At 37.0% G+C, this 60948-nt stretch overlaps 2 protein-coding genes, 2 long non-coding RNA genes, 1 other non-coding gene and 1 pseudogene across 6 annotated transcripts; 4 read left to right on the forward strand and 2 right to left on the reverse strand.

Annotated features, from left to right (window-relative positions):
* Positions 1-3486: 3486 nt before the first annotated feature.
* Positions 3487-4813, reverse strand: LOC104707335 (nascent polypeptide-associated complex subunit alpha-like protein 4). The gene is made up of 4 exons (XM_010423661.3): positions 4594-4813; positions 4398-4485; positions 4082-4206; positions 3487-4005 (listed from the first exon to the last, which is right to left on the reverse strand). Exons 1-4 carry the CDS (start codon positions 4666-4668, stop codon positions 3655-3657), a joined length of 639 nt encoding a protein of 212 aa, XP_010421963.1. The 5' UTR covers positions 4669-4813; the 3' UTR covers positions 3487-3654.
* A 1749-nt stretch (positions 4814-6562) lies between these two features.
* Positions 6563-8019, forward strand: LOC147940215 (uncharacterized). The gene is made up of 2 exons (XR_015564720.1): positions 6563-6764; positions 7010-8019. It is a non-coding gene; the product is annotated as an uncharacterized LOC147940215 (long non-coding RNA).
* A 21503-nt stretch (positions 8020-29522) lies between these two features.
* Positions 29523-32368, forward strand: LOC104707336 (protein DMR6-LIKE OXYGENASE 1-like). 2 transcript variants are annotated; one of them, XM_010423663.2, is made up of 3 exons: positions 29523-31137; positions 31267-31836; positions 31935-32368. In XM_010423663.2, exons 1-3 carry the CDS (start codon positions 30778-30780, stop codon positions 32187-32189), a joined length of 1185 nt encoding a protein of 394 aa, XP_010421965.2. In that variant the 5' UTR covers positions 29523-30777; the 3' UTR covers positions 32190-32368. The 2 variants fall into 2 exon arrangements, with proteins under 2 accessions (XP_010421965.2, XP_087316805.1); XM_087460679.1 differs by having other exon boundaries at positions 30866-31137; positions 31267-31841.
* A 2009-nt stretch (positions 32369-34377) lies between these two features.
* Positions 34378-36326, reverse strand: LOC109125950 (uncharacterized; annotated as a pseudogene).
* Positions 36327-41613: 5287 nt separating this feature from the next.
* On the forward strand, positions 41614-42431 carry LOC104709622 (uncharacterized). Its single transcript, XR_015564729.1, has 2 exons — positions 41614-41717; positions 41796-42431. It is a non-coding gene; the product is annotated as an uncharacterized LOC104709622 (long non-coding RNA).
* A 17891-nt stretch (positions 42432-60322) lies between these two features.
* On the forward strand, positions 60323-60429 carry LOC147940216 (small nucleolar RNA R71). Its single transcript, XR_015564870.1, has one exon. It is a non-coding gene; the product is annotated as a small nucleolar RNA R71 (small nucleolar RNA).
* Positions 60430-60948: the final 519 nt, after the last annotated feature.

Raw genomic sequence — 60948 nt, forward strand, 5'->3', positions numbered from 1 at the left:
GAATCCATCTCAGTGTCGAGTATCATCGACAAGTTGTCGCCATCATGGAAGGATTTTAGGCACGTGTGAAACACACACAAAAAAGAGTTGTCTCTTGTACAACTTGGTATCCATTTGCCCATAGAGGAATCTCTAAGGGTGCAAGAGGGTGGAAAATCCAAAGAGGCTGAACCTTCTTCAATCAATATGATGGAAGAAGGTGGGAATTCTAAGATGAAGAATAAAGGGAAGAAACATCCCTTTAGTGACAACACTTACAGTGGGCCTAACAAAAAGCTTACGAGCGTTTGTTGGTTTTGTAACAAGCCGGGTCACCTTAAACGTGCAAAGGATAAGGATAGAACAGGACAAAACAGTTCAGGTAAGGGTCTAAGGACCAAGGACAAATTACTCATTAAGGCCAGAATCTTGTAAATGATTCACATTTTCATGTGTATTGATTGCTCGAGTAATTGCCCGATATAATTAACCGTAAGGCAATATATACGGGGACGAATCCACAAGGACCAATGGTACACTAAAAATTTGCGAGAGTCGTAAATAGCTAAAGCGGACGAATGTTTGTTTCTTTGGTTTCAGAAATTGTAAATATAAATGCAAGAAATGAAACAATTAAACTTATAAGATTAAAACATTGGGTCATGGGATACTTCAGAGATATATGACTAATGAGAAAATCAAATATGGAATTCAATAATTAAGAACCGTTCTAGAACATGAAAAAAAGAATAGACTAACCCTCTTTTAAGGCATTAGAAACTAAATTTGACTATTAGTTTGGTAAACATTCATTTGCAACCTCCTAGCCAAGTTTGCATTACAATAAGGTTCAGTTAGTTCACAATGCGTCCTAATATCAACTTTCGCAGGCTAGAAATAGATTGTTCAATTCACACTCATTCATGCATTCTATCTGTGACAACCCGTCCCGCGGACCTCACAAGCCCACCGCTAGCTGCCCCAACGGACCGTCCGTGGATCTCACTAGCCCACTGTTAGCCGCCCAAACGGATTCCAAGCTGGCCCTGCAGGGCATCGATCCTAACCCATCACTGTGGATATCCAAATCCACAGTAGGTTATTGGTGCGTCAGGCGTTCCTCGAACCCTGGTCCCCACCCTTTAACAACCTTCCCACAGGACAAGCTGTCACCAATTGATGGCCCTGCAGGGCATCAATCCGATCAATTGGTGACAGCTTGTCCTGTGGAAAGGTTGTTAAAGGGTGGGGACCAGGGTTCGAGGAACGCCTGGTGCCCCAATAACCTACCGGTTGCAAACTCTTGAGTGAATGGTCACACTTATTCAACAAACGGTTGCAAACGTTTGTCACACTCATTGGCCATTATGAAACTCTGTCTTTCGACACCAAAAAATGGTAGAGAAAGAGATAAGAAAAACAGATTCCCAAAAACCAAAGCTTGATAAACTCTTTGGTGAAAGAATAAAACAAAACATTGAGAAATTGAAACTCTATTTGTTTCACTTGTATTTTAGCCTAAAACAAAAGAGAAATTTGTATTTTAGCCTAAAACAAAAGAGAAACTTTGATTATCGTACCATGCGAGAGATTTTGTATAACCCAAGACTTTTGATAAAGGTCAAAATACTCTTTAACGAAAGTGTTCTCATGTATGATGCAATCATAATTCAAGTTCATCGTACGTTACGATCCGGAGTTACACCTTTTATACAACAACTTGAACTGATATTCTAAAAAACTGAATGATCTTAAACTTAGGATCCAAATGATCCAAAACCGAATAGTACCAAACAGAATATCCGAATGCCAAGATTAGGTTGAAAGTTAAAGATTTTTTTTTTTTTTTAAGTAAAAGAAAGAGGTAGTTGTTTTCTAATTTTTGTGCACAGTTACATTCTCTTTTGACTTTTTAGGCTCCAACTGGTAACCAAAATTTAGGAAAAGAACGAGGAAGAATACGATATTCCTCTTCATTCCTCAAAATTTTTACCATTTACAAAGAATATTATTTCCTCATCATTCTTCTACATTCCTCATAAAATGAGGAACACTAGACCAAAAATGTTCCTCCCCAAAATTGACGAGGAACAAATAGAACAAAAAAAAAAAGAATAAATATTAAATTTCGTTTTTTATTTTAAAATAAATAAAAATTATGTTTATTAATAATATTTTAATTTTATAATACAATAATATTCATATTTTTCACAGTATATTGGCAGTTAAATATACTTTATACAAAATTTCATATTAAATTAATTTGAAAGCTTTATCTGAAAATTGTATGAATAGTAAAATAAAATTAAAAAATGTGTATACTGTAAATAAAAACTAGAAATATTTTATTTTAAAATCAAATGTAAAATTTATTTTATATACATTAAAAGTAGTATTAGTATTTTATTGACTGATTTATTTAATATTTAATATATTTTTAAAAATATTGTTATTATTTGGTTACCAGTTATTATTTTGTTCTTTCTTTGTATCTTTTCCTTTCATTCCTCAAAAATTGTTTATTCCGTTCCTCATTGTTTTTTTATTCATTTTACTTTTGTTCCTCTAATGGTTATCGGTAGAACCCTTAGTCTTACCATCCTCAAAAGGTGGTGCAGTATGGCACTACAACAAGTCTTGTAAAATGTAACTAGAGTTTTCATTTTTCGACAGGGTATTTCTCGACTTGTTGACAACGATGTATGGACCAAATATAATTCTCTCATAGATAAATGGAGTTTTTGAAAGAAGAAAAAGGGAGGATCATTTTTTATGGTTTGAAATTAAACCAATCAGTTTGATCTATTTCTTGATTTCTATGTGAGTTTATAACAATAGGGACAAAGATGGCAGGGAGTTTTACAGAATTAAGTCAGATTGTAGTTTAATAGATGGAGATCAATCACATAGAACATGCATATGTTGTTCTTATAATACTTTTAACATGCAAAGAAAGAATGGACAAGAAAGAGATACCAAGATTTTACGAGTTCAAGCTGTCGTGTGGAATCCTAAAACTTGCTGGACTTTCTCCGGAATTCATTAGAACAAGCTAAAGTCCCAGCTTTATTGAAGAGGAAAGAACAAACAAAATTTGGTACAGTCTTAACAGGTGAAAGTCTTTATGGAGTTCGAGAGTTGTTCTATATGGATTGAATCCTTTGGTATCTCAATTTATACCAACCAATACTAAGAAGAAGCTAAACAAGAATAGCAAAGAGAACTTGAAGAAAATATCTCTTCTTTTCTTCTTTGCAAAAGTCTCTATGGGAAGAGAGTTCAGCATAACCACTACTTCCTTTGCAAAGATGAAAGACTTCTGTGATGCAAATGAAAGTTTGGGTTAAGTATCTCTTTACAACACTGAGTATGTTAGATATTAGCAATGAGTTCCAGAAGGCTATAAACAGCCCAGCTTGATCCTTTGGCCCCTGTTTTTGTTCCTTTTTGTTCAAAACTAAAGATGAGTTTCTCTATGTCAGAGAAGGTGGAAAGACTAGAATCTGATTTCATCAGACATAAATGTTTCAAATTATAGATGTGAAACAACATTGTTTATAGCTCAGAGGAGGGCAAAAATAGCCTTAAAAAGTGGAGAAACACAGATAATGTTTGCTAACCGAATCAGAAATGAAGCAACAAGAAAGAACCATCACAGTCTCAGCAACCCAAAACCTATGTAGTGAGTTCCATAATGGCGGAAACAATATCTCCGTCATTGGCTTTAAGAGCCTTAACAGCCTTAGCCTTCGAGACACCAGCTTGAGTCATGACGAGATCAATGTCCTTGGCTTCAACACCAGTCTCATCAACATCTTCATCGTCATCCTCCTCTTGTGGAACAGAAGAGGATTCAGAAGCATCAGTGTTGGGGATCATGGAAGCAACGTCTGGCATCTTGAACCTCTGAGCAGCTTGTGCTTGTAGCTGAGAGCTCATGTCATCAATCTTAGCCTCACCGAATATCACATAAGTCTCAGAATTAGGAGACTTGAAAACATCCGGCTTCGAGATCACAAACAACACCTAACCAATACAAATAACATACAGAATCAATACAAGAATGAAACATCGATTACAAGATTAGTGAATGGTTTCTTACATTCTTTGATCTCTTGATAGTCACTCTGCTAACATCTGTGACTGGTTTCATCCCCAGTTTCAGCATAGCCTTTCGGCTCTTCTTCTCGCTTCTACTTTGCTTAGAACTCTCATTCTCACCAGCTCCTTCACATTACATAAACAACAACAACAATATGAAAACCACAACATCGTAACTACAAACAAAATCCAGAAAGCTTAATGAAACATTGCATCAGATTCAATCACAACAAATCCACAAATATGACTCCAAGAAAACATCTCTATCTCTTTAAGTCTATTAAAGAAAACAATCAAATCGAGAGAAAACAACATACCATCTGCAACCTCGTCGTCGTCGTCATCAACATCATCGTCGTCTTCATCTCCATCTTTCACATCCTCAACAACAACATCGTTCTCCTTCTGCTCTCCACAACAACACAATCCCAAAAAAACAAATCATCAAATCGAAACAAACCTTCGACTCGCTCAAAAATACATAAAAGAGAGAGAGAGAAAACAAAATGAAACCTGGAGCTTCATCTGCTCTTTGATGGAATCCATAAGCTCCTCCTCGTTCACTTCCTCAATCACTGGACCTGGCATCTTCTTCTTCTTCTTCTTATCTTCTTCGGAGGAGAAACAAAAAAAAAAAAGAAAAAAAACGAAAACCCTTAAAACAGCGCAGCGAAACTAACCCTTTTCTCAGTTTCAGTGGCGATGTATATAAATAAAGTGCTTCGGGCTTACCCTATAATTTATTGGGCCTTAATATAGCCCGTTTGTGTTTTATCCATTAGCCCACTGGACTAAGATACATTAGCCCATATAATTCGGATTGGAGAAAATCATGCTCAAAAAGTATGATTTAAAGATGTATGTACAAAGTTGACAACATAAAAAAAAAAATGTATGTAACAATTAGGTCTGGGCGTTTGGATACCCTTTCAGGTTCGGATCGAGTATTTTGGATTTTTGGATTTAGAAATATAGGACTCGTTCGAATATTTTTAGACTTCGAGTTTGGGTCAGATTTGGATTCGAATTACTCCGAAGTTCACAAAACTCAAAATTTTAATAACTAATTTAATCTAAATTATTCAAAAATACCCAATCTATTTAAAAATTTAGAATAATTTTTACCCAAATTTACTAAAATATAGTTTAAATACTTGAAAATGTTTAAAATTTTGAATATTTTAAACACTTATATTATTAAAATAATAAATATTACTAATATAATACTTCTATATATTAATAATGTGGATATATTCGGATATCTGTCCGAATTTCGGTTTGGATCGGATTCGGGTTCAAGTTTTTGGATTTAGAGATTTAGAACCCATTCGGATATTTTATAATTTCAAATATGAGATCGGATCGGATTTTTTGGATCGGATTCGGATCATATTTTCGGATCTGAATATTTTGCCTAGACCTAACCGTACGCATCTTCTCTCCTTGACACATGACAACACATGACACATGTACTATGATCTCTATTGTGTCTCAGACATGTACCCTACACGGCTACACCAACCATATGTCATATGATGATGATTTCAACATAAACAAAGTGTTTTTTTCTTCTTCTTTTTTTTTTCTTTTTCAAATGAATTATTAGGCGTTGGTTGGTTGAAACTAAAATTTGACAATGATAATATCAACATATGAAAACATCTACTAAATCAGTCACTACATTTCACATCAGTTTTCTATCACTTGATTTATCAAACGTCAACTATAATTTAGTCATGTGAGGTCCAACTGTCAATAATTAGAGTGAAGATCAAGAAAAGGTTTGCTTTTCTACCTTTAATTTGTACATCTTCTCCACTCACAGTCACAGTTCATATCCGATATATGCTTATTCTTGTTTTGGTAAGACATTGTTCAGTGCAAGACTTCTACTTGTGGTAAAATTCTTTAGATTCAATGATTACAATCTCGTCATCAATGAAAGCTTAGCCTCCGCCATTTTTATGTATGTATATATTTTCCTTTTTACCATCATTTGTTTTCTAGTCGTTTAGTTTCATGTAAAAAAAATTGGTTTCGATCGTTATGTACTTGTGTTGAATATCCTAGAAAGGTGGAAACGGAGACCTTGTTCATATCATATCACGTGAGGCGGGAATAATTAGGCAAATGGACGTTATACTTTGCGATCTTGGCATGATGTCCTATCTTTTTGTATACCAATTTTTAAGTCAACAGTGAATTAGAGAAGGCAGGAGTATAAATTTAGTTGGGAATTTGATAGTTTTAAAACACAACACAACAATATTGTTTGATACAATAAAATTCAAAAACTGTTATAAAATTAGTGTGAGTATACATCACCACATGTGTCTTTCTTCATGCAAACAATCACAATAAGTGTCTTTCTTCATGCAATGCATATAACACTTGTTCACTTGCACACCATTTGTCACCAACTTCTCTATCCTTGTTTTTGTTTCCTTCCTCTATAAATAGGAGTCATGTAGAAGAGAAACATGTAGTAGTGAGAAGTCTTACCATATCTCTAAGTTTCTCTCTAGCTTCTCTCTAGTTTTCTCTCTTAAATCCATACACTCATCTTCCAGATCTTTTCTGCTTTTAATTGTCCTCATAATAAAGTACTTGTTACCTCCAAACTTATAATATAGTTCACAACATATTATCAGCACGATCAGCTCTCCATCCATCATCAGTTTGAGGTAACATTTAGCTTATGTTAAATTTGTCTAAATTTAATTAGTTTATATGCATATTACTATATGTATTATTTATAGAATAAAGACTATTCATACTTCTTAATCTTAATGGTAGGCTCTGCCTCCTTGATCTATATATTTTAATTATATGGAAGGCTATACCTCCTAAAATGATTGTTTTAATTTATGAATATATTATATAGCTTAAATTTTTTTTATATAATTTATATTAAATTTTTATCCGTCAGAAACGGGGCTAGAAGAGGAAAAAGCAAAAACCATGATGTTCTTGTGTCACTATCTCCACGATGGTTTAAAAAATGAATACATAATGAGATAAAATCCTGCAGATCTCTGGATCGCTCTCAAAGATAGGTTTGATCACCAAAAGTATGTGATCTTACCAAAAGTCAAACATGAATGGCTAAACCTGCGGTTTCAGGATTACAAAAGTGTATGTGAGTACAATTTCTCTTTGTTCGGAATCACTTCAAGGATGGCTCTATGCGGAGAAGAAGTTTCCGATTATGATATGATCGAGAAAATATTTCAAACTTTTCATCTTTCAAATGTACTCATGCATCAACAATATTGAGAATGAGGGTATACTCGATATTCTGAATTAATGCAAGTTCTTCATGATGCTGAACAAAATAATGAGCTCGTGATGATAAATCATGAAACTCGTCCAACTGGATCAGATCCACTTTCAGAAGTGAATGTTGCTACATCCAGCTATAATAATTGGCAAGGAAGAGGACACAGATGCGGACGCAGTCGAGGCCGTGGTCACGGTCGTGGAGGAGGTCATGGAAGAGGAAAAGTAAGAGGTCTCTCTCCTAATGACTTCAACGCAAGAAAAACCAACAATCATCTTCAAATCAATAATGTTGGTCGCATTTTAAAGAAACAAGGTAAACGTACTTGTTATAGATGCGGCATGAAAGGACATTGGTATCAAACCTGTCGTATTTCAAAACATTTGGCCGATCTGTATCAAGCATCTCAACAGGCAAAAGAAAGGGATGTTGAGACCAACGTCATCTCTAATGAAGTTGGACCTTTTTTCCATGGCCTAAACGATGAACCCCATCTTGATATAGCAGATTTTCTCGTTGATTATGAAAACGGAAAATCATACGAATAAGGCCCATATGCCATAATATGCTTTGTCATAGTTTGATATGTACTTTATGTTTTAACAAATGTCTTTTTGAATAATAGTTTTATTGTAATATATAATAAGCCTTTTTTGTAAGACTTTATGTTATTTATTAATGTTTATTTTATAAATATTTTATCTCAGAAAATATCAAATTTTGAGATTGGGGATGGAGATATGTGTCTAGCAGACAATGCTACAACGCACTCAATACTTAAAGAGAAAAAAAATTTCTCCTCTCTCAAAATAAACTGCTAGAAGCGTGAGCACTATATGTGGTAATGTAAAGATTATTATAGGCTCTGAAAAAGCCAACTTTTCAATGCCAAAAGGGACAAAATTTGAAATTGATGCATTATAAGTCTCATAGCAACTTGATTAGTTTCAGAGATATCCAAAGAAATGGACATCATATAGAGAATCTGAATAAGAATGGCATTGAATATATTTGCATAACATCTAAGGAGAAACATATATTGGAAAAATTGTCAATGTTATCCTCTAGATTGTATTGCACAAAAATAAATAATTTTGCATCTTATGTTACAGTAATCTCTAAGTTTACTAGTATATTTAAGATATGGCATGAAAGACTTGGACATCTTGGTTCAGTCATTATGCGAAAAATTGTGCAAAATTCTAATGGTCATCCATTGAAGAACCAAAAGATTTTTAGATATGATGAGTGTTCATGTGATGCATGTTCTCAAGGAAAACTCATATTTGGCCATCGCCAGCCAAAATTGGGAATGAATCACCATTATTCTTAGAGAGAATACATGGTGATATTTGTGGACCTATCCACCCTTCATGCGGGCCGTTTCGTTATTTTATGGTAATGATTGACATATCTAGTAGATGGTCAAATGTGTTTCTATTAACAACACGAAACACGGCCTTCGCAAAATTTATTGCCCAAATAATCAGGTTGAAAGCTCAATTCCCTGATTATACCATAAAGAAAGTCAGACTTGATAACACTGGTAAATTCACTTCACAAGCTTTCAATGATTATTGTATGTCAATAGGAATCGATGTTGAGCATCCGGTTCCTCATGTTCATACACAAAATGGCATGGCTGAATCTTTAATTAAACGGTTACAACTCATTGCTAGACCGTTAATATTGAGAACAAAGCTCTCAATTTATGTATGGGGTCATGTTATATTGCATGCTGCGACATTAGCCCAAATACGACCAAGCACATATAATAAATATTCCCTGTACAATTAGCATCTGGTCAAGAGTCAAACATATCATATCTCCATATTTTTGGATGTGCGGTTTATGTTCCTATAGCCCCACCGCAACAAAAAAAACAAAATGGGACCACAAAGGAGATTGGGTATATATGTTGATTAGGCATCACCGAGTATAATTCGATATCTTGAACCGCAAACTGGTGATACATTTACGGCACGTTTTGCCGATCGCTATTTTAATGAAGATGAATTTCCAGCGTTACGGGGAGGAATTAAACAAGTACCAAAAGATATTACATGGTATACACCATCTTTGATATATCTTGATCCTCCTACAAATCAACGTGAACTGGAATTCAGAAAATTGTACATTTACAAAATATGGCAAATTAATTACCAGATGCGTTCATAGATACAAAAATGGTGACAAAGTCATATATCCCCGCTGCAAATGCACCATAAAGAGTTGAAATTCCTAGAGAGGAATTCGATGGAAGCAAAGCTAATGAGCCTAAGGTTCAATTGAAACGGGGGAGGCCAATGGGCTTTAAAGATAAAATTTCCCGAAAGAAAAAGAAAATGAGAGATGAAAAGGTTCAAGAAGAACCAAATAAAGAGAAAAGTCATCAGGATGATACATAAAAATATGAGATTTCTATTAACTACGCCCAAAGTGGAATATTATGGTATAGAGATGAAATAGATAACGATAATAGAATATTCTCTTTTTCTGCATCTAAAGAGATTGATCATGAAAAAAATGATCCAGATCCAAGGTCTGTATCAGAATGCCAACATAGGCCTGAGTGGGAGAAATGGAAAAAGGCTATGCAATTTGAGTTTCTCTCCCTCAATAAAAGAAGTGTATTTGGACCTCTTGTCACTTCATCTAAAGATGTAAAAAACATGTTGGTTGCAAGTGAGTATTTGTGCGAAAAAGAAATGAGAAAGATGAAATCACACGATATAAAGCCCGACTTGTTGCACAAGGTTTTTCTCAAAGACCTGGAGTTGATTATGAAGAAACATATTCTCCAATCATGGATGCAATTACATTCAGGTATTTAATGAGTCTAACGGCTTTTAAGACATTTGAAATGTACCTTATGGATGTAGTGACAACATATTTATATGGATCATAGGATAATGATATATACATGAAAATCCCAGAATGATTTAAGATTCCTAAGGCATTAGACTCTAAGTCTAATAAAATTTGTGCGATTAAATTACAGCGATCACTTTACGGATTAAAACAATCCGGGTGTCTATGGTATAATCGCTTAAGCGAATACATATTGAAGAAAGGGTATGTTAATAATGATGCCCATGCGTCTTTATAAAGAAATCTCCATCGGGATTTGTAATCATTGATGTATATGTTGATGATCTGAATATAATTGGAACTCAAAAGAAGATTGATGATGCAAGAACTCATATGAAAGAAGAGTTTGAAATGAAAGATCTTGGAAAAGCAAAATTCTGTCTCGGGCTTCAAATAAAACATTTCCAAGATAGAATATTTGTGCATCAATTAAATTATACGAAAAAGATTTAAAGCGCTTTAATATGGATAAAGTAAATCCTTTGAGTACTCAAATGGTCAATAGATCTCTGAATGTCGATAGTGATCCATTTAGACCTTGTGAAAATAACGAGAAGATACTTGGTCCCAAAGCACCTTATATGAGTGCTATTGATAGACTCATGTATCTTGCAAATTACACTAGACCAGATATTGCATTCGCTACTAATCTACTTACAAGATATAACTCATCCCCTACCCACATGCATTGGAATGGGATAAAACATATTCTCTGTTATCTTCAAGGTACGATTGACTTGATATTATTCTATCCTAGAAACTCTTCGGTTGGTTTAGTTGGTTTTGCAGATGCATGATATTTATCAGATCCACATAAATCTCGATCCCAAACTGGATATGTTTTCACAATTAGAGGAACTGCAATCTCATGGAGCTCACAGAAACAGACTTTGGTTGCTACTTCCTCAAATTATGCAGAAATAATTGCCCTTCATGAAGCATCGAGGGAATGTGTATGGCTCAGATCAATGACTAACCACATACAAGAATCGAGTGGAATAGTCACCAGTAAAGAGCCAACAACATTAAAGACAATGCTGCTTGTGTCGCCCAAATCAAAGAAGGTTATATCAAAAGCGACAGAATAAAGCATATACCTCTAAGATTTTTCTCCTATATTCAAAAACTCGAGCAAAAGAAGGAAATTGATATCCAATATATCCGCTCAAGTGACAATGCAGCATATATATTTACAAAGGTACTTCCTACTTCAACATTCAGAAAACACATTCATAGTATTGGAATGCAACGTTTACGAGATCTGTGAAGTTTTTTTTAGGGGGAGTTTACACTATTGTACTCTTTTTTTCTTTGTTATGGTATTTATCTCACTGGGGTTCCATGATGAGGTTTTTAATGAGGCAATATATAACTCATCACTGGTGATGAATACTCAAGGGGAAGAGTTATAAAATTAGTGTGAGTATATATCACCACAAGTGTCCCTCTTCATGCAAACCATCACAACAAGTGTCTCCCTTCATACAATGCATATAACACTTGTTCACTTGTACATCAATTGTCACCAACCTCTCTATCCTTATTTTTGTCTCTTCCCTCTATAAATAGGAGTTATGTAGAAAAAAAATGTAGTATTAAAAAGTTTTACAATCTCTCTAAATTTTCTTTCTAGCTTCTCTCTAATTTTTTTTTAAATCTATACACTTATCTTCTAGATCTGTTCTGCTTTTGATTATCATTATAATAAAGTACTTGTTAACTCTAAATTTATAATATAGTTTACAATAAAGACAACTTTTAATAAAAGTTTAATTATTCTTGTAACACTTTCAAAACTATTATTTAGTTTTTAAGTTGTCTAATACAATAAAAAAAATTATTATCTTATGCTCTGGTATATGGTAAATGTTTGAATATTAGATATTTTATTTTAGATAGTATATAATTTACACACTTCCTTAATCGGTACCCTACATGTCAACTCCGATGCGTTGTTCGGTGGATGTGATGTGATCACCCCAATTTGATCGTTGACGTCAAAATCACAACAAAACAAAATCTGTTATACTATTTACCATGATAATGTGAATCTGGAATATAAGTTAAAGCATGATATTACTCGCCTGACGTCAAGTGGGTGACGCCATCTCTTGATATATATGCTTGATACTCATCCCTTGACCATATTTGGTATTTTTGTTTATTTTCTTAAGGCGGTTTCTTATTTTATTACTTAAATTATACATATTAATAACGTCTTTTAATCGGTGGTCTAAAAAAATTCAGCAAATCCTATTTACTTATAATTTTTTGAAGATTTAGAGATGGACTATAACATTGTGGATGATACGTAGGATTGTGTCAGTCGATACAAACAAATTATTAGGATTGTTTGATTTAAATCAATGACATTTTTACCACGATAATAAAGCAGTTAACAATTAAATCCTGTTTTAAAACATCACAAACTCTTAATTTAAATATCTAAATAACAAAAAAAATATATTTAATTTATATTTGATTCCAAAAATAATCGGTAAACAAAAAATTAAGCAGAAAGTAATTGGAAATACGATTATAATCAAATTAGACAGACATAATTAGATAATCGATGCTAGGCAAAAATTAGTCATTAATCGAAACAGAGAAAGTAGGTATAGTGATTTTATGGGTGTAATCGGTGCTAGGCGGAGATTTTTGAAACAGGGCAATTATGTACCAAAAATATAATAAGATATCTTTTTGATAATAATGTGAGTAAATTTTTTTTCTTTTCATCCTTCAACAGTTGAAATTAAACTGCCAATTTTTCCTACCTTCAATGAAGCCTTTTTATCCTCCATACAAGAGAATCATCTGTTATCATAGCAACTAGATTGCCAACAGTCTCAAGAAGACTCCATCATTATCATATGAAGGTCTTTGAGAAAATCAACGATAGCATTACATGCTAGCGATGTTGTCCAATAAATAAGAAAGGTTGACGATTCAATTTATAAACTAACTGCCAAGCATTAGGAATGAAGAGAAAGGTAGTTAGATTTATAAAATCATAGACATCTTCAAAGAATGAAGAGAAAGATTTGCATCACATCTTGGGTAGCAAGCGATATGGACATGAAGCCATTTTTAGAAATAAAAAAAATGCAAAAATCTCTGTCAATTCAAGTTTTTTAGTTTAAAAAGTGACTAATTATGAAAATGGTCAAACCGTTATTTTGTAGAGAAATGATTGTAGAAATGTTTTTAAAAAAAAAACATTTGTTCATTTGAATCTTATCTTTTTCGTAGATTTGAAAATTTATTTAAAAACAAAACAAACTGATCAACGATACTACAATTGCATTAGGAGTTTCGCGCATGAATACAATAACAACAGTTTTTAGAATATTTATGCATATTTATACTAGTATTTTTGCAGCAGTTTTTGCTCAAAAATATGTTTACGGAAATATTTACCATTTAAAGCTATTTAATGCTTATATTCATATCCAAACAAGTTTAGTTAACTCTATGTACTATCCTTATAACCAAAAAAAATTAAAATAGTTTAAATATCCAAATATATAATGTTCTATAATTAATATAGATATTTAGAAGGTTTATTCCAGATTTTTTAAAAAATTATTCTCCTATCATCTCTTTTATATTTTAAATTTTAAATGTAGTGAATCATCGTATAATACATAAAGTTGATAAAAATGTATATTTTTCCTTCATATATTGTGATTTGAATTTTTTAAACAAACATATATTACTCAATTAATATAAAAAGTGTGTGTTCAACCTACATATATAGTAAATTTGAGTATGTAGTAAATTATAAAATTTGAAAAAATTTATAATCTATAACTGATATATCTAAACTTAATAAAAAGTTTAAAATTATGAATATTTAAACATATTAAATTTTCAAAATAACATAAACGAGTTATATTACATGACAGGTTATATGACATTACAAGATTAAACTGATAATACTAAAAAATAAACTATCATAAATATAATATTTTAATATGAATTAAGTCTTCATTTTACTATTTTAACAACACAATATTAAATATGTCGAATCAAACTCATTTAAGTAAGATTGTATTAAACAAAAATTATTGTGTGGTATACCACATATTATATACTAAATCACTATAATTAACAAAAGAGTATATTAGCAAAATTAGTATTAAAATACTATATTAAAAAAAAAACTTACCTGCGCGGTGTACCGTGGACGATAAACTAATTAATTTGTTAAATTTCTAGTCAAAGAAGAGCATTAAATTTTTGGTATATTTTCTGGAGCCCTAAATTTGTGACAATTTTGAATCACTACAATTTAAGAAAAATTTTGGACACCAACCCACAATTGAATATTCTAATAAATAAAAAGATTTAAACATCATTTATTCAAATTTTTAACTTAATGTTATTTCAACTCTGATTTTTTTAAACTTATTTTATACTAAAAATTATTTATAATTATTTTATATTCTTACACCGACATAATTTTATGCATTTATTTTATTTATCTTTTTGTTTCTTGTCTAGTCATCTCACTTAAACATTAATTTTTTTGAAAAACATCTGCACGTATTTTTCGGAACCCTAAAAGTTTGTTTTTTGGTACTTTTCTATATATCTTCCAACGACCATATTACGGTAATTTTGGAAACTTTCCACATAATAACTAACTCATAATTTAATATTATAATAAATTTTAAATTTAGACGTCATTTATTTGGATATTCGTATCAAATCACGTCTAAACTCACATCTTATGGGAAAAACTCTACTTTTTTGCCAACATAATCTTATACACTTATCCTAGCTATTTTTTTTAAATAATTGCTGAATATGTATTGTTAAATTATTTTCAAAAAGCAACTTCGATCTTTTTCGGAACCTTGATCTTTCATTCTTTAACATTTTATTTACTTTCCAACGATCTAATCACAACGGTTTGAAAAATTTCTGCAAAATAAACAATCCAAAATTGATGCAAACATTACCATATTTTAACATATTTAAATTTTAAATTCATAATTTTTTATTAACTATTATCGTATTTTAAATTATTAAATGAAAAATAAATATATAAATCATTTAATTTAATAACTCTTTCATATACTACCATCAACTACTTATTTCACATATATATATATATATATATAGTTATAATTATTATTAGCATGCAAAACTTGATATCTTACTTTTACCTTTTAGTAGTAATAAATAATACATGGTACACATAAAGGTAAACATTAGAATTGGCCCCAACAAAATAAACGTTGTAACTTTATGTAAAATAAGTGATAACATATCTCTCTCTAACTCTCTTTCTCTATCCCCTCGCTTTAGATTTCACACCAATCATGGCTGCCTCTCAAACACCAAAGCTCCTCGTAACCGACATCGCCTCCATCGTTGACCACCTCCCTTCAAACTACGTCCGACCAGTCTCTGACCGTCCAAACATGTCCGACGTTGCAACTTCCGGCGATTCTATCCCTTTAATCGATCTCAAAGACCTCCATGGACCCAATCGAGCCGGCATTATTAATCAGTTTGCTTCCAAAAGATATCATATCCCTACCATATTCACCCTATAAATACTATACACCTAAACCTCGATTATATATCAGCAATCATAATTATATAACCCTTAAAAACCATTAAACACTTTTTCGTTCTTGATTTTTAGATCTGTCTCCAAATCTTGGAAATCTTTATAAGAAAAAAGATAATGATGGAGAAACAATCGAGTGGTTATTGTATATATATATATATATATTTTGGTTAAAGAGCACTATCAAGATTTTGTAATATCATATACTTGAAATTTTAGAATATAGTTATTCTTTTTTTTGTGATGGTTTTCATTTCAGTTCTCACATATAAGGTTTTGTTATACAGTTAAGTCATTAGTTTTTATTTTACTTTATCAAAAAAAATTATTGTTTATTTTATGTTTAATGATTTTAGTTTCACAAATAGTTTGGTTTGTATAAAATATATCTTCATCAACATGAACAAGATGAATAATAAAAAATAGAGAAGTTTTAGTTTTCGTTTTTAAACTTTTTTCTGTTTTTTCTTAATTCATGCAAATTATGTTATATTTTTTTGATAATAACTATAATTCTTTATCTATATTAAAAATACAATTGAATTTTTTGATAATAAGAAACATATCTAACTAAAACAAAATCGGTAATTACACTTAAAATCTTTTATGGTTATAATTTCTTAGTTTCCAAATTAGATGATTTATAACAAAATATAGTTAATGTGATAGCTAAAATCTCGAAATTGAAGCAAAATGATAATGTATTATGAATATAATTATTTTTAAGAAAACTCTATAAAAATCTAAATTGTTTTCTATAATTTTGTTTTAATGCCATATCTTCTTATAATACTCAATTCATATTTTTGTCTTTAATTATGTATATATAGATTGTAGTCTGTATGTATATATTAATCTGATATATTGGTGAAAAACGGATCAGCAACTATTGAAGTATGTATGTATATATTAATGTGATATATTGGTGAAAATCCAAAAATATCAGGTTATATAGATATAATTATTATATATAAAGTACCAAAATCATGAAAATAGTAATGAGTCTTTTTGTTATTTTATTTGATCTCTCATGTATCAAATAAGATATAGATTTTAATAAAACATTTAGTTGTAAAAGTTATATTTTTACTTGATAAAAATTTGAAAAATTGATTTGATAAAAAGTGAATTTTAGCTTCACATACTATTTTTACTTTCACGGGTTTCGTATGATGAGTTTTTGCGGATTAAATTTTTTGAACATGTTGCGTGACCCGCCTAGCATGGCGGATTTGGACTATAGAACTAACACTAAAACTATTAGATTTGTAATCATAGTTTGAAAAATTAACTTATAAATTATTTAGTATATGAACTACAAAATATTACACATACTATAACACATTCTTAATATTCCAAAAAAAAAATTAAATACACATAAAAATATACATTAACATACCATATAGGCATAATCCTCTGTTTAATTTTAGCAAAAAAATTCTTAACTAAATTCTAAATTAATTAGAAAAAAATTAATTAATTGAGAAGTTGAAAACTAAATAAATTAAAAATTATTACTTAAAATACAATTCCAAATTGCTTGTTTCTATTCTTAACAACATTTTCCTTATGGATACCACTTAGAAGTACTTTTTTGAGTTATTCTGTTTGTTTTTTTTCCATAATTACCAGTTGAAGTAACATACATGTGATCTCGTTTGACCACATAAATTTCTAAAGTATTAAAAGAGATTTTTGTAACATCCGCGAACCGAAATCCCAATTTAGGGATTACATCGGTCGATGCACTATGTGTATCGGTTGATGCATAGCCGGTTTAGTACGGACAAGTTTAAGTTAAACGCTGCGTTATGGGTTAGGGAAAACCCTTAACTCGAGTGTTTTGTCTCATTCGACGAGTTTAGCCGTTTCTGAGAGAAAAGAAGAGTGCAAAAGAGTTCTAAGTGTTCTTGGTGAGATTTTGGGAGTTTGAAGCTGTTCCTGTAGAGATCTGTAGCTGGGATCGTTGTAGGAGCTTCCTGGAAGGGTTTTCTTTCTTGTTTAAGGTTCAGAATCGTCTTGGCAAAGGTAAGTGCATGACCATGGCTTATCTAAGCTGGAAATTTCTCTGATCTGCTGGTTTATGTGTTGTTTGGCTTGTTAAAATGTTATTTGGGACGTTGGGAATCTTTCTTGTGGCTTGGGATCGAGTTTTGTGGTTGTAGGGACAAAGATCCGGCAAGAAGCTTCGGGAGAAAACGATGTTCGGCATGTGCATCAGTCGATACAAGTGCGAGGACAGTGCGTAAAACCTTAGAGTTTTCGTGCTATGTCGAGCATGCGTTGGTCGATGCAATGGGAGTATCGGTCGATTCATGCATCGACCGACGCAACCCCGTACTGGTGTCGGTCGATGCATGCTTGGTGTTGGTCAATACAGAGTCCTGGTTAGTTATTGTTGATTGTTGATTGTTGATTGTTGATTGTTGATTGTTGGTTGATGGTTAGAGATGTCTTTATTGCTTGTGTGTATAGCCCAATAGATGGGAGGATTGCCTTACTGAGTGTTTATAAAAGACTAATGCATTGTAATTTGTGTTTGTGGTGCAGGTAAAGGCAAAGTGTGATCGTGGAATCAAGGCAATGAAGATGAGGATGTTCTAGGGACTCGTTTGGTTGTTGTCTGGCATTGTTAGGTTGCTAGAGTTGGGTCATTAGAAACATTGCTAGGTTGATGGTTCTATGTTTCCTATTGGTTGAATATTGAATATTGTTTATGTTATAATATTGGTCTTATTATTGGATATTTATTGGATATTGGTATTGGTTATTTTCGCTGTTGGTTATGATTGTGGTTAGGTGACTAGTGGATATGGGACCACTAGTTGTAGTTTATTTATTTATTTATATATATTTTTTATTATTATTATTATTATTATTATTATTATTATTATTTAATTATTTAAAAATAAACGGGTCATGTAGTTTCAGTTTGGTATCAGAGCCCTTACGGTTCTAGGTTTGGGTTCATTACGTTTCTGTTGTTGATGTTGGGATTGCATGCTTTGATTGATTATGTGAGTTAGTCAATTGTGTGTGGCATGGTGTCCTAGAACATCATCTTCGAGCTTACAGTGTGATTCCACGATGATTTTTGGTTTTTTTTGTTTTTGTATTATGTTAAGATTGCTTGTTAGCCTCTGTTCTTGGAAGTGCAGTGGCTAAAGGTGTTTGAGTTGTTGCTCGTGGACGGGGACGTGGTTGTGGTCATGGTCGGGCGGGTCCCGAGGCCAGCGAGTGTGTGGTCCAGAGTTCCACGAGGAGGTACGTCAAAGGTTCGCAAGCGTATCAGGAGGGACCAGAGGTGGTTAGCCGGTGAGCGTGCCGGGGGTGCTGGGAACCCATGTGTGGGATTACAGCAGGTGGAGCCCAAGGTCGAGATGATTGCTTGGCGGATCTGTTGGCGTACTGTTGGAGCGGTAATGAATGTGTGGCTGACCGGTGCGAGATTCTTCGCGAGAGGTATCGAGCCTAGAGAGGCGGATAGATGGACATATGTAATTGGGTAGATATTTCTCAGTTTGGTGGGTAATTCAGTTGGATATTAGAAGTTGAGTGGGTAGGTGTAACATTGTAATGTTATACTCGTACCACGGGAAGTACCTTTTGTCGAAAGATGTTTATAGTCTTTAAGGATTGTTGCTCCTGAGGGGATGGTGGTTTTCCCAGAATACCGATAGCTCGAGGGGCTGTGGGCTCCTAGAGTGGCAGAGGGGATGATTAGTTCCTCTGATACCAAGATCTTGAGGATTATGGTCCAAGAGTGAGACGGTATAACTCGAAGACGATGGTCTGAGAGTGAGATCAGTATGGCTCGAAGGTTGCGACCTAAGGGTGGAAGAGTTGGAAGCAAGCAGTGCCTAGGACGTGAGTATAAACGTAACAACTGAATGTAGATCTCGAGAGAATACTGGTGGTTTAATCTTGGGTTTTGGATGTGTTGACCAGTGGGTCAGGGTTTTCTGACCGGAGCGGTAATGAATGTGTGGCTGTTGCACCAGGATTGTGCGGCCGGGAGTGCTGGAGTCCCGGGAAGGGGAGTTGCAGCAGGTATGAGCCGGGAAAGGCATGTTTGCCAGATACATAAGTTCACGAGAAGCCTTCATGGCAGGAAAATCTAATCGTTGCGAAGATGTTGGATGAAGTTCATTGGAGATGGACAAGGTTGCAAGATTCAAGGTTTTGGTAAGCTTGTTGGAGGGAATAAGTCAAGTGGTTTGAGTTAGCGACCTGAAATGCATTTGATGCGGTGAATCAGAATATGCGAACGTATGGTACTTATTTGTTTTATTACGCTCGTATTAATGATTTGCTGCGGAGAATTGCCAAGCGGAAAAGCTATTTTTGGAATAAGCTATCTTGTGGAAGTTTCCTTAAGAACCAGTTACTAGAGGCTCTTGGACAGGCAAGTGGGGTTGATATTCGGGTGGTGGTGAGTTGGTGTCGGAAGTGACCAGATGATTTGTTGAGCAGGGGATTCATTTGTCAGTGTTGTTCGTCAAGTAGAAGGTCGAGGTAGGGGGTTTATGAGTTTGTGGTAATGCTTTTTGGGTTGACTAACGTGCCAGCAGCGTTTATGAGATTGATGAGCAGCGTGTTTCAGGAGTTTCTGGACGTGTCTATCATCATTTTCATCGACGACATCCTGGTTTATTCTAAGAGTCCTGAAGAACATGCAGTGCATTTGAGGGCAGTTGTGGAGAAGCTGCGGGAACAGAGATTGTTTGCTAAGTTGAGCAAGTGCAGTTTTTGGCAGCTTGAGATGGGTTTTCTGGGTCACATTGTGTTCTGCAGAGGGGGTGTTGTAGATCCAGAGAAGATTCAAGCGATCAGAGATTGGCCTAGACCGTAGAATGTATCTGCCTAAACGAAATCCCGGTTTAGGGATTGCATCGGTCGATGTACTATGTGCATCTGTCGATGCAAGGTTGTTTTCTGCGGACGAGTTTAAGTCGTTTCTTTGGTCTCATTAGTTGTTTTGGCCGTTTTTGAGAGAGAGAAAAGAGAGAAAGAGTGTTCTTGGTGTTCTTGGAGTTTTCCTAGAGATTTGAGGCGGTTTCTCTAGAGATCTGTAGCTAGGATCGTTGTAGGAGCTTCCTAGGATCGTTGTTTTGCTTGTTTGAGGTTCAGTTTCGTCTTGGCAAAGGTAAGTGCAGGACCATGGCTTATCTAAGCTAGAGATCTCTCTAATTTGCGTGTTATGTGTTGTTAGACTTGATAGATTGGTATTTGGGACGATTGGAAGCTTTCTTGTGGCTTGGGATTGTGTTTTGCGGTTACAGGAACAAAAATCCGGCGAGAAGCTTCGGGGGAAAACGATGCTCGGCATTGCATCGGTCGATGCACTCTGTGCGTCGGTCGATGCAAATGCGAGGACAGCATGTAAACTCTAGGGTTTTTGTGCTTTGAAGAGCATGCGTCGGTCGATGCAATGGGAGCATCGGTCGATGCACGTTTACCTTGCATCGGTCAATGCAGATCTTGCGTCGGTCGACGCAACCTCCAACTGGTGTCGGCGATGCATGTTGGTGTCGGTCGATGTTGAGTCCTGGTTTGTTATTGTTGATTGTCGATTGTTTATTGATGGTTAGAGATGTCTCTATTGCTTGTGTGTATAGCCTAGTAGATGGGAGGATTGCCTTACTGAGTGTTTATAATATACTCATGCATTGCAATATGTGTTTGTAGTGCAGGTAAAGGCAAAGTATGATCGTGGAATCAAGGCGATGAAGAGGAGGATGTTCTAGGGACTCGATTGGATGTTGTCTAGCATTGCTAGTTTGCTAGAGTTGGGTCTTTAGAACTTGCTAGGTTGCTGGTTCCTTGTTTCTTGTTGTTTGATATTGGAGTATTGTTATATTTGATTATTGGTTATTAGTTATTGGATTATTGTTTGGTTATTGGTATCTGTTATTTCCGCTGTTGGTTGTGCTTGTGGTTAGGTGGCTAATGGGTATGGTACCACAAGTTGTAGTTTATTATTATCATTATTATTTATTATTAAAAAAAAAAAACGGGTCAGGTCGTTTCAGTTTGGTATCAAAGCCCTTACGGTTCTAGGTTTGGGTTCACTAGGCTTTGTGCTATAGATGTTTGGGAATTTCATGCTTTGATTGATTATGTGAGTTAGTCAATTGTGTGTGGCATGGAGTCCTAGAACATCCTCTTCGAGCCTACTGTATGATTCCACGATGAGTTTATGTTTCTGTGATATGTATAATTGTGTGCTTAGCCTTTTTTTCATGGTAGTGCAGATGGTTAGAGGTGGTGTTGTTGCTGGTCGTGGTCGTGGACGCGGACGTGGTTGTGGTAGGGACAGAGTCCCAGTGGTTAGTGAGGCCGAGGACCAGAGTGTGACAACAGAGGGTGTTGGCGAGTCGCAGGGTGTCCAGGGGGATTCCGTGAGTGTGGCCGGAGGGGACGGTGTTGGTGCTCCAGTAGCCGGTGATGTCAGGGCCCCAAGTGCGGGTGTCCCAGTGGTTGGAGTCCCGGGCGTCGACCTTGCGGGTTTGCTGGCACAGTTGTTAGAGCGGTTGCCGCCAGTGGCACCGGCTTAGGCTCAGGTAGTGCCACCAGTGGTGGCGGAGGAGCGGCAGCCAGTGGCTACGGATGTGGGGGTCCATTCTCGTTATATCAGTATGCTGACAGAGATGGGTCGTATTCGTACTGAGCGGTTTTCGGGAGGTACAGATCCTACCGTTGCGGAGGCGTGGAGGACGAGTGTGGAACGTAACTTCCATACTCTGAGATGTCCTGAGGAGTTTTCGGTGGACATTGGGGTCCACCATTTGACTGGTGATGCTCAGTTGTGGTGGAGTTCTGTGGCAGCCAGGAGAGTGCAGAGGGAGATGTCTTGGGCTGACTTCATCTTGGAGTTCAACCGCAAGTATTTCCCGAGAGAGGCATTGGATAGGTTGGAGGTGCAGTTCCTTGAGCTAGCTCATGGAACTCGGTCAGTGAAAAAGCTTGACTTGGAGTTCAGTCGACTTCTGAGGTTTGGGGGTCGGGATATGGAGTCTGAGGAGGCTCAGATCAGGAGGTTTTTGAGGGCCCTACGTGAAGATTTGAAGGTTCACTGTAGAGGGCGGAGCAATGCTATGCGTGCAGAGCTGGTTGAGACTGCAGCAGGGATTGAGGAGGATATCCGGGCACAATCAGTGGCGGCTAGCCCAGCAGTTCAGCCTAGCAAGGATCAGCATCAGGGAGGTTCTAGCAGGGGTGGCAAGCCTATGCAGGGAACCAAGAGGAGATGGGAGGCTACGCAGAGGCCGGGTGGTCCGAGTTGCTTCGGGTGTGGAGGCAAGGATCACAAGGTTGCTAGCTGTCCCAAGAGGAGTGCTCCGACGGCAGCAGATCGTGTGTGCTATCATTGCAGGGAGCCAGGGCACATCAGGCCCTATTGTCCCAAGTTGCAGCTGGTAGTAGTGACAGTGTTGCAGTAGGTGCAGCCGGGAGGGCAGCAGGTGGCACGGATTGAGCAAGCGCCACGGGTTTACACGACTGTAGAGACTGGTGGAACCAGTGCCGGGGCGATCACATGTATAATTTCTGGTACCTAATCTTTGTGAATTCTTAGTAACTTCAGATTTTATGTTGTCCTGTGATAAAGTGTTAGGTTCTCAACACATGAGGTTGGTGTAGGGACCTTGTTGGTGGGAGGGTTTAAGTCCCATGTTATGTTTGATTCTGGAGCTTCGCATAGCTTCATTACTCCAAAGTATGCAGATAGCCCGAGATTCAGGGGGGATTCTGGGGAGCGTACAGGAGTTGTCAGAGTTGCAGGAGGCAAGTTCCTGAGGGTTATTGGACGAGCCAGAGGAATTGATATTCAGATCGCAGGGGAGTCGTGGCCTGCGGATTTGCTTATCAGCCTAGTGGAGTTGTATGATGTTATCTTGGGGATGGACTGGTTGCATTGGCATATGGTTCATCTGGATTGTCATCGGGGTAGAGTGGAGTTTGAGCGCTCAGGAGGGAAGTTGGTTTATCAGGGGATTAGACCGACTTCGGGGAGTCTCGTGATCTCGGCCATTCAGGCTGGGAAGATGATCGAGAAGGGCCGTGAGGCTTATTTGGTTACTATATCTATGCCAGAGTCAGTGGGGAAGTCTATGGTTAGCGGTATTCCGGTTGTAGAGGAGTTTGAGGAAGTGTTCCAGTCGTTGCAGGGGTTACCACCATCTCGGTCTGATCCTTTTACGATTGAACTGCAACAAGGGACGACACCGTTATCTAAGGCTCCTTACAGGATGGATCCAGCAGAGATGGTAGAACTGAAGAAGCAGTTAGAGGATTTGTTGAGCAAGGGATTCATCCGTTCTAGTGTATCACCGTGGGGAGCGCCGGTGTTATTCGTTAAGAAGAAGGATGGGAGTTTCTGGTTGTGTATTGATTACAGGGGTTTGAACCAGGTCACTGTGAAGAACAAGTACCCTCTTCCGAGGATCGATGAGCTGTTGGATCAGTTGAGAGGTGCTACTTGGTTCTCCAAGGTAGATCTGGCGTCGGGTTATCATCAGATCCCGATAGATGAGGCAGATGTGAGGAAGACTGCTTTCAGGACGAGGTATGGGCATTATGAGTTTGTGGTGATGCCTTTTGGGTTGACTAACGCACCAGCTGCGTTTATGAGATTGATGAACAGCGTGTTTCAGGAGTTTTTGTACGTGTCTGTCATCATTTTCATCGACGACATCCTGGTTTATTCTAAGAGTCCTGAGGAGCATGCAGTGCATTTGAGGTCAGTTCTGGAGAAGCTGCGGGATCAGAAGTTGTTTGCTAAGTTGAGCAAGTGTAGTTTCTGGCAGCGGGAGATGGGTTTTCTGGGTCACATTGTGTCTGTAGATGGAGTTTCTGTAGATCCGGGGAAGATTCAGGCTATCAGGGATTGGCCTAGACCGCAGAATGCCAAGGAGATCAGGAGTTTTCTTGGGTTGGCTTGGTATTACAGGAGATTCGTGCAGGGGTTTGCGAGCAGAGCACGTCCTATGACGAAGTTGACGGGGAAGGATGTTCCTTTTGTCTGGTCACATGAGTGCGAGGAGGGCTTTGCAAGCCAGAAGGAGATGTTGACTACTACTCCGGTGTTGGCTTTGCCTGAGCAGGGAGAACCCTATGTGGTGTATACAGATGCATCCAGAGTTGGTTTGGTTGGTGTGATGATGTAGCATGGGAAGGTGATTGTCTATGCTTCGCGGCAGTTGCGGAAGCATGAGGACAACTATCCTACTCATGACTTGGAGATGGGTGCTGTAGTTTTTGCCCTGAAGATTTGGAGATCTTATCTTTATGGTGCAAAGGTACATGTGTTTACCGATCATAAGAGCATGAAGTACACATTCACTCAGCCCAAGCTGAACTTGAGGCAGAGGCGGTGGATGGAGATGGTGGCGGATTATGATTTGGAGATAGCCTATCATCCTGGTAAGGCTAACTTGGTTGTAGATGCCTTGAGTCGGAAGCGGGCGGCTTCGGCGCAGGAGCAGGATATGGAGTCTCTTGTAGGGAGATCAATGCGTTGAGCTTGTGTGCGGTTTCTCAGGAGCCGTTGGGTGTGGTTGCAGCTAATAGAGCAGATCTGTTGAGCAGAGTGCGGTTGGCACAGGAGAAATATTTGGGGCTGGTGAATGCCTCAAAGGATGTTGATTTTGAGTATCAGGTTTCGGCTAATGGTACTATTCTGGTGCATGGGCGGATCTGGGTGCCTAAGGATGAGGAGTTGAGGCAGGAGATTCTGAGAGAGGCTCATGCTAGCATGTTCTCTATTCATCTAGGAGCGACTAAGATGTACCGAGATCTCAAGAGGTACTATCACTGGGTCGGGATAAAGAAGGACGTGGCTAGTTGGGTTGCGAGGTGCGATGTATGTCAGCTAGTGAAGGCTGAGCATCAGGTACCATGTGTTTTGTTGAAGAGTCTTCCCATTCCAGAGTGGAAGTGGGATATGATTACTATGGACTTCGTGGTTGTTTACCATTGTCCAGGACGTTTGATGCTATTTGGGTCATTGTGGACCGGTTGACTAAGTCGGCACATTTTTTGGCCATTAAGAAGACTGATGGAGCAGCGGTCTTAACTAAGATGTGTGAATTGGATTGGGGTGGCCATTGGGCAGATCATTTGAGCTTGGTAGAGTTTGCTTATAACAACAGTTACCAGGCAAGTATTGGCATGACTCCTTTTGAGGCTTTGTATGGGAGGTCGTGCCGTACACCGTTATGCTGGACTCAGGTGGGGGAGAGGAGCATGTACGGAGCAGATTTTGTTCAGGAGACCTCAGAGAAGATTCGGGTTCTCAAGTTGAACATGAAGGAAGCTCAGGATCGGCAGAGGAGTTATGCCGATAGGAGGAGGAGAGATCTTGAGTTTCAGGTTGGAGATAGAGTGTACCTCAAGATGGCCATGTTGCGGGATCCGAACAGGTCATTGACTGAGACTAAGTTGAGTCTGAGGTTTATGGGTCCGTTCAGAGTGATTGAGCGAGTTGGACCAGTGGCTTATAGACTGGAGTTACCCGAGGTTATGCGTGCGTTCCACAAGGTTTTCCATGTTTTGATGTTGCGGAAGTGTCTCTATGAGGATGATTAGTTGTTAGCTAAGATTCCTGAGGATCTTCAGCCTAACATTACTTTGGAGGCGAGACCAGTGAGGGTTTTCGAGAGGAGGATCAAGGAACTTCGGAGGAAGAAGGTTCCTTTGATGAGAGTCCTTTGGAATTTCCAAGAGTGGAAAGTTTTCAAAATTGGAAAGTTCTAAAAATGGTAAGTTTTATGTGAGTTAAAATTTGATCATTTTTAGTGGTTGTGGGCCTTGGAGGAGCTTGTGTGGCCTTCGTGGCAGACTTTTGAGTCATTGTGCCTGTGTGTGGCAGTCTTTTGAGACATTGTGTGGCCTTTGTGGTGGGCTGTTTAGCCAATTGTGTGGCCTTTGTGGTGGGTTGTTTAGCCAATTGCGTGGCCTTTGTGGCGGACTATTTAGCCAATGTGCCTGTTTAGGCGGTCCTTCGGGATGTATGGTCTTCGTGACGGTCCTTCGGGACGTGTGGCATGTTGAGGCGATCCTTCGGGATGTATGGTCTTCGTGACGGACCTTCGGGACAAGTGGTCTTCATGACGGTCCTAAGGGACGAGTGGTCTTTGTGACGGTCGTTCGGGACAAGTGGCCTTGGTGGCGGTCCTGTTTAGGAAATTTGTTTGGCCTTTGTGGCGGTCCTGTTTAGGACATTTGTTTGGCCTTGGTGGCGGTCCTATTTAGGACAATTGTTGGCCTTTGTGGCGGTCCTGTTTAGGACATTTGTTTGGCATTTGTGGTGGCCCTAGTGGCAGAGAGATGATCCATGTGTGGTCATAAAGTATTCAGTGAGGGGATGTGTGGTTGGTAGGACATTGTGTTGTTTTACGCGAGCCACGGGGAGGAAACCTGGATAGGGATAGGGCTCAGACGTGTTCAGAATTGTTTGCTTGCGACTCTTGGGAGACTTTTGTTCTCCAAGTACTACTATATTTGGAGACTTTGTGGCTTGGGAATATGGTTGGTATATCGACTTCGGATGACGATCCGGGGGCGCGTTGTAGGGTGACAATCCGAGAGACGAATATTGGATTTCCTTATATATATGGCATGCAGGCTTAGGCCCGATGAGGAGCCAACATTATGGCATGTAGACTTAGGTATGTTGAGGAGCCTAAGTCTACTTTCGATTCTTTAACAACATTTTCCTTATGGATACCACTTAGAAGTACTTTTTTGAGTTATTCTGTTTTTTTTCCATAATTACCAATTGAAGTAACGTACATGTGATCTCGTTCGACCACATAAATTTCGAAAGTGTTAAAAGAGATTTTTGTAACATCCGCAAACCGAAATCTCGATTTAGGAATTGCATCGGTCGATTCACTATGTGCATCGGTCGATGCATAGCCGGTTTTGTGCGGACGAGTTTAAGTTAAACGCTGCGTTTTGGGTTAGGAAAACCCTTAACTCGAGTGTTTTGTTTCTTTAGAAATATTGCTAGGTTGCTGGTTCTTTGTTTCCTGTTGGTTGAATATTAGATATCGTTTATGTTATAATATTATTCTTATTATTGGATATTTATTGGATATTGGTATTGGTTATTTTCGCTGTTAGTTGTGATTGTAGTTAGGTGGCTAGTGGGTATGAGACCACTAGTTGTAGTTTATTTATTTATTTATATTATTATTATTATTATTATTATTATTATTATTATTATTATTATTATTATTATTATTATTATTATTATTATTATTTATTATTATTTATTATTATTTATTATTATTTATTATTATTTATTATTATTTATTATTATTTATTATTATTTATTATTATTTATTATTATTTATTTATGATTTATTTATTTTAAAAAAATGGGTCGGATCATTTCAATTTTAAACATTTTAATTCAGCCAAAAATTATGTATAAACATAAACTAACTTGATTTATGGAATAAACATAGGCCAGATTTCCTATTAGAACTTCTTTACAAACGGAAACGAAAAAATATTATTACAACCAAAATAAATCATACGGTCAATGATCAAGAACAAAGGATCCTTAATAATACAAGTAAAAAAGAAAAACAGTTAGGTTTGCTTTGTTCAGCTAATGATCTGCTATATAATGTTTTATCGCCGAACTTTTTTCAATATTTATCTTCTAATTACGTTAATTCTTTGTATATATATATATATATATATGTAATTTTTAAATAATATTAATATAATTTATTTAACATCAATTTTAATTAATGTAAATTTTGTATCGTTTAAAACAATGATTTTATACCAAACATAATATAGATACATCAATTATCTAAATGATGTAAATTTATATTTTTAAATCTATTTTTCAAAAGTGATACAATATAACAGAAACTTAATCAATTTTAACTAGTTGATATCAAATTAGATAATTATAATATCATTTAAATTAATTGATGCTAAGTGGTATATAGTTACTTCAGTTGTCAATGAGTAATTCAAAATTGCATCACTTAGTTTTGTGATACAGTTCAGTGATACAACACACTCATTTTTTTGTAGTGTTTATTAGGTTCCTAGAGTGGAACGTTGTGTCTCTAACAGATGTTAGATTGATGGTTCTATGACATTGTTTTATGCTTTTGGTATTATTGGATTGTTATTAATTATTCGTTTATTCAATTTATTCGTTTCATGATAATAGTTTATGTTGTTAAATGTTATCTGCTGGTTGTGTTGAATGATGATAGGTTGTTAGTGAGTATGTGATCACTAGATATTAAGGTATTAAAGAAAAAAACGGATCGGATTTTTTCAGTTTGGTATAAGAGTCCTCACGGTTCTAGGTACGGGTTCGCTGTGTGCTTTGTGTGTCGATGTTTGGATTGCATGCCTTGGTTGATTATGTGAGTTAGTCAATTATATGTGGCATGGGATCATAGAACATCCTCTTTGAGCTTTCAATAAAATTCCGCGGTAAGTTGTGTTTTCTTGAGTAGTATGGTTTAGTTTGTTTGCTTAGCCTTCTGTTCTTAGTGGTACATATGATTAGAGGTGCTGGTCAAGGTTGTGGTCGTGGTCGTGGTCAGAGATAGGTTCCCGAGTCTAGTTTGAGTGTAGCCTAGAGTATGGGCAGTGAGGAGGTGGCAGAGTTGCAGGCTCATCCGGGAGGGCTTGGCTGGTTGTGGTATTGATGGGGCTTGTGAGCTCGGCGTTGATGCTGGTGTTGTCTTGTAATGCCCGTGTACCAAAAAAAAGGAAGATTTGAGATTTTATCGGGAATTAGAGTGAATTTGGTCTAATTTTGGTTGGTTTTGTGACAATCCGTCCCGTGGACCCCACTAGCCTTCGCTAGCTTGCCCCAATAGGCCCCAAGCTTGCCCTATAGGGCATCGATCCTAACCCCTCACCGTGGATATCCAAATCCACCAGTAGATTATTGGTGCGCCAGACGAACCTCGAACCCTGGTCCCCATCCTTTAACAACATTCCCACAGGACAAGCTGTCACCAATTAAGCTGATTTTTATGTGACAACTCGTCCCGTAGATCCCATTAGCCCCACCGCTAGCTTGCCCCCATAGGCCCCAAGCTGGCCCTGCAGGGCATCAATCCTAACCCCTCACCATGGATATCCAAATCCACCAGTAGGTTATTGGTGCACCGTTCCTCGAACCCTGGTCTCCACCCTTTAACAACCTTCCCACAGTACAAGCTGTCACCAATTGAGCTGTATATCCACAGTGAGGGGTTAGAATCGATGCCCTGCAAAACCAGTTTGGAGCCTATGGAAACAATCTAGTGGGGGACAAGTGGGGTTCACTAAACGGGTTGTCACTGGTTTACTATGTAGTCGAGTTATTAATTAACCATACAATGGTTTAATTAGTTTTGGTTTAGAGAAACTTGGTTTAGTCTAATTAAGCCAAAAAAGTCCTTCTCTTTTGTTATTATTGCAATGACTATGAGTCGAGCTCTTGTAGATTTAACGATGACAAAAAAAAATTAACACATATCCTAAAAAACACTATTATTATATTAATATATAAATTTTGTGAAATTTAAAGATGAAGGAAGATGGATCACAAATTCTATATTTTTAAAAACGAATTTTGATCACATTTTCGTTAAGTATATATATATATTTGCTTTGACCTCTGTAGGGGGCATAATGATTTAACAGCTCAATTGGCAGGTCAACCAATCAACCGTGCTGTAAACGTTGTATATTTTCTCATGTTTAGATAAGACTTCAAATCAATTTAAAAAAAATCAGAAAATCATATACAGTCATTATTTTTTCATGTTTATTCATTTACACTCACTCATACAAACCATTGACAATTTAGTTTTTGTTTAGATATTACGACACTTGTACACCTCTTCATTACAACTAAATAATACAATTACGCAAGTGTTACTTTACAAATGTTGCCGTAAGTATTAACAGCTAAAAATATACGAGAATGACGTCACCATGGCCGACGTCACACCTCAATGTTCCTAGATTACTTACACTATATATCTGTACCCATATACACATTAAACGTTACCATTGTTTATATTATGTAAGATTGACATTACCAAACTGCCTCACCATGGCAGTTTCTGCAACATCTAAGCTCTTAGTGTCTGATTTTGCCTCTTCCATTAGTCATGTCCCTCCAAACTACGTCCGACCCATCTCGGACCGTCCGAACTTGTTGGATGTTGAGAGTTCCGGCGATTCAATCCCTCTGATCGATCTCCAGGAGCTCCATGGACCTAATCGAGCCGAGATTGTCCATCAACTTGCTAACGCATGTTCTACTTATGGTTTCTTCCAGGTCTCATTTAGTATTGTTTTGTTTCATTTTTACTATGTGTTGTCCTTAAAATTCACTAAGTTACTTGGTTTTCATTGCAGTACACTATCTTTACTCTGTTTCAAAATTTTCGTGTTGATTATGTAACAGATCAAGAATCACGGAGTATCGGATAAAACAATAGATAAAATGCTAACCGTTGCTAGAGATTTTTTCCATCAACCGGAGAGCGAAAGAGTCAAACATTATTCCGCAGACTCAACAAAGACGACGAGAGTGTCCACCAGTTTTAATGTCAGCGCAGACAAGGTCTTGAACTGGAGAGACTTCCTTAGACTTCATTGCTTTCCCATTAAAGATTTCATAGAAGAATGGCCTTCTAGTCCCAATTCCTTCAAAGAAGTCACAGCTGAATATGCCACGAGCGTAAGAGCTTTGATCTTGACACTTCTTGAGGCCATCTCAGAGAGCTTAGGCCTTGAAAGCGACCATATAAGCAATATATTACGCCAACATGCTCAACACATGGCCTTTAACTACTATCCGCCATGTCCCGAGCCCGAGCTTACTTACGGACTTCCCGGACATAAAGACCCAACCGTTATCACGGTCCTTCTTCAAGACCACGTCTCTGGTTTGCAAGTCTTTAAGGATGATAAGTGGTTCTCTGTTAATCCAATTCCCAACACTTTCACTGTCAACATCGGCGACCAAATGCAGGTTTGGTAATCAAAACAAATCAAAAATTTTGTTTAATTTTTAATAATTTTTTTGGTTAAAATTCTTCTGTTTTAAGTGGTTGTGTCTCCTCGTATAAGGTTATAAGTAATGACAAATACAAGAGTGTGCTCCACAGAGCCGTTGTAAACACCGAGAGGGAGCGATTATCGATTCCAACATTCTATTTCCCTTCGACAGATGCAGTGATTGGTCCAGCAAACGAGCTGATCAATGAACAAGAATCTCTTGCTGTTTACAGAACCTTTCCATTTGTAGAGTATTGGGACAAGTTTTGGAAGAGATCACTCGCTACTGCGAGCTGTCTTGACGCCTTCAAAGCTTCATCAACCTAAAGAAAGTCTACTTTGTATGAAATCAAAAAATAAAATCCTCTCTATTCGATCTCTTTAATAAGGGTTTTGTACAAAAAAAATTTCCAGATGGCCAATTTGTGCAACTTTACATTCCACCTGCAGAAAATGCAAATCAATCATATAAAATCAAAAGTAATACGCAATATAAGCCTTATACATATCTTTTACATGTTTTCACAGTCACATACATTAGATTATTAAAATTCTAAATATAGAGTTCCACTCCTCGAGGACTTTAATTTGATGTATTATGTGCTAATATTTTTAAAATTTACAGTAAAGAAACATGTTATATTGCATATTATTTTTTATTTCGTAGAAATAAATAGCATTTTTTAGAGATAGAGGGTTAAGCTGCAAAAAATGACAGGCTTCCAGGTTTTACTCGCTCAAAACTCATTTAATAGGGACGGTGCAAGATAAGTTTGTTTCTTATGAATGTTAGCAAATGTTCTTTAAAATATACATTAAGACAAAACTATCACCACTAGACATATCTTTTTAAACTATATATAAATGTACGATAGAATCTTATCTTCTAAATTTATAAAAAGCCTTTGTTGAGTTGTTCCACAGCTTTTCACAAAGCTTTATATGCTCATAAAATTGTTTTTACACAAGTGGCCCGTTGAAGTCCACGGGTTTTGGCCCCACCACAAGTTCGTAACAACCATATTTATAATTGGGTTGGCCAAAATCATTCTGTCGAAGGTCGTACGTTGGAATCAGTGGGATGACGGAAGGTTCTTTTTTTTTTTTTTTTTTTTGTAAAGAGTTAATTGAATGCATAAGATTTGCCAAAGATAGTCCTTCCTTTGTTCAAAAAAAAAAAAAAAAAGATTTGCCAAAGATATTAACAAATAAGATTTGTCAAAGATAGGTTACGTGAGCTTGGGACCAAAAGTGGGGGCAAAGAAGTGGTGTAGATGATTGGTTCGGCTTATGTTGGAGCATTAACTTTTTTGTTCTCCGGAGTTGCATTGCGTGACCTCATGAGGTAAATCGCAATTGGAGCATTAACTTGTTTGCTAAGCTCTATTTTTTTCACTTCCTTGGGAAACAAGATTTAGCATTAATTTTTCATGTTTGTTTTGTCTCATCTGTATGTTATAATTTTTCATGTTTGAGTATATTTAATTTTACTTGGGAAATAGAGGAATTATAGTTCAAAACAATTTTACAAAAAGCCTGAAATGTTTGCTTTGTCTCCTATAAGGGGAAAAAAGCACGTGGGATGTTTTGTAATGTGTGTCTAGATGCAATGGTGATGGATCGAAATCGGGAAGAAGCTTCCATGTAGATACAATTATCATGAGAATTTTATTGTGCAATGGTTAAGCACAACAAACACCTGTCCTCTTTGTAGATTCCAGCTTCAGACTGATGATGCCAAGTGTGATTATGTAAATGCGGATGAGGTGCACAGAAAGTAAATAACACAAGAGCTTTGTTAACGAGGTTTGGTTTTTCCTACTCTCCAGGACCACGTCCAGATTTCGATTCTACTAGAACAAGAAAGCAAATACAACCTATTCGCAAACGTGTAAATCAAGCAGAACCCTCTTAATTCACCGCTCTGTTCTATAACATGAAATCTTAAGGATAAATCTCTACCCTTAACTAAACTCACACCGAGCCTAGATTCAAACCAAGATAACCTAACCTTGGGCTAAACTCCCCCTGAGCCTAGACTTCAGATCTTCAAATCTCTGTAGCAACCTTCACACACACGTCACACCGACGAACAAAGAAGCTTGAACAACATAAGCACCAAACCGCGAAACTAAGCCGCACACAAATAGAAAACTCTCTAGGGTTCTAACCTTTATGCCTCAGCTCACTTGCCTCTCTAGAACGTGCCCAACACCTCCTTATATATCCATCAAGACTTCATAATCACCATAGGAGAAGATTTCCAAATTTCATAAGAAAAAAGACTTTTTCCTTTTTGCTATTTTCCTTTTCCTTGTAAAACTCCAATTTAATCAACCAAATAAATAATAGTTTTCCTCTTCAATTCATCCTCAAATCATCCTTCAATATTTCCTTCTCAAACCTTCTAGAAACTTCTCACGCACAGAAAACACCAACAATCATGTATCACGTTTTGAATCACACAGACACTACTTCAGAGAAACCAATACATCTTCATTCTCCCCCTTTTTGACTATGCTTGTGAATTCATCAGTTCAAACAGTTAAACAACATCACCAGACACATCTTCATTCTCCCTCTGAATGAGTCACAACATAGTCAAAAACTAACTGGAAAATTCTCCCCGCTTTGCAATACGCGGTTGATATCCTAGTACACCACTTCCATAGAATTCATCTTTTCTAGCCCATATCTTGTTGTGCCTTAGACCTCCATATTTAACCTCTTGAATGAACCTGAAGCAATTCCTCTTAATATGTCCTTGAACTCCACAATGATAACATGTAGAACCTTGAAACCTCACATCAAAAGCATTCTCCATGCGGCTCCTTTCTCTCAACAATCTGAAATATCTTGGCCTAATATGCCCAACACAACCACAATGATGGCAAACAGGTCGAAACACTTGTCTAGGTGCATTCTCCAATTCAGAAATTCTTTGACCATGCTCTTTCAAAAACACAGTCTCTGAACCACTCTTTGTAGCAGTCTTTGAAACAGTCTCTAGCACAGTTCATGATGCATACGTGATTTTTTCACTTGAAACAAACACCATATCCGATTTTGAAACTTTTCCTCTATATCCAAGGCCACACTTATCAGTCTTGCCTATACTCAGAATGTGATCCAACTTCTTTGTACCATTATTAAGCATTCTCAAATTCTTTTGAGTTTCTTCAAGTTGCACTTTAGCTTGTAATGCTTCTTCTCTCTCTTCTTTGTTGCATGTTTCTCTGCTTTAACGACTTTAGCCTCTAACTCGAGCTTCTCCTTAATCAAAACTGAATTTTCTTCAACTACCTTAAGCCGATGTGCATACAACTTCTCATAACTCTTACTAAGTTCTTCATAACTCATATCCTCTGCATCACTATCATTATCAGATTCATGTTCAGATGCAGTTGTAGGTTTTGCTGCAGGTTTAGAAGCAGTTGCAGACACTAATGCAGACGCTGATGCAAACACTGATTCAGAACTATCTTCAAAAGTTGTAAACGCCACAAAATTCTTTAGTTCTTCTTCTTCATCTGAATCAACTTCAGAATCACTAGTAACAACATTCATAGCCTTCTTCTTATGCTTTTGTAGATTGGCACAATCAGACCATAAATGACCGTATCCTTTGCGTTCAAAACATTGAACATTCTTTGATGAAGTCTTCATCTCTTCACCCATTCTATTTTGCTTCTCTTCGCCCTTACGCTTCAGAAATTTAGCAAATTGTCTTGATAACATAACCATTGAATCTTCACAAGCTGATACCTTAAGAGCTACTCCAATGTCAACTTCCTTCTTTATTGCTTCCTTAACTTGATCATCTTTCTTCTTTACTCCTTCAGCTTCATATGCTTTGCTTAATTCAAAAGCCTTAAGAATCCTGACAAACTCATCAAAAGTCATCTCATCTAAATTATGAGCTTCTTCAACTGCAGAAATTTTTGACTCAAATTTTGTAGGCAATGATCGCTTTAGCTTCTTCACAAGCTTTTTGTCTTTGTACTGCTTTCCAAGAGCAAAAGCCTCATTAGATATATCACATAACTTAGCACTGAACTCAGCCATAATTTCTTTTTCTTCCATCCTTAGATTCTCAAATTGTGATGCCAACATATCCAGCTTTGTTCTCTTAACACTTGAAGTACCCTCAAACATATTCTCCAATGACTTCCACGCTTTCTGAGCTGATACACATTGAGAAATTAACTTGAAGTGGCTTGAATCAATGACATTATAAATCGCTGTCTTGGCCGTTGAATTACAACTTGATAGCTTTTTCTCTGCAACATTCCACTTATGTCTTGGCTTAAGACTCTCAACTCCTTTATCATCCAAAAATTTAGGAGGCTCCCAACCAAGCTCAATCGAATTCCAACAATCTTCATCAAGGTTACTAATAAACGCTTGCATACGAACCTTCCAATATCCGTAATTCGTTGAATCAAGCAACAATGGTCTTGACATAGACGTGCCTTCTCTGTATGAATTCATCAAAACTGATTCAAAGCTTTGCCTTACTTCCTGAACTACCCTCACCCTTGATCCACCCAAAACTAGACTAAATCTCTATCGAGAACCCGCTCTGATACCACTTGTAAATGCGGATGAGGTGCAAATAATAAAGTGCAGAAAGTAAATAACATAAGAGCTTTGTTAACGAGGTTCGGTTTCTCCTACTCCTGGGACCACGTCCAGATTTCGATTCCACTAGAACAAGAAAGCAAATACAATCTATTCGCAAACGCGTAAATCAAGCACAACCCTCTTAATTCACCGCTCTGTTCTATAACATGAAATCTTAAGGATAAATCTCTACCCTTAACTAAACTCACACCGAGCCTAGATTCAAACCAAGATAACCTAACCTTGGGCTAAACTCCCCCTGAGCCTAGACTTCAGATCTTCAAATCTCTGTAGTAACCTTCACACACACGTCACACCGACGAACAAAGAAGCTTGAACAACACAAACACCAAACCGCGAAACTAAGCCGCACACAAATAGAAAACTCTCTAGGGTTCTAACCTTTATGTCTCAGCTCACTTGCCTCTCTAGAACGTGCCCAACACCTACTTATATATCCATCAAGACTTCCTAATCACCATAGGAGAAGATTTCCAAATTTCATAAGAAAAATGACTTTTTTCTTTTTGCTATTTTCCTTTTCCTTGTAAAACTCCAATTTAATCAACCAAAGAAATAATAGTTTTTCTCTTCAATTCATCCACAAACCATCATTCAATATTGCCTTCTCAAACCATCTAGAAACTTCTCACGTACATAAAACACCAACAATCATGTATCACGTCTTGAATCACACAGACACTACTTCAGAGAAACCAATACATCCTTCAGATCAGAGAGCAGTCAATTAGAAATATATAACCAAACACAAGGTTCAGGGGTTGTGACTTAAGTTTACTTCTTCTTCGGTTCATATTGCGATGACTCTGGATTCAGAACTGTTTTGTCTGACCGCATGGGCCAACTGCAATTTGAGCATTTAACTTTACCTTTTTTCAAAAAAAAAAAACACCTTTATTTTTGCCTAGTGTATACACTTAAATGTTCACAAAAAACCTTAGATTTTATTTACTTTGGAACCAAGAAATTAACACATGCCTTTTGTTATTATTATTACTAGGATAGTACCCGCGGTACGCCAAGGGTTTTTAGTATGTAGGGTGTTTAAGTTTAGATTCGTGTGATTCCCTTCTGAACTAGAATAAGAAATACTAGTTTCTCTCTGATCAACTGGAACTAGGTCTTAGACATTTCCACACCCAAAAGATGTGTGATGAAATGTCTGACCAACTAGTGCCAGAGACTTGCATTCCTAGCCTAAGAGATTAGTTGTCTAGGGTGTTCGTTGACGTGAATGAACTGGTTTGTCATGCCTGCTCGACCATGTTTATCTAGCGAGAGCTAGGTTTGGAAGTGGTTGAGTCTGAGTAGCTTCTGTCAAGAGATTGGATTAGCTAAGTGGTGATGTTCATTGTCTAGGGATAGTTTGCTTGTGGCATGTTAAACACTCTATAGACTAGGAGACTCCACTGACATCAATTACTCCCATCCTTAGGACTCTTATCCTTCTGATTTTTATTGCATTCCTGAGACGTTTCTATTCTTGCTATCTAATTCATGCTTAGAATCGTTTTTGCTTTTACTTATTCATGTTCGCTTCTTGTCATGCATTTTCGTTTCTATTTCTGTAGTTCATTTCCGTTTTATATTCTGATCATTCTAGGATTGTTAGATATAAACCCACTCTCTTGAAATTGGCTTGACTTGTGATTTCTTGATTGCATCTCAATTGTTTCCCAACTGGATTGATACCTTAATACCTACAACTACATAAGGTTAAGTGAGACCTACTAGGAGACACAAAAATCGTAGTTTCACTTTGCTTGCGGGTAAGCACTATCATCACATCATCAACAATCGATCATGGCTAGGAAAAATAATGGAACATATGGGAAGAGAAAAAAGTGCATACATAGTATAACCCAAACAATAATGTTGTGAAAAGAAATTAGATGTTTTATATTTTAAGAAAATAATTAAGACTAAATTGTGTAAGAAAATAAAAACTGAATATGGAAAAATCACATGACTTTGGAAACCCATATCATGAGTTATATATCACCTAGACGTCCAAATCTTCCTCGACTCTAAATCCTAAACCATCGCAAAACCTTTCTCATCAGAAGTCATAACCTATAAATAAAATAAAGGACTATGGAAATGGTTATCGGAAACAAAGTTAGTGAATACATACAAACACAGTTGTAACGTTAAGGAACAAATTTAAAGTAGTATTATTTGAAACAGTTAATATTTGTTTAAACTCATTTTCATGGGTAATACATACAAACACACTTGTATAAAATATAGCATGGGTAATAAGTAGCATAAATATTATGACTAAGATATAAAATCTATTAGGGTTTAAGAATTATGATCAAAAACTAAAATTTTTATATTAAAATTTTATCAAATGGATCAAAAGAAAAACAAATTACAACATTGATATACAAAATAGGCATTCGTAACAACATTTACCAACATTTACAAGTGAGAATGTGTTATGTGCCTAATACCTTCTTCATCTAACTCTTTCTAATAAATAACCATATTTCACATGTTCACTTCTATATATGCTCCAAAATTTGGACTCAATTTATTAATTTTAAAACCTACAAATGTCACATAAAAAAAAGTAAAATATTGCAAAATTTAGAAAATTATGTGAGAGGTAGAGTATGATTTGTGATGAAGATTTTGTCTACCTATTTATAGATTAATTTGTAGTAGTATGAGAGGTTTTTCAGTTTTTTTTTATTATTGTTACATTTCAAAAAATAAATATACCATAGGCTTTGTCTGTATTTTTTTTTTTTTGTAAAAAAATAATTGTATTGCAATTAATACATTAAAGTGTATTCATATGATGAAAGATTTGTTTTTAATTTTCAAACATCATGGGAGTTACATTTTAAAGAATTAATATGCAATAAATTGTGATAATGATTACTATTAAAGAAATATAAAATATCAGATTGTTTTATATCTTGAAATTATTTTAGAATAAATTGATTTGATCTTCAGGCACAAAAACTGTGAAACAAATATTATACATTTTTTGTCAACATTAGTAAAAAAATTAAATAACCATCACATTATATTTTCCAAAATTATGATATTAATATTTATTTTTTTCTTATTTGCAAAATTAGAATGTTATGGTAATTATATAAAATATTGATAAATGATACCTATGTGAAATTATAATGTTATGTTAATTATATAAAATATGGATAAATGATATCTATATATAATTACTAAAAGGACATTGCATAAATGTCAATGTATTTTTTAATACAGAAATATCATTTAAATTTAATAAATATGAAAAATAATGTATGTACATTTAAAAAAAAAATAAAAAAAAATTATTGAGAAGTGAGGACAGGTGTTCAAAATATATGTTACCAAATGTCGTCGTATTATGCAAAATTAGGAGAAAACCTTCTCATATTATATAAGATACATATAATATTAATATGAATGAGGAGATTAATTTGGTTAATGAAAACTTATATATGTCCCACATCGAAAGAGGCATCATCTGTGGCCGAGCTTGGTAACGTGAGCTTGTAATCCAAGAGGAGGCTTTTAAGGGTAATGGTATGGTAATGTGGTATTAAGGGGTCGGGGCTAGGGATTGATTGACCCGCCCAATTCGACTCGGCTTGTGGCGGTTGATTGTTTACGGTCTAGATTCCGAGTTCTACGTGACTTCTTGAGAGGATCACAACTAGGCCATTAGCTTTTCATTTTTTTCCCTAATTAGCTTCCTTGGAAAACAAGTAATCAGATATTACACTTTTTTATTCATTGCAGAGAAGTCTTCTTCTGACCTCTATAGGTTTCATCTGTTTGGAGGATGAAATCCACGATCACAACTAGGCCATTAGCTTTTCAATTTTTTCCCCTAATTAGGTTCCTTGGAAAACAAGTAATCAGATATTACACTTTTATTCATTGCAGAGAAGTCTTCTTCTGACCTCTAGAGGTTTCATCTGTTTGGAGGTGGTATAGGCCACTTCCTCAATATACAAATAACCTACTTTTATTTCTATAATTTAAACCTACTTCTGACCTCTATGTAAGTTTGATTAATAATGGTGAAGTTTCTACTTTGTATATTTCTTATCTCCAAATGTCCAAGCCCATACTTTCAGATTTTTTTCATTAGGTATATGTTTTTTTTAGTTTCTATTTATTTTCATGCAATCTTCCTTGATCAGTAGTGGCTCATCATCTATTAACCATTGAGGAAGATTTCAGGGGTTTGTTTCTGCGGTTTAGAAGTGTCCTAAAAAGCCATCAGATTTTCAGAGGGTTCTTGGGCTTGCCTGGTTGTTCTTCCCAGCAAAACGGAACAGAGGCAAGAGTGTGAATCGGAGAAGCAAACAGTTTCTTTACTTACTTGTTCTTCAGCTTAGAGTCTTTTAGGCTGTTTCTTTTTTAGGTAGTGGAAAGTGAAGAACAGGTTAGACAATACATTAAATATGTCGCAAATCATTTGTGATCATTGATGATCCAACGGTGGATTTTTTACTGTTGACTGCTAACATAGACAACCTTTCATATAATTAAGTCAATACTCTTTTGTTAGAGGAAATTGACAGACCACGTCACCACCAAATCCCTCTCTCACCAACTAAACTGTTATTATTTGTTTTCTTTTACTATTCAAAGAATAGATTGTCACTAAAGTTGAAACAGTGTCATTCTCTTATCAATTTTTTACAATTTGTTATTGTTCTAACTAAACTAAGTGCACCACTATTAAATATTCACCCAACTGCTCAAAATTTGTCTATGATTCTCTTTTCTAGAGGTGTAATGTAACAGTACGAGAGTACAATAAGCAAAACTCGAAAATACCAACGCGCACCTAAACCATCTCTTGAGACTCTTCATGCAAAAGGCGCGTGCGACTGTTCTTTTAACAATCTCTTCTTTAATAATCATTTTTGTACTCATGCAATTGATCACAAACTGTTTGAGCGCTTGTGATAAACTCTACTACATTCAAGAAAAATTTGTATACATTTAAGGAATAATTTGTAGCTGACGTGAAAATAATTTGCCGACAAATGACTTAATTATGATTAACGAGTTAAAAAACAAAGCCCAAGTGGACCCATTACTAAAATGTGGTTCATGAGTAGAGAGTTAAAACACATTTCCCACCGACACCTACCATTTCAGGATTTGTTGCGCTTCTCAAAGCTCTACACCGTAATTGGTCTCCTGCTGCCATAAGATCAGCCATTGTTACTACAGGTTCTTAATATTTTTTCATACAATGTACATATGAGAAAAGAGAAACATACTGATCGTGGTATCATCTTTACACTTCAGCTTGGAGAACAGATCCATTTGGAGAGCAGATTATTGCAGAAGGGTCGCCTCGGAAGCTAGCTGATCCATTCGACTACGGTGGAGGCCTTGTGAATCCAGAGAAAGCTACAAAACCTGGTCTTGTATATGACTTGGGACTCGAAGACTATGTACTCTACATGTGCTCTGTTGGTTTGAACAGCTTGTCGGTAAAGGAACAGTCTGTTCAAATCCCAAACAAGTTGTTCTTGATTTCAACTTAGCTTCCATCACAATCCCCAACCTCAAAGATGAAGTTACTCTCACCAGAACCCTCACTAACGTTGGACCACTTGAGTCGGTCTATAAAGTAACGGTAGAGCCGCCATTGGGCATCCAAGTAACTGTGATCCCGGAGACGCTATGTCTCTACATTCCTAAATTTCTTATCATGCTTCTTTTAACACAGGTTACTACTTTGGAAGCTTGACTTGGAATGGCAATCTGGCCTCTGCATAATGTAACCATTCCTTTGTCTGTGCGAACGCAAATTGTGCCTTACTACTACGATGAGAATTAAACAAACAAAAAACATAATACTAACCATTTGTAACTTGTTGTGGAGTTTGTAATAACATATTATATTGAATGAAAGTGAATGTGATTTAATTTTACATCAGATTTGAGCGGACAAAATTCAATAAAAACAGGAAGCTACACATTTTCTTTGGTTCATTACAAAATTTAGAAGTACATTTAATATAAAACTTGATTTTAAATTGATAATTGTTTTGTATTCGTCAATCGTCATTAGTTCCCAAATATAACCATGTTACGTTCCGTTTAAATAAATCGTATTATATAAAGTTGAGTTTTCAATATTAGCCATTAACGGAATCATGACACGTGACAAGTATACTAATGAGATGTTGACAAGTGTCAAAAATTATTATTTTCAAAACAACTAATTAAGAGAATAACATTAAATCTACATAAAATTTACATATTTATATCTTTAAAATTTCCTAAATCATAAAGGAAAATTAACAAAACTAATCTATTTTCCATTGGAGGCTAATTATATTATACATTTTTTCTCAATTAGATTTTGACATGTATAAACAAAAAAATAATTTATTAAGCATCTACATTATTATTAATCAACAAATAGTAAATAAAATATTTTTAAAAAATAGCATAAGTTATGTCAAAATAATTATTATTTTTGAAATGTAATAGGACAGCAGTGGCTATTGGTAAAATCCAGTTGTAGCACCATCACACCTGGGATCGAGTCTTGCTCTCTACGAATGTAGGGATTTGGCTAATGAACCAGCTGTTGTGTCCCAATTATTGACAAATCTTTGATTTTTTTTTCCGATATAATTTTGTCGATCTATTGCGTGGGTCTTTGATTCGTGCGGGTTCCAATGGAAACTATCATATGCAATAAAATGAAATCAAAGTATATAAATCCCGCTAATTTAATTGAGGATGGAGATACTGATGGAGGTTCCAAAAGTGATTCTACAGTTAGTAACATTATATGTTTGGAAGATTAGTCGGTGATTGATGTTTCTGGTTAAAATCTAGATTTTTCTCTTCTGAATAATGTTGATGATTCTGGTACAGAAACAATAGCTGCTTGATCGAGTAATTGAAAAGCAATTTTCAAATTTGGGAAGTTGGAATGGTAAACCATTTTAAGATTTGTTTCCAACCGGATTTACGTGGTTTTCTATCAGATTTGGTTCGTAAATCGTTTAAACCCAGCTATATGGAGAAATATATGAGAACTTTTGATTCGGGTAGAAATAAGTTGAGAATTTACGATTCGAGAGTATTTGAGACAAGGTCATAGTTTTAAGTAGTTTTGGTACAATGCAATACTTCTGAGGAGTAAATAGGTCGTCGATCCTTAACGTGACTATGACATATGTCATGTTTTGGATTGTTTATAAAGTTCCTATTTTGCATATTTGAATTATCTAAGACTTATATATACCATCAAAATTATAATTTTCAAACTTTTATTTTTATTATGTTATATTAATTTTTTCTCAGTTTCTCAACTTTTATTAGGTTAGTCATAAAATCATTATAATAGACTAGATAATTTTCACCAGTTGTTCATCCAAAATATTTTTGGAGTAAAAAAAACTTCATGGTTAAAAACATTATGTCACAGAATAATTTTAGTAATTATAAGAACTATAATTATGCCAAAATGAAAGTAAAGCAACATAAAATTTGTTTAATTTGTTAAAATATATAATAGGGGCATTCTCAAAAAATACCCCTTTTTTGCATATCCTTTTTTTATGTACAAATGACCAAATTATCCTTTTTTGAGTGACTACAAGAATGTACAGTCACCAAAATCGAAAAAAAATTCCGCCAAAAAATGAAAAAAATTCCCGCCAAAATTACAAAATTGAATTTTCCCGCCAAATTTTTTGAAATTTATACCTTTAAAAAACCTTTTAAAAGTCTTCTAAACGCTTTTAAAAACTTTTAAAAACCTTATAAAAACCTTGTAAACGCTTTTACAAGGTTTTTAAAAGGTTTTTTTATAAAACATTTACAAAGTTTTTACAAGGTTTTATAAGGCTTTTACAAGGTTTTATAAGGCTTTTACAAGGTTTTAAACCGTTTAAAACCTTATAAAATTCTTGTAAGTTTTTTTTGGCGGGAAAATATTTAGCGGAAATTTTTTTGTCGAAATTTTTTGTCAAAATTTTTTTGGCGAGAAAATTTTTGGAAAATATTTTTGGCGGGAAAATTTTATTTTTCATTTTATTGATTAAAATATTTTTAATATAAGGGTAAAATGGTCATTAAAAGTTAGCGGAAGACAGAAATAAAAATGACCAAAAAAGGGATTATTTTTGAAAAAGAGTATTTCTAACAAATTCTTATATTTTATAGGTGGTGATAAATAGCATATTTTAACAATAAAATAATTTTTGGTGTAAGAACATATTTTTAATGATAAAACATAGAGTAAAATTGTACATGCTTACTAATTACTAATTAGATGTTGCTTTAATAAACTCTTTGCATGTAAAATAATTTGTGAATAAGTTGTATAACTTTTTAAAAATTTGACAATAATAATATTCATAATGATGAGTATTTGGCAAAAGTTTTTGTGGGATATAATTTAGCTTTAAATTATTGTAATAGTTGTTATAATATATTAAAAATATATAAATATAAATAAGTGTAAGTTAACTACACATATGATTTTTTCTCTAACAAAATTTATTTATATATTTAATTAAAGAAATACTTTTTTATATATATTTTTAAAAATTTGTTTAATATTTAGAATTTATTTTCTTCAACAATTTTTAAACCCGTACATCTTGCAAGCCCTTATCTAGTATAATATATTAATAGTAGATTAAGATCCGTGTTAGGGCACATGTTGAAATTTATTTTATTTATATTATAATTTTTATATAAAATATAATTTATGATTGTTTTAAAAGTTTTTAGGATAACGTGAGCTTGAAAAAAGACTCATATTTTGTAAATTTTATATTGTTAATGATTCTAGATAAGTACTCGTGCTATAACACTGGTTAAATTTTTTTTTATGCAAAATTTTGTATATTTTATATTTTAAAATAAAATTTTAATATGTTGTATTAGTTTATGTATGTGAATTTATTTCAACAATGTATATTCTACATCATGACTTGAATGTCATTATAAAACATAATTTTATAAATTTAGTTTTTAAAAAGCGAGTTATTATATTATGAGTAATTTAATATATTGTTATAATTTTTTTAATATACTTGGTTTCTTGAAATTCTTTCATATTATAGTGACAATTTATTGACATTGCTATAACAAATCAATTTAGAGTGTTTATAGTTTCTAACTTTTATATCAGGTTTCAATATTTTAAAATATTTCAAAATAAATTATTTAAAATTTATTATATAATATAAAATTATAAAATTCATCAAAAAAATTTGAAATTGAATTTTAATATCCAAATTTTGACCCATTACTCAGTAAATTTTTTAATTCAATAGAAATTATTTTTGAAGAATAATATTACTAAATCTTGAATATTTTATAGATTGAACAATTTATATTTGTTTAAAAAAATTCAACTTATGGTATATCCGGAAATAAAAATATTTTTAATTATAAGAAATAATCTGATAATTTATTTGTTTCACAAAATAGAATCATATATAAAAATGAGAGGTGAAATATAATGATAATTAACAAATTAATATGTTAAGTTAGATATACAAAGGATTTTATTTGATGAATAATTTAATAAAGGAAATTAATATGGTAAGTTAGATGATATCAAATGATTCTTTAGAATATTATCTTAAAGATTTTTGGAAAGTGTAAATCGAGACTATACAAATAATATAAAACTTAATATATAACCTATTTGTAACCAACTTATTAAAATTATATAGTCTACAAAACAATGTTGTGTACTTCCGTTTTATTATATAGGGGATATATGGAATGTTGTTGATAAAAAGAAAACATATACTCCATTCGTTTCATAATATAGGATGTTTTCAAGTTTTTATGTAACTTTTAGATTAATTCAATGTTTTATTTGATGAATAATTTAATAAGGGGAATTAATATGGTAAGTTAGATGATATAAAATGACTCATTAGAATATTCTCTTTAAGATTTTTGAAAACAACGTGCTCTAGTAATAAAATCTTCCGAAAATAAATTAAGATTGCACCAACTATTTAACCCGTAACCAATTAATCTATAACCTATTTGTAACCCACTTATTAAAATTATATAGTTTATAAAACAATGTTGTATACTTCCGTTTTATTATAAAGGGGATGAACGGGAAATTAATAGGGTTAATAAAAACTTATATACATGTCCCACATCGAATAAGCAAAAGATGACACATCTACATATATACAGAGAGGAGGCATCATCTGTGGCCGAGCTTGGTAACGTGAGCTTGTAATCCTAGCCGAGGCTTAAAGGGTAATGGCACGGTTGAGGTGCTAAGGGGTCGGGCTCGGGATTGATTGACCCTGCCCAATTCAAGTCGGTTTCTGGCTGTGGGTTGTTTACGACGGTCTATCTTTCTGATTCCTATGTGACTTCTTAAGAGGATCAATTAGGCCCAATACCTTTTTATTTTTTTCCCTAATTAGCTTCCTTGGAAAACAAGTAATCCGATATTACACTTTTTAATTCATTGCAGGAGAAGTCTTCTTCTGACTTGTATAGGTTTCATCTGTTTGGAGGTGGTATAGGTCACTTCCTGAATATACAAATAATTAACCTACTTTTATATCTATAATTTAAACTATTAATTTAACTTATGTAACTTTGATTAATAATGGTGAAGTTTCTCCTTTGTATATTTCTTATCCCCAAATCTTCTCCAAGCCTATACTTTCAGTTTTTTTTTTTTCATTAGGTATATGATTTTTTTTAGTTTCTATTTATTTTCATGCAATCTTCCTTGATCAGTAGTAGTTTTTAGAAGTGACCTAAAAAGCTACCAGATTTGTTTTAACTAAGGCCCTGCTCAGACGAATCATGCTAATAACCTCATCCATGAGTATATATAAAGATTTCATTTACGGATTTACTGACAATAAAACTTAGAAAATGGTATTTTTTTATTCTTTACATATTCTTTCAACAGAACAATATAGTATAGTACTTGGTGTTTGGCTATCAGTGGAGAATCAATTACAACCTTGTATACTGGGTTTTGGCTTAAATAAGCCTATTCTAGTGTTCTTAACACTGATGCATTCAGTTGAAATATTATTGATACTAGGACTCATACCTCTACATGATGTCGCCGGGGGAATATTCCAAAAACTTTTAAACAATTAAAGTTTTTAAGTAAATTATACATTTGCAATGATATTTTTCAGTTTAAAACTTTACTCTTACAATAAAATTTAATTTTCTAAAAAGAGAAAAAAGTTGTGGCTAAAATTACATAAATATTTAATACATAAAACTCTTGATAAATAGAGTCCCTTTTGCTAAGTATTATAGTCATCTAAGAAGATTGACAAATATAGAGATATAAACATTTAAACAGACACAATTGTTCGTAAAATACAGCTATTGGAATGAAAAGTTGTGATTAAAAAATACTAACAAAATATGATGAGAAGACAAAATTCTAGATGAATAGATGCAATTTTATAAAAAGACATAATCATATAAGATATATTCCAGATTTTGTTTTTTTTTCAATCAACCATTAAATTAAAAGATGACTCCAAGATTAGTTGTCCAAACCCGAGGGTAAAAGTTTACAAAGGAGATTTCAGAAACTAAAGATCTTGAAGAATGAGCAAAAAAATTGGCCCTCACATTTGACGTCTGCGGAATCTGGATAAGAGTGAAAGAGGGAAAGGACAATCTGAGGGAATTAAATCGTCCAACAAATTCGAGAAGTCGGACCAATCATCGGGAAACTGCACCATCGCAACTAACTCTGAACAATCCGTCTAAAAAAGTTGACAATCAATACCAGACGCCAGGAGAGACTCCATAGCCCAAATCAATGCTTGTAACTCCGAGTGTAATGGTGTAGGGCTGCGCCTAAGACTCTGTGCTCCTAGAAGTAGTGACGTATCTTCACTGCTACAATACCACCACCCCAGACCCACAAAAGGATCTAAACCTTTCCAGGAACCATCAACCTGACATTAGAGAGAAGGATTCCGTACCTCCAAAGTTGGCGGTGGATCTAAGTATCTCGCAGAGAAAGACTTGGCCTCCTCCCACAGTGCTTTGTTATTTCCCGCCTGATTTAAAATATCAGTTGGCTCTGCCTCTATTCCCTGATTTTTTTTTTTTTAATTCCTGTCCTTCCAAATTCACTAAAAGATCCAGTGCAGGCGGTAATTTATGTCCGAAATCCCGGACTGGGAGGATGCCCACCAAAAAATAAAGTCCAAATTTGAGTATACTGAGCCGTAGGGGAACCCATCCGGGATTAACAAAACCGGAGACGATTTCCAAACCTGCCGAGAGTGGGGACATTCAAAGAGAGCATGATTAATAGTCTCCACCCCTGAACCACACCGTTTACACAGAACATCATATTTGACTCCCCACTGAGCAAGCCGGTCCATCATAGGGAGAGTACCAACGATAACTGATACTAGGTTTTTTATGTGTCCTAGCAGGTTCAATTAACCTTATGTAGTTGTAGTACTTAAGGTGTCAATCCAAATGAGATGTTGCTACCACTCAAGATGCAATCAGGATTTTACAAGCCAAGCCAATTCAAAGAGAGTGTTTTTATCTAACATTCCTAGAATGATGAAAATGCAAAACGGAAATGAACTACAGAACTAGAAACGAAAATGTATGGCAAGAAGTAAACAAAAGTAAAAAACAAAAACGATTCTAAGCATGTAGAAACGAAATAGTCTCAGGAATGTAATATCAATCAAAAAGATAAAAGTCCTAAGGATGGGAGTAATTTATGTCGGTGGAGTATCCTAGTCTACAGAGTGTTTAACATACGACAAGCAAACTATCCCTAAACAATGAACATCTCAACTTAGCTAATCCAATCTCTTGGCAAAAGCTACTCAGACTCAACCACTTCCATACCTAGCTCTCGCTAGAGAAACATGGTCGAGCAGGCATGACAAACAAGTTCATTCACGTCAACAAACATCCTAGACAACTAATCTCTTAGGCTAGAAACGTAAGTCTCTGCACTAGTTGGTCAGACATTTCATCAAAAACCTTTTGAGTGTGGAAATGTCTCGAACCTAGTTCCAATTGATCAGAGAGAAACTAGTAATTTTAACACTAGTCCAGAAGGGAATCATACAAATCAAAGCTTAAACACCCTACATCCTAAGATCCTCCACCTAGTCTATCCCATCCCCAAGAACCTTAACACTACTCAGATCCGAAAATCATCACCAAAGATACAAATCCAGAAAACATTGAACAAAGGATAGTAGATAGATAGAAATGAGAAGAACAACTTTGTAGAAGAAATCAAGTGCAAAAACTGAATAAACTCGGAGATGTCGGATTACAAGTCTTAGAGCGTTTTTTGGTGGCTAGGTCAAACCTTCGAAAACAAAACGAGATAAAATATAAGATGTCTCTGCAGAGACTTAACAAAATGAATATATAGTAAAAACATGTGAATCCCTAAAACTTAAAACGACAAGATAGAGCGTCGGTTCGGGAATCTCCTGAAGCGTGTGAAACCAAACGTCTTTCTTCCTGACATGTGCGGTCGAGTCGCGTGTCGTATCTCCCTGGGGTGCGGTCGAGTGGAACGGATCGAGTCGAGGTCATACGATTCGAGGTGGGTCGAGTGGAGGTGATGCGACTCGAGCTGGCTCGAGTGGAGGTGATGCGACTCGAGCTGGCTCGAGTGGAGGTGATGCAACTCGAGCTGGGTGTATATGTATCCACTAAAACAGTGATAACTCTTGAACTACGCCTCCGATTGACTTGAAATAAATGGTATTGGAAAGATGACTCAATTTTCTACAACTTTTATGAAGACGTCAAAAGCTAAATCCCACTCGAGTGGAACGTTTCGAACGGGGTGGCTCGAACGAAGGTTGGAGAGTGGCTCGAACGTCAGGTTGGAGAGTGGCTCGAACGACAGGCTGGAGAGTGGTTCGAACGATGCATTCCTGACGTCTCCTAGATACCTGAAATACTCCAAAATACACAATGTATGCAAGGATGATGCATGAACTACCTAGACATGCAAAATTTATAGAAATGACTAGAAAATGATGCAAAATAATGAGTTATACTAGCTAAATGCATGATAAATATATGATAGGAAGACACAAAATATAGACATATCAACTCCCCCAAACTTTGTCTTTGCTTGCCCTCAAGCAAACGATCAAGAACAAAGTATGGAAGAGAGGTGTGAAGATGGGGTCTCAGAACCTAAAACATGCTGAATAGAGTAGTTAGAATCAAGGTCCTTGTTCTTAGTTCTGTGATGCATGGTGAAGGAAATTTATTTATTTAATCTACACATGCAATCCTATCAATCACCCCCTTTAACATTTATTAACAGAGAACCGTGAATCAAACTATGCAATGTCGTCAAACTCATTTGGCTAAGGTAAAAGGTTTAGAGACAAATGTGGTCTCCTTCTCAAGTGGTTCCATCAGTACATAACAAGTTTCTCTCATGAAAAGAGTTGAGCTTAAGAGAAGGCTAAAGGTTGAAACCAACTGATACATATAAGAGCAGAGCCTTGTCTACCCAAAGAACATTCCAAACCGAAGTTGGTCCTATCTCTACCCTTCATAAGAAACTTCATCTCAAACCCATTCTTTCATTCTTAAGACTTGGTCTTAGGAGGATTTCACTTCTTATCATTCTAGCGGATTGGGAAATCTTTATTATCAGTAAGTTTCTGTTTTTCTTTTCTTCTAAGGACTCTAGACATCTTAAACATTTTACTTTCTTTTCTTTGCCTAATCTTTTCATTTTATGCTCAGAACCAATAACTCATTATTTTGCTCAACCCAAATCCTTTACTAGACTTGTAAACTTTGAAAACACATCCCCCTCCTAAAGACTTTCTACCCTTTACTTTCTTTTTACTCTTCACTTTTCTGCACAAATCCATACCCAATGCCCAAAATCGAGTTCTCACCTAGTCCTACTAGTCCGGATAACGCAAACTAGAAATACACAGCATCCTACTCTTGTTGGTTAGAACCTAACACTTTCTAACAAGCTCAACTCGGAAAAAGGCCTAACACTCAAGAATACAATTGGCTTGAAAGAAGGGTTGGTTAAGGGTGCGGAGAACTGTTCCAAAGATGGGAATCAACTACTTGGATTAACAAGGGTGGTGAAAAGGAGAAAGATAATCCAAGTATGTATGTGGTATCCATGAGTTCAATTTCAGTGCATAACAGGATAATTGCAAGTCAGGATTAGGTTCAGGTAAATAGGGAATGATATCAATTCAAAACATGCTTCAATCTTACAATTTCAAGTTCAATCAAAAGCATCAAAGAACTAATAACAAGGGCCTTGATCCTATCCTATTGAATCCAACATGCTAACAAGGTTACAATCATCATCAACCCCTATGCTAAATGCAACAACCCTATATGAATAAACCTAGACTCAATCCTAATATGCAAGTGCAAACTACATGAACACTCTGTTTTTGTGGAAATTTTCGATTTTTTTTTGTCAAATTGTTTTGGGTTTTCTATGCAAATAGATGGATGAAAACTCAAACATGATATGATGAAAAAAAATTGAAATAAGAATAACAGATAACAACATCAGATACATCATCTCAAACCCTCCCCCCAACTTAAATTACACAGTCTCCTGTGTAAGAAAGATTTGCAGGAGGATTTAAGAATCACAACAGAAACAATGCAGGAATGAAATGGTATGTACAAAGGAAAGGTCGGAGTACCTCAGTAGTATAAGAAGGAGTCGAAGCTCGCCCAAGGAGTTGGTGCGTGACACTGACTCTGTCCTTCACCTTGTTCGGGATCTGCGGGAAAGGCTTCTGCTGGTTGGTCGACTTGCTGCTCAACCGCTTGCGTGTTCTGATAAGTGTTCGGCTGCTCGTCGCACTGCATGTCGTCGAATCTGGACTCTCCATGGTCTGATTCTAGCACAACTACCTCGGTAGGCGGATAATCGCCTTGATGTTCGACCTGCTGCTCAACCTCTTGCTCACCTTGAGCTGGGGAACGACGCGCTGAACAACGACTGGAGGAGGCTCTGGAACTACGCGAACCTTGTCTCCTTCTCTCCCGAGATTCATGTGACGAGTGGCATGAAAGGACGAGTGTAAGCTGACGCTGCTGAGATATATAGGAAGATTGGCGAGCTGGAGAATGGACTGGAGAAGGTGTTCGTTGGTGAGTTCGCTCGAGGCTCGCGGAAGCACGACCCTGCGTGGGTCTGGTGTCCTCGGGGACAGACCTAGGGATGGCGGTGGTGGAAGTCGAGCAGCTGAACTTACGCATGAAGTTCGTGAAGGTCTTGGTGAAGCTGCTGAACGCCTTGTCTCTTGCCTTCCCCCATCGCTGAAGTTTATTGAGGCGTTCATGAGCTGCTCTGACCCCTTTGGCCATTCTTTGTTCTGAGTACTCCTCAAAGTGGAACTGCTCAGGGCGGTACTCAACTGCGTATTCTTCCATCGGATCAGCTCCTGCTTTCGCGACGTCGACATGTTGCTCCTCAACATCAGAATTGTATAATGTATCCGCAGGAGGGATGAACTCAATATGCTCACCCCCCAAGATTGTAGTCAACTCGACGCAAGGGAGGAGTAATCTCGAGGTTCCGCGCGCATGATGCACAAACTTGTATAGAAATCGTCCATTCCTCAATCCCCAGTCCAAAGTGCGTAGCTGCCGCAAGTTTTTGAAGTCTATCCAGCGTGGTGGGTACGACTCGGATTGTAGGGGAACACCTGCAGCCTCAAGAAACCAAGTCACTACGCCTCCCATGCACATGACTCCAGGAGTGCGGTTGCTGTTGAGTCTCGAGACCCAGGTCTTGTATGACATTATGTAGTTGAGAAGGTAGAGCGAGACGGAAGTGTTGGACGTGTCACTTTGCAGCGCGGTGCAATCCATGGCAGTGAACGAGAGTCCCTTTAGTGCCAGATCGATCATCTCAAGCTCGCCGTACGTAATGTATCCGTTAATCTCCTTGGCGTAAAATGCATTGGCAACTGCCTTCTGGAAGTAACGCAACATTGGGCTTCTCAGGTTCATCGCCTTTTTTATCGATGACGTAAATGTCGGGCCGCTTCCGATCGTTGCCCAGAGTGCGGATACTTCGTTTCTATCAAACTGCGACGTAGTCCCCGTTTCGCTGGGGAATCCAAAGATCTCTTCGATGGTTCTGTAAGTAAGCGTGTAGAACTGGCCATGAACGCGAAATGTAATATAGCACAGACCTCCATCAGACATCATGCCTGGCTCATCTGCATACAAGTGCATCTCCAGAGTGGAAAGGAAATGAATTATCTTTTCTCTGTATCCACTCTTGGGGGTGTTCATAATTCTCTCCACATGGCACCGCCAAAATAGACACTAAAAATCCTCCCCAATCCCTAGTAGCTCCATCGTCTCAGGATGTGGATATCTTGTTCCACTGATCTCACATTGTTGCAACAGCTCGTAGTACTCCTTGGGAGTCAACCTTGTCTCAGATGCTCGTCGTCATACATATTTCCTTGGCTCTTGTTCTGAACGCGACGCAGGTTCCTCCTGTTTGTAATCATTGCCTTCGTCTCTGGAGTGGGAAGCTTGTGCCGGTCTCTTCCCGCGACTCTTGCTCTTAGAGAGCGGTTTATCTGGTCTGCTCGACCCCGCTGCTTGTTCTGATCCCCCAACAACTTCATCAACCATGTTCTTCATTTTCAGGAAACATTTCGCCATGGATTCAGGGGATGAGGGTTCTCCAGCAACACAACCATACGCCTCTCCCATCTCATGTATGAGCTCGGTGCTCTTCCTGCTTCTTTGAGACATAATAAACTCAAAGCTAAACGTTAATATGTTACTGAACAGGTAACAAGAGCAATTAATAAACTTAGAACTTGAGAGTGCAAAGGGAAGATGAAACCGATCGAGTGGGCGTGATGAACTTCTCGGTTCTGGTTTTGACTAAGGCTCAAACGCATCAGGTCGAGTCGAACGGTGTCGGCTCGAGCGAGAGAGATATGACGGGTCGAGTGGAAAGTTGGCAGAGAGCGGACGTATGTCGGCTCGACGGTTCAGCAACATCGCGTATCGAGTTGACGTCGTGTTTGGCTCGTTTGAGTCAGATCGAGTCGCCTAGATCTTGGCAGTGGAGAGATAGTGATGCAACGGCGAGACTACGATGGTGATTGGCTTGATCGAAACTTCGACGGCGACTCGAGCGGGACAGGTCGAGTTGAAGTGGGTCGACTCGAGCGGATGTTGGTTCGTGTGTCGAGTGGGGACACAGATCGAATGGACACGGATGCTGGTGGTCGAGTGAGAGGAGGGTGACTCGAACGTGGTGCTTCGGTGGTGGTCGAGTGGCAACAGGTCTCGGACTGAGCAAAGGACTTTGGTGGAATCGCTGGTGAATAAATCGCAGGACTCCTCTGGTAAGCTTCGTAAACTCGAACAAGTTGGAGGAAGAAAGATGAGGGAGTAATCGATTTGTTTTGGTAGGTGAGAGGAAAAAGGGGAGAAATTGTTTATTAAATAATGAGCGATGGAGATGGTAAAGGGGGAATGGAGTGTCGAGCATGAGCAACAAAGAGAGAGAGAGAGTGATGGGTGAGTGGTGGTGAGGTGACAAAAGGGTGATGTGTTTTGGGAGAGGGAGAAAGAGAGATGGGAGGTGAAGTGATGGGAGCTGAAAATTCACGTGGAGAGGAGAGATCGAATATCTACTCCTTTTCTCTTTTTTTTTTTTTTTTTCTTTTTTTTTCATTTTATTTATTTTTTTATTTAAAAAAAAAAAAAAAACTTTCCCTCACACTCCTTTTCACTCTGCTTCTCCCACATGACCAACATTCCTTGTCTGACTCTTCTCCCACATGACCAACACTCCTTGTCTGACTCTTCTCCCACATGACCAACACTCCTTGGCCATTTACAGTAAATTCGCTGCCATCCTTGTTCAGAAGAGTGATGGCTCCAAATGGCAGAACATCTTTGACTGTAAAAGGTCTAGACCACCTAGATTTAAGCTTTCCAGGAAATAACTTGAGTCTGGAATTGAATAGCAAAACCTGATCCCCAGCCTTGAGCTCGTTGACAATAATCTTCTTGTCATGAAAATTCTTTGTCCTTTCCTTATAAATCTTGGAACTCTCATAGGCATCAAGTCTGATCTCTTCCAACTCATGTAGATCAAGAGTCCTCTTAGCCTGAGCTGTATCAATATCCAAGTTCAGCAACTTGATAGCCCAAAACGCCTTGTACTCAACCTCAACAAGGAGATGACATGCTTTACCATAGGTCAACTGAAATGGTGTTCGTCCTATTGGCGTCTTGAACGCTGTTCTGTACGCCCAGAGAGTCTCGTCCAACTTCACAGACCAGTCTTTCTTCGAAACTCCAACAATCCTTGACAGAATACCCTTGATTTGTTTGTTCGAAACTTCAACCTGCCCGCTGGTCTGAGGGTGATACGCAGTAGACACCTTGTGCTTCACACCATATTTCTTAACCATGCTTTCAAACACCTTGTTGACGAAGTGAGTTCCACCATCACTGATCACTGCTCTGGGTATCCCATACCTTGGAAAAATTATGCTTTTAAACAGTTTCAGAACAACCTTGTGATCATTGGTAGGACTGGCAATGGCTTCGACCCACTTAGAAACGTAATCGACTACCACCAGAATATAGACATTACCATTCGATGGAGGGTTGAAAGGTCCCATGAAATCTATACCCCAAACATCAAATTCTGAGGCATCTTGTTCCTCCTTGTGATGTTGCCCATCATCTGACGAGCATTACACTTGGTGATGAAACTGTGAGGGTCCTTGAACAAGTTTGGCCACCAGAGACCCGCTTGAAGAACTTTCTGAGCTGTCTTGAACATGGCAAAGTGACCTCCATAAGTGGAGCCATGACAGTGCTCAAGCACTCCTTGTACTTCCCCTTCTGCTATGCATCTTCTAAACAGACCGTCAGAACCCCTCTTGTACAGATAGGGTTCATCCCAGAAGTAGTGGTTGACCTCTCTAAAAAGCTTCTTCTTCCTGTAAGGATCCATATCATCAGGAACTTCTCCACAGACCTTGTAATTCACGACATCTGCATACCATGGTGCAGTCTCAGAAGTGACCGCCATGCATCTTATTATGAGGTTGTCAAGCTCTGTGTCATGCATCTGCTCACAAACCTGGGCGACCAGAAGTTGTTCCTCAGGCATTAAATCATCTATGGGAACAACATCTTCAATCCTCATTCTTGACAGGTGGTCCGCAACTCCATTTTCTATGCCTTTCTTGTCACCAATCTCCATGTCGAACTCCTGAAGTAGCAGAATCCATCTCAACAGTCTCGACTTGGTATCCTTCTTCGAATAGATGTGTCTCAGAGCAGCATGGTCGGTATACACTATGACCTTCGAACCCACAAGGTAACCCCTGAATTTTTCGAATGCAAACACAACTGCTAGGAGTTCCTTCTCTGTGGTTGCATATCTTCCTTGAGTTTCGTCCAAGGTGCGACTGGCGTGGTAGATTACATGAAGCATTTATTCAATTCGCTGCCCCAGAACTGCTCCAACTGCGAAGTCTGAAGCATCACACATGATCTCAAAAGGGTGATCCCAATTTGGAGGTTGTACTATGGGTGCTGAAACCAACGCCTCCTTGATCTTGCTGAAAGCTTCCAGACATGTTGCATCGAATTCGAACTCAACCTCCTTGCACAGCAACCTTGTTAATGGTCTTGCAATTTTTGAGAAGTCCTTGATGAATCTTCTGTAAAACCCAGCATGTCCCAGAAAACTTCTGATGTCCTTCACTGTCCTTGGCGGTTGAAGCTGAACCATGACCTCAATTTTTGCTTTGTCAACCTCAATTCCTCTTTCAGAAATCTTGTGTCCCAGAACGATCCCTTCTTCAACCATGAAGTGGCACTTCTCCCAGTTCAGCACCAGGTTCGTCTCCTCACATCGCGTCAATACCCTGCAACGATTCAACAAACAGGAGGAGAAAGTGGAACCGTATACAGAGAAATCATCCATAAACACTTCCACTGACTCCTCAATCAGATCCGAAAAAATTGATGTCATGCACCTTTGAAAGGTGGCAGGAGCATTGCACAAATCAAATGGCATGCGTCTGTAGGCAAAAGTGTCATAAGGACAAGTGAAAGTTGTCTTTTCCTGATCATTTGGGTGGATAGGGATTTGGAAGAATAATAGGGGTGACTAGCTAATCTTTCCAACATTTAATCAATGAAAGGTAGAGGAAAATGATCCTTCCTAGATACATCATTCAACTTCCTATAATCAATGCACATCCTATGTCCTGTGATGGTCCTAGTTGGGATTAAATAATTTCTTTCATTTTTGATCACAGTTATGCCTCCTTTTTTAGGTACACAGTGCAATGGAGATAGCCAAGTACTATCAGAGATAGGATAGATAACTCCAGCATCAAGCAATTTTAGGATTTTCTTCTTCACTACCTCTTTCAGATTAAGGTTCAATCTTCTTTGGGGTTCAATACTAGCATAAGATTCATTTTCAAGATTTATTCTATGCATGCAAAGGCTAAGCGAAATACCCTTGATATCATCTAATGAATACCCTATAGCCTTTCTATACTTCTTTAGCTCAGTCACTAGCAACCCCAATTCATCATCACTCAACCTAGCATTCACTATGACAGGATAAGTAGAATTGGTTCCCAAAAAAACGTACCTGAGTCCGGAAGGGAGAGTTTTGAGTTCTACCTTTGGAGCTTTCAGTTCCGACTAGTCGTCAGCATGGGAGTCTGGAATGATCACGGTCGAGTGGGAGGGGTGCGACTCCATCGAGCGGGATGTCGGTGTCTCGAGTCGGGTCTTGATGTTGGTCGAGTGGGAGATATCACGTTCTGAACTCTCTGTCTCAACTGCACATACCTCCTCTGCGTCAAATAGCTGCTCGAATTCCTCTGGTCCATCCGTTTCTCTATGCAGGTTCTTATAACAAGTGGTCTCCTCATGCAGGAACCCTTCTTCTCCACTCTTGGTCAAAGAAGTCTTGAGATGATCCTCCTCAGCTAATTCCTCCAACAACTCATCAGCCAATTTATCCATCTCTTCAATGTAGAAGACTTTTCCTCCTATCGTTGGCTTCTTCAAGGTATCCTTGATGTCAAACTTCATAATGAAGTCGTCGCCCAGATTGAGATCAATCTTGCCATTTCTGACATCAATGATAGCTCCAGCAGTCACCAGGAACGGTCTTCCTAAGATCAGAGGATCTTTTGGTTCTTCATCCATCTGCAGAACCACAAAGTCGGTTGGCACTTCCACGTCTCTGATCCTGACGAGTAAGTCTCCTAAAATACCATTTGGAAGTCTCACTGATCTATCTGCAAGGATGAGAGAGATGTCACAACCCTTGAACCTTGTAAAACCCAACCTCGTAGCAACAGAGAGTGGAAATCAGATTAACTGAAGCGCCTAGATCACATAGACACCTATCAAAAGACATAGGTCCAAGGGAGCAAGATAGAGTGAATGATCCAGGATCTTTGAGCTTCTTGGGTACAATCTTCTTATGAAATATTGCACTGCATTGGAGACTCAGTACCACCATGCCTTGAACCTCTTTTGATCTCTCCATTACTAGGTCCTCGAGGAATTTCTGGTAGTGAGGAACAAGTGCGAATGCATCCAGCAATGGCATCCTCAATTCAATCTCCTTGACTTGTTTTTCGAACAAGGCTTTGTATTTCTCAGTAAGCTGCTTCTTGAACCTCACTGGGAATGGTAGAGGAGGCTTGTATGGTGGAGGGATGAATCTCACAGTAAGCTGCTTCTTGAACCTATTCCTTAACAGCTTCAGGTTCGGACTTCTTCACTGGTTCAACTGGGTCCTTGACTGCTTCGACTGGGTTCTCCATCTGAGCCTCATCCTGAACAAAATCCTCCCCATCTAATTCCTCACTGTCCTCAGTGTAGTCTGGTACTCCTTGCCTGGGAGGCAATGTTTTCCCACTTCGCAGCGTGATTGCGTTTGCAAACTCCTTGGGGTTCTGAACAGCCTTCCTTGGGAATTGGCCAGGCTTTGGTGAAGAAGTAGAAGCAGATTGGCCTTCCATATACCTTATCTTCGAACTCTGGGCTTCAAATTTGACGTTCAGATCATTGTAGGAGCATTCCATCCTCTGACTAAGGTCAGCAAACTTCTTAGCAGTATCCATAGAACCGCTAGCTTGACCCTGAAGAAGTTGTTGCATCATTTGCTTCATTTCTTAATTTGGAGTTGTAGTAGGCTGAACTTGTTGAGGGCGGAATCCTGACGGTGGTCCTGAGGGAGTCTGATAACCCTGCTGGAACTGTTGTTTAGGAACGAATCCCGGATTGTAAGGCACAAAAGGTTTTTGTTGACCTTGCTGTTATTGTTGAGGCGGGTACACCTGATCTTGTGGATTAGCAACATTGCTACTTCGGTAAGACAAATTGGGGTTCGTCTTGTCGGGGTTGTAACCTTTGTTGTATCCACCCTGATTCTGAACATAGTTGATCTCCTCAGTCTGCTCGCCCTCCCCATCTTGAACTTGGAAAGGGTCATCCTCATATATGAAATGGACGCTCCTCTGTTGGCTTAGCAAGATACGGTCAAGCTTCTCATTGACATTTTTGAGGTCTTTCTTGTACTTCTCTTCAGACCCAGCGTCGCCGCGAACTATGCGGTCATAGTCCTCATTGTAATTACCGTCAGATTCTCCACCAGTTTCCATCCTTCCTCAACATCTTTGTTCAAGAAATTACCGTTAGAAGCAATGTCAAGCAGCATACGTATCTTTGGTAGTACACCACAGTGAAGAGTGCTCAGCAGTGACTCGTTGCTAAAACCATGGTGTGGACACTGGCTGTGGTAACCCTTCAAACGCTCCCAGGCTTCACAGAATGATTATGAGTTCTTCTGAGTGAAGCTAGAAATCTCATTCCTTAGACGTGTTGTTCTGGAATTGGAGAAGAACTTGGCCAAGAATGCTTTCTTGCAACCATCTCAGGTGGGGATTGATCCCTTGGGAAATTTTTTCTCCCATTGATAGGCTTTGTCTCCTAGGGAGAACGGGAAGAGGCGCAACTTGAAACTGTCCTCACTCACGCCGTTGATCTGGGTGAGACTACACAGACGATCGAACTCGTCCAAATGGTCCAGTGGATCCTCCATAGGCAACCCATGAAACTTGTTCCCCTGGATCATGGAGATCAGACTGCCATTGATTTCGAAGTTGTTGTTCTGCACGGCAGGAGGGAGGATACCAACATGCTGAGTATGAGTATTTGGGGCATCCCCAACACTAATGTTTCGCGGTCTCGGATTTGGTTCATTTTGTTGTTCATTATTGACTGGTGCGGGATGATCAGTGAGTTGACGAGCTTGTCGTGGTCGTTGTAACCGATTGATGTCATCGATAACAGGAAGGAGATTCTGATGCCCTCTTGATCTGGTGTGCATTCAAGGTTG

This window comes from Camelina sativa, chromosome 8 (assembly GCF_030686135.1).
Source record: "Camelina sativa cultivar CO46 ecotype springtype chromosome 8, ASM3068613v1".
NCBI lineage: Eukaryota > Viridiplantae > Streptophyta > Magnoliopsida > Brassicales > Brassicaceae > Camelina > Camelina sativa.

Bases quoted from the DNA above. Each gene is read 5' to 3' on its own strand.
- LOC104707335 (XM_010423661.3), bottom strand. From the start codon at position 4,668: ATGCCAGGTCCAGTGATTGAGGAAGTGAACGAGGAGGAGCTTATGGAT. The intron at 4,486-4,593 runs GTTTCATTTTGT...TGTGGAGAGCAG, and splicing joins AAGAGCAGATGAAGCTCCAG to AAGGAGAACGATGTTGTTGT. The intron at 4,207-4,397 runs GTATGTTGTTTT...TGTAATGTGAAG, and splicing joins CGACGACGAGGTTGCAGATG to GAGCTGGTGAGAATGAGAGT.
- LOC104707336 (XM_010423663.2), top strand. From the start codon at position 30,778: ATGACGTCACCATGGCCGACGTCACACCTCAATGTTCCTAGATTACTT. The intron at 31,138-31,266 runs GTCTCATTTAGT...ATTATGTAACAG, and splicing joins CTACTTATGGTTTCTTCCAG to ATCAAGAATCACGGAGTATC. The intron at 31,837-31,934 runs GTTTGGTAATCA...TCCTCGTATAAG, and splicing joins ACATCGGCGACCAAATGCAG to GTTATAAGTAATGACAAATA.